We start from the raw sequence: 65,478 nt of genomic DNA, 5'->3' as shown, positions 1-65,478 counted from the left end.
ACTGAGATACGATGCTGCAGCTTAACATGAATACCCCACTCAGAAACAGGACAGTGTCTACGGAGCCGACCAGTCGTTGTTTCATTTCCTTCGTATAATCATTTAATGCTGAGCGCCATTCAGGATAACAACAATCTCTCTCTCTCTCTCTCTCTCTCTCTCTCTCTCTCTAAAGTATTACGCAGCAAGGTATCGAACCACTAATCTTTCCCTCAACAGCAAGACGATCTATACACTTTCCACAGAGAAGGACATCATCAAAAGTAGTGCGTACTGGCATGAAGACTAATCACCATACAACTACGTATCTTGGCATTCTGCTCTTGATACACAAGATCAGTAGAAAGTAGTGCCGGAACTCTGATGCCGAGCGCCAAGCAGGGGGTAACAACAAGTACCATTAGGGCTGGGGCGGGTAACTCGGGTACCCGAGTCGGGTGGGTACTGAGTAGGACCCGGGTGCCCACAGGACTACCCGGACCCGTGGTTAGTCACGTGTTATATTGTATAATGACAAAAATTATCTAGAACTCTATGGTTACACTACAAGTCACTAATGTTAGCATTTCTTTCTGACTATGCACCCATTCCATCTGATTTTTCATATGGTTGAATAAAGATATAACTTAAATCAACTTCAGTGTATGAATGACCAGATTGTGTATTACATGTATCTTAATACGTTTTGCCAGGGCTATGCTAAAAATGTTCCCATTCGGACATTTTGAGACATCTCCTGAGACCTACAGTAGTGAATATGTTATACTTTACGTCGCCACAAACATATTGTGTTTTCGCATATTCCTGTACTTACCTTATAGATATTTCCAACGTTCCCCACACATTCACAGCAGGGAAACAATCAGATAAAAAACATTTCATTGTGGATACGCTTCCTCTTGCAAATTACAGACTAAAATTTCCAAAAGAAAGTTCATTGTACCGCTTAAGTCGTTCAGACGTCAATAATAAGTGTCTAACTGCCATGTTGATCTCGGTTTTAAAAGAATTCTCACCAGTTTCTCGGATTTGACATGCGCCCGAAATTGTCGTCAAATACACGCCACTTCTGCTTCCATTCAATATGTCTAGAATTAACGCGCACAAGAAACTCGTGCAACGGAAGTGAGTTCTGATTGGTTCAACTCGTAACCAGAACATCACGTGGCACTGCTGGCGAACACCTGCGTGAAATATACAACCCTTCAAACTTGATTTGACATATGTTTGTGTAAATGGCCTAAAGCAAATCTTAAAAGACGGGTTATGTGCTTCCATCGGATCAGAAATACTGTACAATGCCTGCTTTTCGTTACTTTGGTATTAGGTGACCCTTTTTTCAAAATCCTGGGGCTTTGGACTGTGTTTCTATGAATATTATGGAGTTTAAATTACAGAAAATACATTTGATGATGCACTGCCATTTACATATACGACGTCCCTTAGGCGTCGCGGGTTCGAAGCACAGATCGACCTGATTGTATGTCAGCACAACACCCGTGATCGTGAGTTTCACAAAAGTCGTAAATGTCTGAGACCTGCATCACCTAGGACTTTCCGCCTCCAAGCTGACATGCCATGATATAGTGAGATACTGTTCCAAGCTGCGATACACCAAACTCACCCACTCACTAAAACACGTACCAGTCACCACGATTTACCAAAAAATTAAAATGCACACCAGCGAAGCACATACACATTCCTGAAAATGATGTGTTAATTTGCTTACTAAACTCAACCACCCCAAGACAATCTTCGAAGTGAAGCGCGGTCAGCGATTGACATTTTCAAATTTTGACACGATGATCTAGATATGCATAAACCTTTTTAAAAATATTCCTAATACCAGTGAACGAAATCATTGAACGAAATCGACATGTAAATAACAAAATACAATTAAACAAGCCTTACTACATGACATGCTCATTGGTGTGCTCTTCTTGTCATACTTACCCAGTGTACACAAGAAAATATCAATATCAATCCTCGAATAATAGGGGGCTGGGGTATTTTATCGAAGAAAGGTACTTTTTATCAGCTTCAGCTACAAAACCAGTCATCATGCCTCCATGTCAGAATGATGAGATCTTATTGGTCCACGTGATCTTGATAAAATACAAAGTATCCCGCCTTGGAGGGAAATAAATTTCTGAGTGGGAGAATATATCCCTTGTACCTCGCCAGGAACGAGACAGGCTGCACGTGTATTTCTGAGAAGCGGAATAAATTCCTTATATCCAGCTTCGAAGCCTAAAGCGGCACGCTTTCCCCGAGACATAGCAACAGTTAACTTCAGCTTAATCGAACAGCTGTTTTCTATCAATTTTGAATTTATTTGAATTCTTTTACAATGTCATATAAAAAGATGCCGGTTCGTGGTAAAAGCTGTTTAATACTAATTGTGAACATTTGCATGAGGTGCCTATTACAATTTGGGTAAGGAATATTAACAGCATCTGATAAGAAGTCCGAGTGTTTCTTATTTACTGTATAGAGTACACTGTAGTCCAAACAGAAGGGACTTGAAAGGATATTTGTTTGCTGTGTTCCAAACTTTAGTTCTATACATCACAATTATTATACTGCATGATTCATATTTGCGGCTTGATTCTGATGCTCTGCGTCACTAGTTTTTTGCATCTCCATTGCATGATACACTGGACCCATTTGCCACATTAGATTCATGTCGGGGCCATCCCAAGATCCATCTATTTCACTTGTCACCAGCTTCGCACAGAATGTCTTTCGCACATTAGTGTTTTAGTTTGTTTGTTATCCCAGCAATATGACGGCTGTATGCAATTAATCGAGTCTGGTCCAGACAATCCAGTGATTGACAACATGAACACGTAATTGGGATACGATGACGGGATATATGGACGATAAACCAACATGTGGACGGGTCTGTCAGATCTAATGTGAACGGATCTGCCAATTTGTGGACAGGTCAATCGAAAATTGTGATTTAAGGGGCAAGTCGGTGTTACAGTTTTAAAACAATCTCACGTGTTCTGTTCTGAAACATCAGTTACAGAATGGTACCTTACAACCACCACTGCTGTTCCCTCGTGTATAACACGATGAAGAGAGAGAGAGAGAGAGAGAGAGAGAGAGAGAGAGAGAGAGTCTGTTGGGTGCCTTCTTTCCACTGGCATCTAAAAACAGAACGCTCACCATGGATACACCACGTCCAGATGCCTTAGTGAACCTGCTGGGTGCCAGAATGCCAGATTCGCCCCGACTGATTCTGGGTGTGCCAGGGTCATAACTGTATGACTGCAGCACTTCAGAATTTCCTCCCACACGATGCTGACGAACTGTCAAAAACTATCACTCTCAAAAGCGGGTAAGATCCAATTCACTCACTCATAAAAGTGGATATAATTATACCTTATAAAATGCATAATCAAACTCTGTAACTGGTTTTGCATACTGTTTTCATGATTTGGCTATTCGCAGCCTCTGCCATCTTGTATTCGTCCACATTCATGGCCATTTTACAAGTAACATTACCTGCAAGTTAAAAACTCTCACACTTTTAAACGATTTGTGTTGTCACAGTGTTTGTAAATAGACTGTTACGTAGGAGTGTTTGTTTTTATGTAGATGAATTTGTTAATGATATGGAAGTGGCAAGGCTCTATGTTGAATAGGTCTTCAGCAACCCATGCTTGCCGTAAAAGGTGACTATGCTTGTCGAAAAAGGCGACTAACGGGATCGGGTGGTCAGGCTCGCTGACTTGGTTGATGCTAGTCATCGTACCCCCATTGCGTGGATCGATGCTCATGATATCAATCACTGGATTGTAGCTGGAATATTGCTGAGTGCCGCGTTAAACATCAAACCAACCAACCATTATTAGGAACACTATGTGTTCCTCATAATAAAGAAGTTGACATCCATATATTCTCTTCCTTATTTGAATCACTTCTAAATGCCTTTCAAAGACGTGTCATGCTTGATACACTTTGTACTGACATGAGACACCAACGCATTTAGAACAGAGGTACATAGAAACACCCAAAAGTTCAGCTTTCATAATATGATTTTATTACATTTCACTGGTACTTGTTCATGACAGGCGCGACACACGTCGGCTGGAGATTTTCTGTTGGCCATGGCTACTCGGTGATACACCTCCAGTGAGTGGAGAGCTACCTATCTTGTACCTGTGGACAAAAGGAAAAATAATCATAAGAAATCTCTAATAAAGCAAAGCCTATTGCACGATTGCATTAGCATGTGTTCATGAATTTAGTGTAACTGGAGGGATATTGCCTCTAGGAGTCGTGCTTTATATATCTTTAATTTATAGTTATTTAAAAGTGTCCCTTCAATGACGCGGTGATCTCTCTGAACAAAACTGTGGAAATATGACATAAATGGACCAGCGTCATTGTCATCAATTTAAGGAAGCCTTTGATGGATGGATATTCTATTCCGTATATGGATACTCCAATATGGATGCAGCTACTGACATGTTAATGACGCGGTGCATGAATGTGCATATCGCAATTGAAAGTACATTGTGATTTTGTATAGGATGTTTGGTGTTTTCGTTCGGAGGTTTTAATAAAGTTCCGCGACCTACTCAGGGGCGACTCAAATGGAATCGTGTGGAAATAAAACCCGAGTGACAAACCCACTTGGAAATAGCTGGGTAGACGTCAGCTGCCACGCTCTACCGTGCTCAGACGTCATGGACCGTTGCTCATGCAGTCAAACACTGGTTTCGCTGGTCCAAATTCGATTTTTTACAGGTTGCTTTGACACAGCTGGAATAGTGGTGATGAGCTTAACTCACTCACACACTTATGCATATTAAAATCGAGACTACAATATCGGTGGACATATCATTATCACCGCCCTGATATGGGTTGACTATTTTTAAAAGGATATCCAGGGCAATTAAGGACATAGGCCAATGTCTCCGGTATTTTATTGTTCAGTTATGCAAGGAGAAACTGGTGGATCCGAACTTTAAATTCGCCTTGGTTTAGACCCTTGTCTCTCATCACCATGCCCGTGCTTGTGGGTTTCACCGAAATGGTAAACATCTACGACCTGCGTCACTTTGGACTTTCCCGTCACAATAAGTGGACACGTCGGGATATAACTGAAATACTGATCAAAGAGGCGTTTAACCCAACTCACTCACTTGGTCTTGTAACATGAAAAGGAGACTCCGTATGGATGTTCTCTATGTCATTCTTGTCATTTCTGTGCGTGTTTAATCAAATCATATTCATCAGAATTTGAGTCATAAGACTTCAAACTGATCTCCGTTAGGGGAGTTGTGTAGAGGCTCCTGGGATTGGAAGCACAAATCTTAGCGCTACAACTGTTGTAAGTATTTGTAACTCCATGAAGAAGTATATAAGATTGATATGTGCAAGTGGATCTTTTTCTGTATCATATGTGTTAAGAGATGCAAAGACATGAGTTAGAATCCATGACTGTCTCTGTTGTGATGAGTCTACATGATGCATAGATGATAGTATAAACGCTACACATGCAATGTCTGCACATGTTGTTCAAGACGTCTGATTAGAAACTAAAGTGTTATGCTTTGTATAACACAAGAACAAAAGAAGCTAGAAAGCCAAGACGATATTTAATAGTTAAAGCTGATTAGTATCGATAGAAGTAAAAACTGAAGTTAAATATTGTCCGAAAAAGCCCAAAAGTACATGTGTTACTAAAAGAAACGCGCTTTCAAACGTAAAACAGAAACAGGGTACCATTTTAAAAAATCCTAAAGAAAATGTCCGAAAGGTCCGAAAAATATAAAAACGTCCGAAAGGTCCAAAAATGCAAAAAGTTGCCATACATTTTGTATTTATGATGACATGTATTTAAATATAATATGACACAACGTCCAAGAGATTGCAAGATGTCACTCTAAGCGTCCATCTTGACACGAAACACTCTCCTCAAGAATCCAGACACACGTGACAGGAAGACTCGAACTGGGGACTTGGTCGGGGTGTCGTCATCATCGAGGTTGATATCGACGAAGTGAGGGGCATCACGGAGGACGGGGGTAAAGAGGGGGTCAGGGAGAGAGGTGGGAGGGACGGGCAGCTCTGATAGAGGCTCAGGGATGGTCATGTATCTCCCAGTAGGACGCTGACAGGGAGGGAGAGAGAGAGAGAAGGAGATGTAGAGAGTGACAGAAGGTGGAAGTAGAGAAAGATGGGTAGCTTAAAGGAATGAATTGATTAAGCAATAGTCATGATGTTAGAAGAACGTGCTTAAGATCTAATGTTTTACTGCACATATGAGAGTCCGATTCAATAGTATATGTGTTACTATGGCTTTGTGTTAGCAACAGATTAAATGGTAAAGTCGATACACCCATGAAAAAAGACACACATTTACATTTTACAAAAACTTAGTAAATTACTGATTCACTAAGTCACCCACTTGGCGAGGAGGGGCCCAGATGTCAAAGTTCAAAGGGAACCTGATCACGAGGTCAAGAGCTGTCCGAAAAAAGGAATGAGAGTCTTAGATAATGGTACAGCAGACAGCATCAACTGGACCTAGGTGTATCAAAACTTCATCAACTAATGGCTTCATTAAACCGTAACTATTCATAACATTAGTCAACCATGACATTAACATGGGTAACAGGTAATCATTACTTTAGTGAAGCATTTCCATTATGGTGTCATTAACGGTATTCCCCTTTAATTGGATAATAATTCCGTTGTAGCAAACAAACATCTGCGAAGTGGCACTGTGAGTAGTAGCAGTGCTCTCCACTCCAAAGCTTGGTAAGTCATAATTGCCAATAGCATCACTTCTGGCCTTTGATTGTGTGATGTACATTACGTGTTTGGGCGGTTTCAATGCCAAAAGGCCCAAAACAAATCCTTTGTAATTTTCATCAACGTAATGGCTCGTTTCTGGCCAGTTCATGTGCATGGTGTCACTAAACGTTTGATACAACCGAATGTAATGGCGGATTAGTTAATGAAGGTTAATGACAGGTTATCAACAATGTGTCATTAAAGTTTTATACAACCCTGTCCGGGACAGTATATTCGTGTTGAAAAATGTTATAACTTATCATGTTGATCCATTGTCATGCGAGGAAGTTAATGTGGTACACTTTAAATCGGCGATGATCTCATGATTTCGCCATTTTTGGTTGAACTATAGAATCATTGTATTATTAAATAAACTGCTTTGAAGCAATTACAGTTGAAATGAGAATTATTTAAGATTTGTGATAACATACACACACACCAAACCAATGTGCTCTTTCCCCAATATTACACAACACAGACCATTGAGAGCAGTCGGGGTTCGATTTAGCTATGCACCAGTGCAACCTATTTTTGAAAAATGTAACCTTAAATGTTTCAAATTTGTGTCTTTCCCTTACCTGTCCTCAAAAAACATGCATCCCTCAACACAGTCAATACCTATAAGCCTTATTTACCATACGACATCCATTTCTGTTATGTGTAATGTGTCATCAGTGTGGGCACTTCAAGGTCATGTGCAACTTTTAACTTTGATGATGGGACCAGGGTGCAACCTGGTTTTGTCTGGTGCAACTAGGTTTTCATGTCAACATACGCCTGGTGCAAGTTACATCAAGTTCATTAAATCCAGCTAAATGTTGTCAGTTTTAGAGATTAATGCTCAGCAAACTAATTTGTTTTTCCTCTCTGTGAGTACAAATTTCAAGTGGTCATACTGTGTACATTATCAGATTAAGACTTGGTGAAGCATATTGATTCTTGAAGTAATTTTGTTCTTGCTATTCATTGATTATCCGCAAGGTCATTGTCATGGACTGTACGAAGCACTCCTAAAAGCATCATGACATCGACAACTGTTCATAATACATGTATGTATATGCAGGTGGCTGGTGTTGACTTCCGTACATGTTTGGTGGAAATATTCCTTGTCCATTATTTTATTATAGTAACAAACTCAGAGTAGAATTGATGTTCAATAATCACCAATTATGTATATAGTGCTTATTCTTAAAACAATTCACCATCAGCCTATAACTATGAGAAACAACACTTGGTATGGGTTAATTAATTTTGGTTCAGTATAATGGAGCCTAAATAATCATCATATGTGCATAAACTGCTTATTCTGAAAATAATTTACCGCTTACCTATGTCAATGTGGAACCCTAAGCTAAAACAGTTTGGTTTAGAAAATTTGAAGATGCGTTATTGCGGGATTTCAAAAGGGCCAAGACCTACTAAGTAACCTTTAGTATGTTCTCGAATCACGAACGAACCACTAAGAGTTTGAGGATAATCCGATTGACAAGCGGCACTGGTGGGCTGATGTAATCACGAACATTGTAGAGAACCAATCAGGGAATACAACATATAAATCAGAGGGCAATCAGGACCACTGGACATTCACATCAAAAAACATTATCAGCCTTTTAGACCTTGGCACGACTGGCAAGACAAAAATAAAAATAATAATGGCAAGATCAAGATTAATCTTATATAACGCCAGCAGCTGAATATTTTGTTGTTCTGTGTTGTTGATTAACAGACTGAAAGGTTGCAAGACCTTAATTAACGTAAACAAAATCGAAACAAATGACAAATGGTCACATCTGGTGACAGTAGTCGGCAGTATGTTCAAGAAGATTAAATATTACTAGATCTAGGCTAAGTAAATCATAAAAGAAACCGAAAAGACAAAATAACCAATGTAGAAATAAAGAAATACCTTGGGTGTAGGAGCTCATGGCGTTCAGATGCGAAGATTAGCGAAATGCGAGGCAAACAGTTGCAAACACAGTGGCAATATGACATCAATGATAGCGACAACAATATGGCGATATCAGTAGTGAAACTGTCGTCATAGCGACGTCATAATTCTCGCGTGACTGTCATAGCATCACGTGACGTTAACAGTGACTGGTTTTCTTCCTGCTCTGCGCATGTCAGGAAGAAAATGCGGGATCAAAAGTGTCGAACTCCGAACCTTGGTGAGATTGGTTTCATATCTTCAAACTCTGGTTTTGTTGCAATCAAAATGTCATATCAATCTACATCTTTAATCTTTGAATAAATTCGAGGTGAGGTGAAATGGGGTTTGTCCAAGATTATTGCACTTATATAGCGACGTGTGTGTGTGTTTGTGTGGCTGCTTGTACTAGTCCGGACTGATGCCGATTTATAGTGCTAGCTAGCTCACTGAGATACCATGTCGCAGTTTAACATGAATACCCCACTCAGACACAGTATACTGACTCTGAGCCGATCAGTCCTTGTTTTAGCCCCTTAATGCCGAGCGCGAGACAGGGTAACAACAAGTTCCATCTTTTAACATCTTTTGGTATGACGCGACTGGGGATCGAACCCCGGACCTTGAGCTCTCTGGACGGACGCTCTACCACTAGACCACGAATAAAATCGAATGGTTTTAGCTTAACTTATGGTGTAGTCCAAAGTGACCGCTACACTTGTGGCGTACGTGGTTCAAAATGAGTGATCCTGAGTAGCTTAGTGTATGGAATCTGCATTCAGACAAGATAAAAGTGACTACACATAGCATCAGAATCTAGCCGCAGAAAAAGGCATCAGTATATTTGAAACATTTTTGAAACACAGTAAAACAAATCGAAACGGTCACTTTAGACTACAGTCTAAGTTAAGCTAAGACCATTCAAATTTTTTCAAAGATTAAAGATGTAGATTGATATGACATTTTGATTGCAACAAAACCAGAGTTTGAAGATATGATACCAATCTCACCAAGGTTCGGTGTTCGACACTTTTGATCCTGCATTTTCTCCGCTAATGTTAATATATGTTTACCATATTTCCATGGAAACAATATTTCGCCTGATTTTAATCACACATTTCGAGATACGTTTTTGACAACTAAAGCACGTTACGTTTAATACAAACATACACACACAAAGTTCCTTACTTCGTGGGGACCCGGGGAAGAATGTGTTCCCAGCACCCCATTGCTGGTCGTAAAAGGCGACCGAATCCCCGTGTCCTGCGTCCCTGTGTCGGCGGACGGGGGTCTGGTGGTTGAGGACACTGGTCCAGGAATAGTGCTTCTTTGCCCAATACACCACTTCACAATACACCAAGAATATCAGTCGGCTCGTCATGCGTGTATGTACAAAATCTGACTTTTGATTTGAATTTTTACCTGTTAATTAGTTAATCTGCTTGAGTATACCATTCCAGTATCCTTGGTGCTGCCAGTTGGAGATCCACTGGCTTACAGCATTGTCTTTGTGATAATCCGCGGTGGGTGGAGAGCTGGGATGGTGAACTATTTACAACTTCGCAATACCACCCCCCCCCCCCCCCCCCACACACACACACACACACACACCCCACCCCCTCCCTAACCCCCACACACCATCCCCACCCCCCACCCCAAAAACAACCCAAAAACAAAGCAAACAAACAAACAACAACAACAAAAACGTGCCTTAGATGATTCTAACATGCTACTCATGGTACTTCAAAGAATTGTTCAAATAGTTGGTCTCGGTTTTTAGTACTTTCCGGCATCACATCTTCAAACTATGGTTTTGTTGAACTCAAATTGTCATGTTGATATACATCTTCACTGTTTAAATAAATGCAATGGTCATAATTTTCATTAACTTAATAAACTAAATACCACAAATTTGATTTATTCGTAAGCGTACACCTTTCAGAGAGAAACACAAACTCCTCTACATCACAGTCATCTTTCTGTGTTTGGAGCTTCCAAGCGTGCCGTCTGCAAATGAGTACTTCCGGTCTACAACCCGGAGAGAAAACAAATGAATAAATCCACGGATTTCATCAAGAATTTTGTCATGTTATGGTAACTGATTTGGGGTATTTTGTATTTATTACTCCCTATTCATGTGTAACCTCTGTTTTGTTGTACAAACGGTTTGCTGTTCTTGATAAACTAGTCGAAAAGCAGTGTTTTTTTAACTCGTGTTGAAAGATGGCCTTGATCCTAGATCTAGATGAAAATATTGAAAGCACGAGTCCATTCCCAGTGTATCATTGTCAAGAGCCTGCTTGGAATTTGAATTGCTTAGTCGTGTAGGAGTACTTACTCGTGATCAGTGCCTTTTTAAAAGGGAAGCTTAAAAGGATGAAACAAAGGATAATAAAAAAACTATTACACATGTGTCTACTCAACACTGCTCAAGGACATATAGATCTAAATATATATATTGTATATACGTCTTTGGTCCATGTTGGTCTACTGTAGGAAACACGTGTAAGAATTGATGTATTACACTAAATACACAGGACCCTGAATCGGGATAGTAATATGAAACACCGGACCCAAAAATATAAATAAATAAGGTACGTTGCACGCCACCTTGGCCGAAGTTGAAATTACCTATTTCAGGTCATTTTATTGAAATATTGGCTTAGTCATGGCTGTCAGTCACGGTTTAAATGACAAGGCTTTTAATCAACTATATATCATTGCTACATGAACAACTAACGGTAGTCGGACATGAATTTAGGGCAAGTTATCTTCCTCTTCAAGATAAAAAATAAGGACAAATAAGAACTGATTTCAATTAGAGATAACACTGTAGCTGATATTGATCAATGAGGGGATACTGTTACCTCTATTAAGTTGGGAGGCTGCCCTAGTATAAGTGTTATCCTTATGAGAATCAGTTAACATGGTTAGAACAATGATACATAATGGAGTTGAACCTGTGAACATTATCTCATGGCTATTGTATTGTCATTTATTCTGCATGGTGAAGTTGGATTTGTTTGTGATCATTGTAATACTATTATCTAATAAGAAATGTTTTGCCTTTGCACTGTGAAGTGTAACCATGGAAACCATGATGACAGAAGTTATTTTCTTTCCCTGCTGGTGCAGTTTGGATTGATTCATTCTATGAATGGTGGCACTTACTACAAAACTACTTTGTAAGATTACTATGTTATTTATCCATGAAGCCATTTTCAGGACATGGTTACATGAGCTTACAGGCCATTGCATTTCGACCATGTGACCACTGGCAGAGGCTGGATGATTAGCAACACAGGTGTAAAAGGATAAATCACAGTGGTCATGATGCTTTAAAAAACACCCCTATCTTTTGCAATGGAATCTTCAAACAGTCATAGTTCAACAGAATCAAAATACAATAATATTCCTACAGAAAGACTTCGGGGTAGGTGTACCCTTGTGATGTTGACAGTGGGGACATGGAGCAATTGCAGGAAAGACATTTTGAGATGACCATGCATTCATGTGTGGCAAATGGCTTGAACAATCAACTTCAACAAGCCAAGTTTAAAAGTCCTTATGCAGTTAAGCATCACTATGATCACACTAATATCTTTCTGAGCCTCCATGCGTTATGATCAAGTGCGACACAACACTCACCTGGGAATTGTGGTTTCACTTGAAGAGGACAAAAATCTCTTGAGTTCAATGTGACCCTTTTCAACATGTCAGTCTGACCGCTGCTGATAAAAAGGGCATTCTCCTTAAGTTTGATTTGGACCTCTGGTTCAAGAATTGAAGAAAGTCAAGTAACCATGGAATCAAGGACTTATTTTGAGATTGATGAGAAACCAAGATCAGAGATATGGAAAGCTAAAAACTGCAATGCCAACATAAATGAAAGGTTCAACATTGAAACTAGTCTGCTGCCCCTAGACTCATGAAAGATTTAAAAGACAAGTCCTTTTCCTCAACTATATGTCAATGTTACATGAAAACAACTACGGGTAGTCGGAAATGAATTTTCGACAAGTTGTCTTCCTCTTTGAGATGAAAAAAAAGGACAATCAAGAAACTGATTAGGATTAAAGTTTATAAAAATTCTTTTGACAAAAAACGCTATTGACAAAGAATGCCTAAGGTGACAAACTTCCACCATTGTGTTGTTTTATCGGTCATGAATAGTGTTTAGCAGACCAGTCACTTAGCTTAGATGCCTTGATGCTAAAGGAGGCTGAGAAGGTAACCTTCTGTACTTCTGCATATGAGACGGCACAAACAACACAAGCCATCCCAAAGGTTCATTAGAACAACTTGGAAAGAGATTCAGTCTTAAAAGAAGTAGTAGCAGCCACCGAAACATGAACATGCTTGTATGGTTAATGGGACTTCTTTTACAGCTTTACCACATTTGGTCAAGACCGTCTCTTTGTTTTTATTTCATCTCATGAGAATACTGGAACTGAAATAATCTCAACTTTAGCCATTGGAAATTGAACTTTGAAGTTGTAAGCTGTAAATACTGGTGTTTCTGCTTCTCCTGAGGAAGACATGTGAATATTACTGACTGCAGCGAGAAAAATTAATTACAAAATGTGCAGATAGAGATTGCAGATTGCAGCGCATTGCAGTATTTGAAGATTTGCCAGCAATGCTGTCCTCAATCAACTAAGCAAGTCCAGACGGACATCCAGGAATGTGAAGAGGGCTTCCCTGGTCAGCATCTGAGACGTCTCCTAAGACAACAGTGTGAGGCTTCAGAATCGGAAACAACACTTTTGACATTTCTTGGTTTGATAATCCTATGAACTCATGGAAAGTTCAAAACGATTGAGGAAACACCAGTCAGCTTTTTCTCTCTTGTTTGCATTTCATCAATGATGTGTTTTTGCACAATTATGAGAGTCAGCGTAAAGGGATTTTTTTGAGTCAGAAACTGCTCATCAGGGCCATCAAATGTAATATGAACAGTCCCAGCTGAAACACAACATATTTCCCATGTTACCTGGTAGTATGGTTTGATAGTGTCGGAACGGATTTTTGTTTCCCTTACTGCTGAAATACTGCTTTTATTTGAAACACTGATGGAATTCCTCAACAGAAGCGGAAAATCTTTCAGAAGAGAAGAAAACATTTAGGTGTTTGGAAAGGCTCTATTGGAATGATTATAAGGAGGATGGACTGCTGAGAGGAGTGTTTATTTGTGTACCCGGTCTGTATCATGCATAAACGAACAGAGAATTGATAAAAATACATAGCAGATGGATGATTTGGAAACGAAGGAATTGGGGAACTTGGCTTGGCGGAAACTGAGGACATTGGATGTTTAAAAAATATCCTGAACCCAGACTCCTCCAGCTTGGATTGATTCAGATCAAGACCCTGATGATGCTTGTCAGATCAGGCACCTTGTCTTCTTCAGAGTTCTCTGTGCCGTCTTGTATATTAACATGGTGCGCATGGTAACTGTGTGCAAAGTTGGAGCGAAGATGGAACTGAAGCCAGTGATAACAGTTGTATACTACCATGATAATAACATTAACAAAAACTGCCTGAAGATGAAGATTGAAGAAGAAAAGAAAGCAACATTTGTGATATTCCCATACTAGCATATATTATAGAAGTAAATATCATCATGTTCTGGAAAAACAACTTCCCATTGCCAACCTCAAGACTGACTGTACAACCTCATGACTCACTGCCTTCCTAAGGTGCAATCTCATTAGAATCATCTTAGTTCTTGCTAATGGGATGTCCTCAGATCTTTTGTTTAGCGGCCGTGAGAACTTAGATCTGATTATTATGAGATTGTCCTAAGGTGCAAATGTACAAATACCATTGTCATCTCTGTTGTTCTGATATATATCACTTAAAAAAGTTGAACACCCAATTCTTTCATATTACTGTACATCATGGTACATCATCATGACAGATCAGGTACAGTGATATGAAAGAATAATGCATTCTTTTACTTCTTTTGATTAGTATAGGTATCAAATGAATCCTCGACATTGTTCTAAAATGTTTTGAATGAGTACTATAGTCTACAAGCTGCATTGAAAGAGTGGTGGCTGTCTGACCTTGAATGAATAAATGTTTTCCACCTCATAAAAAGATTGTACATTTAATGACTTTCACAACCCATGTTTTGACCTTTGCTAAACGTGAACTACAGCCAAAAGCATTTTTCAATGTTCTTTTGAAATAGTATATTATTACAAAACATTTTTTGTTTGTTAAATGTGTGCATCTTATACTTATTTACCCAGTTTCTTAGCTCACTTTACATCATCAAAGTCAGCTGATGTGTTTCCCCCGAAAATGAAAACTAACGAACATAACAAGGTCATATTCTCATAACAATTTTATAGAAATCAAAATGGCCACTGCTGCTGCACATTTGAGTGAAGAATACAGTCTTCATGTTAACTTCTTTTGCTAAAACAGTGGCTATATAGCTTTCAATCATTTGGAGGAATCTATTAATAATCTTCTTTACAATCAAGTAAGGTTAGTTTAGTAGAAAATGAAAAATGGCAGCAAGGAACACAGTCTGACAATGGGTGTGGGGAATCTGTTGAATATCCAAGTTTGTATACTGTTGTTGAAGTGGCTCACTGTTAAGTCAAAGTTTTCCTACTGTAGGAGTTTCAGAAACAATAAATAGACGGCAAAAGTTAGTAGCCAGTTTCCATTTGTCATGTTCAACTGCTTTAACCTTGACTGAAGCATAAGACGGTATTGAGGTTACAACGTGTCTCCACACTATTGCTTGTTGTAAGGGGTGATGAGATTGAACTGGTTGTCAGACTCAGTCACTTGGTGGATTCTCCATCGGCAGATTTTATGTCAGATTCGGCATGAGAGGTCTTGTGTTCATGTATTCTGGTGGCTCTGGGGTGTAAAGTGTCTCCTATATCTTTCGCTGCACACATCCCCTGAGTTTGGGGCTTGGGATCAGCATCTTTCTGCTGGGTTTCCTGGGTGTTCCGAACGTATTTCTGTACTAGATGTTTGTGATAGACTTTGAAGGTGTGTCTAAGGTGCTGTCATGAGAACATGGATGTGTGTTAGGTATTCTAGTCATGTTACCATGGTTACCTGCATTGTGTTCCATCGTGTCTGATGTCATTGTTCTTCTGACACTACTTTACGGCTAGACTTTCTCTTGCCCTGCAGTTTTCATAGTGTGAAGACTGAACTAGGTAAGGTTCCTAGAACCATTTGGAAGCCATAGCATTGATATATTTATGAATTGAAGGCCACATCACTGAGCATGTGTAGTGCTGTAAGTATTGTCATGATTAAAGGTATATATAACATAGAAACAAAGAAATCATTGCTTTTAATCCCTTCTACTTGATGAAAAACACCAAATACGTGATACACACAGAAATACATGATACACGCAGAAATACATGATACATGATACACACAGAAATACATGATACACACAGAAATACATGATACACACAGAAATACATGATACACACAGAAATACATGATACATGATACACACAGAAATACATGATACACACAGAAATACATGATACATGATACACACAGAAATACATGATACACACAGAAATACGTGATACACACAGAAATACATGATGCACGCAGAAATACATGATGCACACAGAAATACATGATGCACGCAGAAATACATGATGCACACAGAAATACATGATACACACAGAAATACATGATGCACACAGAAATACATGATACACACAGAAATACATGACACAAATAGAAATACATGATGCACGCAGAAATACATGATACACATAGAAATACATGACACACAGAAATACATGACACACAGAGAAATACAATATGCACACAGAAATACATGATACACACAGAAATACATGATACACACAGAAATACATGACACAAATAGAAATACATGATACACGCAGAAATACATGATACACATAGAAATACATGACACACAGAAATACATGACACACAGAGAAATACAATATGCACACAGAAATACATGATACACACAGAAATACATGATACACACAGAAATACATGACACACATAGAAATACATGACACACAGAAATACATGACACACATAGAAATACATGACACACAGAAATACATGATACACATAGAAATACATGACACACAGAAATACATGATACACACAGAAATACATGATACACACAGAAATACATGATACACGCAGAAATACATGATACACACAGAAATACATGACACACATAGAAATACATGATACACACAGAAATACATGATACACACAGAAATACATGATACACATAGAAATACATGATACACACAGAAATACATGATACACATAGAAATACATGATACACACAGAAATACATGATACACATAGAAATACATGACACACAGAAATACATGATACACACAGAAATACATGATACACAGAAATACATGATACACGCAGAAATACATGATACACACAGAAATACATGATACACAGAAATACATGATACACGCAGAAATACATGATACACACAGAAATACATGATACACACAGAAATACATGATACACGCAGAAATACATGATACACGCAGAAATACATGATACACGCAGAAATACATGATACACACAGAAATACATGACACACATAGAAATACATGATACACACAGAAATACATGATACACACAGAAATACATGATACACACAGAAATACATGATACACGCAGAAATACATGATACACGCAGAAATACATGATACACACAGAAATACATGACACACATAGAAATACATGATACACACAGAAATACATGATACACACAGAAATACATGATACACACACAAATACGTGATACACACAGAAATACATGATGCACACAGAAATACATGATACACACAGAGAAAAACATGATACACACAGAGAAAAACATGATACACACAGAAAAACATGATACACGCAGACATACATGATACACGCAGAAATACATGATACACACTGAAATACATGATACACACAGAAATACATGACACACAGAAATACATGATACACACAGAAACACATGATACACACAGAAATACATGACAGAGAAATACATGATGCACACAGAAATACATGATACACAGAAATACATGATACACACAAATACATGATACACACAAATACATGATACACACAGAAATACATGATACACACAGACATACATGATACACACAGAAATACGTGATACACACAGAAATACGTGATACACACAGAAATACATGATACACACAGAAATACATGATACACACAGAAATACATGATGCACACAGAAATACATGATACACACAGAAATACATGATACACACAGAAATACATGATACACACAGAAATACATGATACACACAGACATACATGATACACATAGAAATACATGATACACACAGAAATACATGATACACACAGAAATACATGATACACACAGAAATACATGATACACACAGACATACATGATACACACAGAAATACGTGATACACACAGAAATACATGATACACACAGAAATACATGATACACACAGAAATACATGATACACACAGACATACATGATACACACAGAAATACGTGATACACACAGAAATACATGATGCACACAGAAATACATGATACACACAGAGAAAAACATGATACACACAGATTAAACATGATACACGCAGACATACATGATACACACAGAAATATACACACAGAAATACATGATACACACAGAAATACATGATACACACAGAAATACATGACACACAGAAATACATGATACACACAGAAATACATGACACAGAGAAATACATGATACACACAGAAATACATGATACACACAGACATACATGACAGAGAAATACATGATACACACAGAAATATGATACACACAGAAATACATGATACACACAGAAATACATGACACATAGAAATACATGATACACACAGAAATACATGACACACAGAAATACATGATACACACAGAAACACATGATACACACAGAAATACATGATACACACAGACATACATGACAGAAATACATGATACACGTAGAAATACATGATACACGTAGAAATACATGATACACACAGAAATACATGATACACACAGTCCTGCTTCAAGCAAAACACATCTATTGAGAGTAAATGTACAGAGATGAATAGGATACTTTGTTTAAACAAGAACCTCCCACGTCACATTTTTTAACAATTGGATGAAAATGTGATACCTTCTTGTGGCCTAAGTTTTTTTTTCCAGGTCTATCCTTCTCTGTTGTGGGTAATGTGTCTGAGAGTGGAAGGTTCATGGTTTGATACCCAATGTCATACCAAAGACAGTTAAAAGATGGTACTTGTTGTTACCTTGCCTCGTGCTCGACATTAACAGGATCAAGCAAGGTTGAGAGTAAATGTACATCGAGATGCTAAAATAGTTTGTCCAGAAGATACCTCACAATATTTAGAAATTGGAAGAAAATGTAATAGCGTCTTGTGGCCGTAGACGGTTGTTTTAGTTCTGTCCTCCTCTGTCGTGGGTAGAGCATCAGCACAGAGAAAGGAAGGTCGATACCCTGGCTGTGTCCTACCAAAGATGGAACTTGTAACCCTGATTATGATAAGGGGATGAGACAAGAAGTGGTTGGCTTGAAGTCTGTATATTGTGCAGGCCTAATTTTAACAATAATATGAAACATGCACCAGTGCAACCTATTATTGAAAAGTGCAACCTAATATCTATGTCTTAATGCACCAAGGGTATGTAAAAATAATTTCATGTCCGACTAATCCTTACTTTTTCCACACAACGATCTTTGAACACAGTCAATAGCTCTAAGCTTTATATATCATACTACATCACTAATCCCTTTGTTATGTGTAATTTGTCAAGCTTTCTTGGGCTTGACGTCATTGTGTTCACATGTTCTAACATGTTTTACAGCAATATGTCATTAATTTATGTGAAGTCATGACACTGTCATCAGAGATCTGAGATTTTATTTATTTAGTCTAGTTTATGCCTCGATCATATCTGTTTCAGCTTTGATAAGTTTAATGGACCAGGGCGCAACTGACACCTGGTGCAAGTTCAGTCAATTGACATAAATCGAACCCTGCTGAGTCTTGAGTGGGGTATCCTTTTTAAATTGTGGCATGCTATCTTAATGGGCTAGCGCTATAAAATCGGCATTAGGCTGGGCGAGTTCAAGCAGCCACACACTCACACATATATACATATCACTGTGAGTGAAATAATTTTGAACATGGTGTTGGAGACACCAAATGTTTATAGTTTACCAATACAGTAGATTTGGTACGACCTGCCTGTATTGTGGTAAATAAGATAGCTACGTGACAAATCTTAAAGAACAGTGAAGAACATTGTTCTATCATGGCATCATTTCAGGAGATTTCAAACATACACTCGTCGCTCGATAATGTTGTAAATTGGATGATGATATTTTTAGAGAGGGTAGAGAGCTGTTTCCCTTGGATGTAGCTGGAAGGCGCAGGCAAATACTTTGGCCAAAGGATTGCATCCAAACCTGGGCAAGCTATGGCAATCGGTTTTGGTAGAAACAGTTTTAGATAGTTGCCGTGAGAATTATGAGAATAATCAGGAAGTACCAAACTTAACCCCCCAGTTCATAAAATGGACTTGTCCGATATTGCTGCGATCGGATTGTATTCAGGGAGTCATCATTGTTATAATATGTCAAAATATTTTTACTTTCACAATCCCTTTGTCAAAGAATTGAGTGTTAAATAATCTCACCATTTCAGATATCTGAGAATATATGAGACTGCACCATCATGCAAGGCTATCAGCAAGGTCAAGGTCAGTGGCCAGGAGGTTATGACAGAGGAATGTCTATGATCAACCAAAGGGGAAGGGCAGATGAGAACCCCCCTGATGGACGGTTCAGCGAGATGGAAACTGATTCCCCCACAATGAGCATGGTAACCCATGCATTGAAGACCCTACGAGAAATGCATCGTTCTGAGAGTAGGAAACGGCCAGTGCAGCAGGGCTTGAGGGGAGATTTTAGTGGATTTCCTGATGCCAAGACTTCACGTTATGAGTCAGGGTAGGTGTTGTCAGTCAGTGTATTTTGTATGAGATATCTGATGGTTAAATACTTCATCCTCACTTATCCAGTGTATCATGTCTCCATTCTGTTAGATAAATACTCGGACCCTCTTGTTTTGTAATAGAGTTTTAATGCTGTCTCACTGTATCGTCAAGCCCTAACAAAACATACTGCCTGGTTTTAAAGGCATTATCTCCTTGATGTTTCTTGCAGAGGTCCACCAGACTCCACGGGTCAAGGTCAGGATAACAGCTGGAGGTGTACTAAGGTGAGTTCTTCACATTCGGGGGATGGTCGGGTGGCCTAGTGGTTAAAGCCTGGCCTTGGGATGTGAACCCCATACCTGATGTCCCCTGCCTTGATGGGAACCAACAATGTATTTTCAAGGGTCCTTACAGGAAATATGAGGGTAAAGTAATGACTTGGTGTAGTGTAGTGTTATAGTTGATAAGTACCGTATTCAACGTAATAAGAACCCCGCTCTAATAAGCGCCCTCGGCGATATTTTCCAATATATTGGCTAGTAAACAATCCCAATTATCACCCTTCCGACTGATCAATGTACAAAATTCGTGTACATTTATTCGTGAATAATACGTACTCGTGTGTTATATGCACCCTTATTTACGAGCAATTAAATTCTGGAAAAATATATCTGTCATGTATAATACGCACAGACTTTTCTTTTGTATTATTTCAGGCTGTCAGCAGAAACCATAAAATTTACGATCTTTCGACTCTTTCACCAAAATTATTATCTTATAAGAGATCCCTATTTCTAATTTTGAGAGTGCCTAGGGCGCTTATTATGTCGAATATGGTACTTTACTTACAGGACCCTTGTATTTCTTGTCAAGAATTTAGTGCAATGAATATTATTGTGCGTCCCTCAGGATTTCTGTGTCCTGTCTATACATTTGAGCACACTGGACATCCATTTCTGTGTTGTGTAAGATCCTGATATACCTCACTTGTCCAGATATTAGTATCGCACAAATGAGGTTTATTGATGTTGTTCATGTTCCGTTTATATGACGATTGGCGCGTTTAAGTTTTGGCTTGAAGTGTAAAACACCCAACAATGTTTTTTGTCTCATAGCTAACCAACAGAACTGATAACTATTAAATGAGACGACAGTGAAGGGATCAGGGACAGACAACTCCTGATTTGTAACGGTTAGGCATGGGTTCTGTGTTACAGGTTAGAAGTTCAGAAATTGCAATGTGTTGTGTCAGAATAAGTATACTAATATCATAAATATCCAAATTCATGTAATTTTATCTGATATCAACTTATAAGCAGCCCTCTAAGAGTATTTGTCTCTTTCTTTGTTTCAGTGTAACAGTAAGAACATTGAAGGAAGGAACTATTGCATCCATTGCTACTCATCTCGGGAAGTTGGTGAGTTGTTTGCTATTTAATACTGACTGGATCCGTGGGGATTCCGGGTTAAAATAGATCCCCGGCAACAAATGCTGGTCCAAATGAATCTGATGGTCAGTATTGGTGACATTGGGTTCATAGCGTATCCTCGTACCCCGATATCATGGATCGTTGCTCACAATATCAATCACTGGATTTTCTGGTTCTGAATCATTTGTTTACAGGCCTCAATCATGTTACAGACTGGACCCAAAGAGTACAAATTGATTACTTGAAAGAAGTTAAAGAATGATATGAAAGAATCAGGTGTTCTTTAACTTCTCTTGAGGAGTAATTAAGTGAATATTGAATCAGGGATTTAAAATACCCTTGGTAAAGTTAGAACTTTACACTCGCCCACTAGCCTGGGGCTAATACAAATTCCTGTGGGCAAGTACAAATTCCCCCATTGTTTTAACATTACTAGGGCTTTATACCCAGGCTAGTAAGAGACTTGCGCCAGGGCTTTGAAGGCAGTCTCGTCTCTGCCAAAGTTGGAGACACAAGACTTGGCCGTTGAAGAGGGAGGTGGAAAACCAAGGTTGGCGTAGTAGATCCCCCTTGAGTTCCACTCAGTGAGCACCAGGTAACTGAGTCGACGGGGGTCTGAAATTTCGAAGACGTGGAATGGAAAGTCAGCCTTCCTGTACTTAGGTGCCTTGGAGGAAGGAGTAAGTGAGCGATTGGTGAAGTCCTCGTCCTAAGCCGAAATCATATCCTTAACCATCGGATCAGGAGGGACAAACGTTGGATGAAACTAGCCAGGCAATCTGTTGAGTCGAAGGTGGGAGTCGACATCTGTGAGGGAGCTTTCATTAGTAGGAACAAAGGAAACCTCAGAAGAGTTGGAGCAATAATCTCTGTGGTGTTGGACTGGAGAGTGGCCCCGGGACCGATGTCTGGAACAGGATGACTTGCTCTGGATGAATGAGAGGTATAGATGTGGGATGAAAATGAATGGATCACTGAGTTAGCACCAAGATCCATAGGAGGTGCAGATTGAGGTGCCAAGGGCATCACCGAGGTCGAAGGTGTCGAGATCGTTGCAGAAGCTGAAGGCGCTGGAGGAGCTGCAACCCTTGGCATTGCTTGCTGAAACATCAACTGCATCAGTTGAAGCCAAGCAAGATTCATGAAAGGCGTCTGAAGCAGCTGGGAGGCGTAGGGAGGAAGAATGGAAGTCCGAATCCTGGAGGCCTCTGGACCACTGGCGCCGTGGATAGCTGGCAAGACGGAGGGCAATATGAGCTCAGCACCATCGGCGCCACACCAGGAATCCGCGTGAAAGAGGAGGCAGTGATAATAAACGAAGCTGATGTGGACGTCGGCACCTGTGTCGTATCAGCAAAGATAGAGTGGGCCTGTAACGAAGATACAAGTTTGGAGGTGGATGCCGGAGATGATCGTGGCTGGTGGGGGTGTAGTGGGCTTGGATGAGTCGGACATTTTCTTACTGAAACGACGTTTCTGGGCCTGTTGTGTTTGCTGTTTCTGTGATACCTGGAGGTATTTGGAGAAAGTTGAAGGGGAAAATTTCAGACAATCTTTACACTTAGTAGCCTTGGAGCAGGTGGTGGTGCAATTGAGACACAATAGATGAGGGTCCCACTCAGACTTACAGACGTGACACTTGATACTATGTGGCATGTATCTGTAATGATAGCAGAGTGTAATCAAAATGCGTCCCCGCCCACTTATGTATGCTATAATTGTTTATCCAAGCCATGTGGGTTTATGAAGAATAGGTTTATGCAAAGAAATCAATACACCCCAATTTGCCCTGTTATGAATGAACTGCAACTGTAGAGCCATGACATCAGTTATACCTATTCTAGAATCATTGACATCAGTGGTAATGTTTGATATTTCAATTTGGAAATAGGGTCACGGGTGGCCCAGTTGTTTGAGGCATCACAATTCACTGTGCAAAGTTGGTTGTGTTTGTGGATGAACAAAATTGGTAAACATCTGAGTCGTGCATCACTTCGAGCTTTCCTCCCACATTAAGCTGACACGCCATGATGCTGTTAAAAGCGGCATTAAACACAACTCACTCGGTCACCCAAATTGAAAATATGTTGTTCTGACATTTGCTTCAGACTTGAGGCCGAGCAGGTCTTATAAATCTCAGAATGAATACTCAACGGAAATGAATCCATGTCTAATGGGTATGAGTATATCGTCAGTATGGTAAATATGATAATATAGCGTATTATGCTCAAGAAAATATTGTTTACAAACAATATTCATTTGTGTTCCAGGAGACCAACCTCCTGAGGGTCGTGCAAAGGTAAGATTTTGAGAAATATTACCCATAATGATAGACTGACCATGTAGTGTAACTTTTCTCATATTTAGACATGTGCATTTTAGTGATTCTCAATGCTGATTGGTCAACTGAAGTCATGAAAACTTGAAACCTTGAATTACACATTATCTGCCGCTCAATCATTTTTTATTGTCACACTGAGCAGTAGTTCAGCTGTGTGATGGTGGCGGTTGAAAAATCAAGGCTGGACTACACAGTCGAGTGATCCCCGCCTGTGGAATACGATGGCAGGCTATCATCCAAGTTAGCCACCTAGTAGACAGGACCAGGTTGCACCCAGGTCCCCTATGTTTATCAAAGGTGAAACATGCATATAATCTTAGAGTACCCACAGTTAGATGAAGCGTGACAAATTACACATCACACAAGGATTATTGATAAATGGTAAGTAAAGCTTAGAGGTATTGAATGTGTTCAAAGATTGATGTTGTTTGATTTGTAAGAACTGGACACAAATTTGAAAGATTTTGACGTGTACTTGATGCATGTGGACACTGGTGCATGTGTTATATAGGTAAATTGAGCCCTGGCAGAGTTTGGGCACACCAAAAGCCTATTATTCTTACGAACCCTCTACCTCTATTACATCATTGCAAAATTCCTGTAATTTGGTTGCAATCACTTTATAATTAGATCTCATAGACAAAGTGATGCAGAAATAGAGCTGACAGACACATCATTCTAATAGCTCCAATATGGCCAATATGGCCAGGCAAAGCATGAATTCCCAAACTGTGACAACTGCTGATGGAAAACCCTCACCAACTACCACTGGTGGATCTTCTACGTCAGCTCAGGGCGGGTGGGCATTGTCCACAACCCTCTGGTACATTCTTGCAATGGTGTAATAAACATGATAGAGGTAGATGATTTGTAAGAATTATAAGTACAATAGCAACCAACCTAGAAACATTATCAGGGTGAACCATGATTCAAACCCACGATCACAGGAACAGTAGTCGTTATTTTAATAATTCTGAGAATACTACATCTATTACATCAGAAGTACTCCCACTCTACTCTCCATTCGAGAAAGAAGTGAGGATTTTCCTGCCTATGCTTGCTGAAGAGCTGTAGGCTGATGTGGTGACAGCTAATTGTGTGGAGCTGACAGCGATGATTTGTTTGTTTTTTGTTTAACGCCACACTCAGCATTGTTCCTGCTATATGACGCTGGTCTGTAAATAATTGAGTCTGGGCCAGACAATCCAGTGATTGATATCATGAGCATCGATCCACTCAATTGGGATCGATGACATGCATCCACCAAGTCAGCGAGCCTGACCACCCGATCCCTTAAGTTGCATCTTACGACAAGCATAGTTGCCTTTTACAACAAGCATGGGTTGCTGAAGATCCATTCTATCCCGGATCTTCAGTGATGATGACTTGAAAACTGAAGATTGAATTGTAGTGTGATTGCCGCCAAAATACAGGAATTCTGATTTTATAGATGTAGTATTCTTAAAATTATCAAGAATGATAACTGTTGTTCCTGTGATTGTGAGTTCGAAGCCCAGTTCAACCCAATTATGTTTCTAGGTTTGTCAGCACTATACCTGTGCTTGTAGGTTTCACCAAAGTGGTAAACACCTGAGACTTACACCACTTCAGAATTTCCTCCCACCTTAGCTGACATGCGTAACAAGAATACTGTTCTAAGCACCATGAAACCAAACTCACTCACTCTTTCCAATCCATCCATCTATCCCTCCATTCATCCCTCCTTCCATCCATCCATCCATCCATTCGTTCATTTGTTATAGGTGGATGAAGATAAGGCCAGGACGCTCTACGTGTTCGACCTCCAACCGACCACAACAACGACTGATCTGTTCAGGCACTTTTTCCAGTGGGGAGACATGATGAAGTTCCACGTATATAATGACCCTGATGGACAGTGAGTACAACTTATGATCAGGCCTTGCATGTAAGGTCACTTTGAAATCTGCGTTCAGTATGAGAATATCTGCTTTCAGTGTGTGAAATAATATTGCTGGCCAGGTGGGCAAGCTAACCTTAAAAGTTAGTCGCCATTTTCAAATTTCACTGAATTAATTGTGCCTAAATGCAATGGTATATTTTTCTGATGTTTTAGATGTTGTATTGTTTTACAGAAATGAGAGAACATATTTTTTGTTTTGAGAGGTTTGCATTTAAAAAATCACTGTTAAAATTTCAGTAGCCAGTCATGATAGGGACTTTTCAAAATCAGTAGCAAGACCAAAACTTGCTAGCCGCAGACCCTGCAGACTAGCAGACCGATGGTTTTTTTATTATTCTTATGACAAGTGCCAATTTCACAAACATATTGATTATGGTAATTAGAATCAAAATATCTATCGGGTGAATGATTCGTTTATGCATTCTAAATTTGTGCTGTATGTCCAGAGCTCTAGGTGTTGGCTAGCTTGTGTAACCTCAATCACAGGTTTACCCTGATTATCTGCCAAGCACACCAGCTCCATACCCAAATTTGTTGGTGGTTTAACCAAGGTGTTTTCGCATCTATGACCTCCACTACTTGGGCTTATCCTTAGACATTGGGTCGCACACCACTAAGGTACTTACTGGTACATCGTATCACTTCAGGCGAGCTAACAAGAGATAACAAATTTGATCAATTAAAATGTAACATTTTGCGATATAAACATCACCAGACGTGATGATTTTCGCATTCATGCTAAAATTTGTTTGAAATATTTTCCAATTTTCAATGTCCATAACTATGCCAATTCAAGGGATAGTTTAATAACATTGTTTCCGTCCTCTGATGTAAGCATTCTAAAATATTTAGCACATTACATTCAAGATACCATCAAACTCTGATCTTCACAATTGAATATATTTGCTGTTGCACCCATGTTAAAAATACCTTCATGTATTAATTATAGTAGTGGAACGATAGACAGATGCATTGTTGGATCGCGATTTTGTACTTCCCGATACAAGTATTGATCACAGTAGCACACTAAGTAAACAGGATCGATTCTTACCTTAAATGTATTCTTTAGTAAATGTTACACCAAACACTAATTACTAGTGAAAACAAGTAGTGAAATCTTAAATATTTTCATCCATTCTGTCATACTTGACACTGCCAACTGTAAATCATTAGTGTGCCAGGTGTTTCACCATCCTGTCCATAAAGAAATGGGCTTAGACACCACAGATAAGAGCACATGCAAGTATCGTGATACGTATCGGATCGTGAGCTAGGTATCGTGATACGTACAGATCGCACAGTTGGGATATCTTCCCAGCCCTAATTAATTGTACGTGAAATAAATGATTGATTATTGATTTAGCATTTCAATTTTAAATCCGTTCTGCATGTCATGGTTTTGTATGTAGAGATTAAGATTACCATGTGTATTTTGTCTTGTAAACTAGGCCGAAAATAGCAATCAGCAGTACAATGTGGCATTTCACCCTATTTTAAACTCTCGATATTGGGGCAGAAAGGTTTCACTGATTTTAGTGTTTACATGGGAACAAGGTCAAACACCTTTTTTAAATGGAACATAAATTTTTTCCACATTCCAGAGTATGATGATCAGCAGATCATTGACGTAAGTAGTGAGAAATAAACACCCAATATGGTATTTCAGTTCTACAGGTTCTGGCGTCGTGCAGTACATCCGCCAGGAGGACGCTCAGGCTGCTCTCGCTGCTGGTCCACACTTCATCCAGAAGAAACAGATTATTGTCTCGGTGAGCTCCAACATACTTGTTCATAAATACATGCTCCCCAGTACCCCATGCTTCTCTCCCTTAGGTTTAGTAGAATAGGTTCCCAGTTCCCCTTGCTTGTCTCCCATAGGTCCCCAGTACCCCATGCTTGTCTCCCTGGGAGTTTAGTAGAATAGGTCCCCAGTTCCCCTTGCTTGTCTCCCATAGGTCCCCAGTACCCCATGCTTGTCTCCCTGGGAGTTGAGAGATAGAATTGGTCCCCTGTACCCCATGCTTCTCTCCCACAGGTCCCCAGTACCCCATGCTTGTCTCCCTGGGGGTTGAGGGATAGAATTGGTCCCCAGTACCCCATGCTTGTCTCCCATAGGTCCCCAGTACCCCATGCTTGACTCCCTGGGGTTGTGGGGTAGAATGGGTCCCCAGTACCCCATGCTTGTCTCCCTGGGGGTTGAGGGATAGAATTGGTCCCCAGTACGCCATGCTTGTCTCCCTGGGGTTTGAGAGATAGAATTGGTCCCCAGTACACCATGCTTGTCTCCCATAGGTCCACAGTACACCTTGCTTGCATTCCTTGGGGTTGTGAGGCAGACTAGGTCCCCAGTTCTGCATGCTCGTCTCCCTGAGGGTTGTGGGGTAGAACAGGGCCCCACTATATGTCATGCTTGTTTCCTATCACATATGCACTGTGGAAGCACCATATTTGCTAACAATTGTGAATATAATCCAAGAAGTGGTAAAAAAAGAGTCCTCAAGATCATGATGATCATTTTGGGATATGAATGAAACAAGACATATATAGATCCTGTATATGAAAAACACAACTATTTGCATTGGATTCTGGGTTAGAATAGGTCCCGAGCAACTTCTTGCTGTTTGTAAGTGAAGTGACTTGACAGATCGAATGGTCAGACTTGGTGACTTGGGTGTTTGCGTTGAATGGACCATTCATTTTAACTTCAATCTGGCCCAGATTCGTTTATTTATTTTATTGGCCGGAATATGACTTAGACAATGTGTAATCAAGAGAATTCTGTTTTTGCTTGTTGCCAAAACTGAAATGTCTAATTGATAAAACTTATTTCTTTTCCAGGACAAAAAGAAGGCAGGTAAGTTGTCCACAGTTAGAAGGGTTGTGCACAGTTGGTTGTCTGTTCCTAAAGTACTCCATATGTTTCTATGGTTCGCGTTTCTTTGGGCGGTGAGTATATACTAACAGTAACAGTAAAATATACACACATTGATACCAGGTTGTGGGTACCCAGACTCTATCTAAGCTACCGAATCACTTGTCAACAAACAGCTCTCTCTGTTTCAGATACGAGGACAAATGAAAGGCAAAGGGAGGTATGTTTTTCAATGAAACAAAGATGATATTTATTCTATTTTATACATCAAGGACTAACCAGTAACTTCATTATTGAAAGTTACTTCCCTTAGTTAAGCAAGGATCTGCAGGTTGGGGGTTTGATTCCCAGATTGGCTTCATGTTTGCTTTGTCAGCACCATTTCCATAATCATGTTTCACCAAAGAGGTAATTTTCCTCCAACTGATCCTCATGTTAGATGTTGCAAACATGGGGACATTCTTCTGATACCAAGAGATGTCATTGGTTCATGAGCCGACGTACCGACATGCAAGTAATAGTATCTTGCTAACCACACCTCATGCACTTGCCTAAGGTTGAAAAACCTCACTTTTTTTCAATATCTGACATCTAGATGATTAGTATTGTTTGATGTTTCTAACATATTCAGATTTATTTTGCTTGTTACACATCTTCTGTTTGTTTGTTTCAGATGATGAAAGCTGCAGAAGGTAGGATTTCAATAAAACACTGATCCATAAGAGCAAAGACCCCATGTCTGAAAGTGGGGACTACGATTGGGCCTCATCACTTGTATAGATTGTACTGGACGTGAGGAGATTAAGTTCTCAGCACCTATGTCCTTAAGAAGGGACTACGATAGGGCCTCATCACTTGTATAGATTGTACTGGACGTGAGGAGATTAAGTTCTCAGCACCTATGTCCTTAAGAAGGGACTATGATAGGGCCTCATCACTTGTATAGATTGTACTGGACGTGAGGAGATTAAGTTCTCAGCACCTATGTCCTTAAGAAGGGACTATGATAGGGCCTCAACACTTGTATAGATTGTACTGGACGTGAGGAGATTAAGTTCTCAGCACCTATGTCCTTAAGAAGGGACTATGATAGGGCCTCAACACTTGTATAGATTGTACTGGATGTGAGGAGATTAAGTTCTCAGCACCTATGTCCTTCAGAGGGGACTACGACTGGGCCTCATCACTTGTATAGATTGTACTGGACGTGAGGAGATTAAGTTCTCAGCACCTATGTCCTTCAGAGGGGACTACGACTGGGCCTCATCACTTGTATAGATTGTACTGGACGTGAGGAGATTAAGTTCTCAGCACCTATGTCTTTAAGAGGGGACTATGATAGGGCCTCATCACTTGTATAGATTGTACTGGACGTGAGGAGATAAAGTTCACAGCACCTATGTCCTTAAGAGGGGACTATGATAGAGCCTCATCACTTGTATAGATTGTACTGGAAGTGAGGAGATTAAGTTCTCAGCACGTATGTCCTTCAGAGGGGACTACGATTGGGCCTCATCACTTCTATAGATTGTACTGGATGTGAGGAGATTAAGTTCTCAGCACCTATGTCCTTAAGAAGGGACTATGATAGGGCCTCATCACTTGTATAGACTGTACTGGACGTGAGGAGATTAAGTTCTCAGCACCTATGTCCTTAAGAGGGGACTATGATAGGGCCTCATCACTTGTATAGATTGTACTGGAAGTGAGGAGATTAAGTTCTCAGCACGTATGTCCTTCAGAGGGGACTACGATTGGGCCTCATCACTTCTATAGATTGTACTGGATGTGAGGAGATTAAGTTCTCAGCACCTATGTCCTTAAGAAGGGACTATGATAGGGCCTCATCACTTGTATAGACTGTACTGGACGTGAGGAGATTAAGTTCTCAGCACCTATGTCCTTAAGAGGGGACTATGATAGGGCCTCATCACTTGTATAGATTGTACTGGAAGTGAGGAGATTAAGTTCTCAGCACGTATGTCCTTCAGAGGGGACTACGATTGGGCCTCATCACTTCTATAGATTGTACTGGATGTGAGGAGATTAAGTTCTCAGCACCTATGTCCTTAAGAAGGGACTATGATAGGGCCTCATCACTTGTATAGACTGTACTGGACGTGAGGAGATTAAGTTCTCAGCACCTATGTCCTTAAGAGGGGACTATGATAGGGCCTCATCACTTGTATAGATTGTACTGGACGTGAGGAGATTAAGTACTCAGCACCTATGTCCTTAAGAAGGGACTATGATAGGGCCTCAACACTTGTATGGATTGTACTGGACGTGAGGAGATTAAGTTCTCAGCACCTATGTCCTTAAGAGGGGACTATGATAGGGCCTCAACACTTGTATAGATTGTACTGGACGTGAGGAGATTAAGTTCTCAGCACCTATGTCCTTAAGAAGGGACTATGATAGGGCCTCAACACTTGTATAGATTGTACTGGACGTGAGGAGATTAAGTTCTCAGCACCTATGTCCTTAAGAAGGGTCTATGATAGGGCCATAACACTTGTTTCATCTCAATGTAGACACAATATGGTCCTCGAGTTTCTCCAATTGAAGAAATATGAATGAGTCAGATGAAAACCTAGATTCGTTGTCAATGCTACTTATTTCTTTGTTTCAGATCCAAAAACAGCAGCTGCTCGAGCATCTCTGGAGGTTTGTATGTTCCCAGTTCTTCCTTTCAACATGCTCAAGCATATGTCTGTCTGGTGGTGCACCTGCTCAAACAGATATCTGTCTGGTGGTGCACCTGCTCAAACATCTTTCTGTCTGGTGGTGCATCTGCCCAAACAGATATCTGTCTGGTGGTGCACCTGCTCAAACATCTTTCTGTCTGGTGGTGCATCTGCTCAAACATATTTATCTGGTGGTGCATCTGCTCAAACACATATTTGTATCGTTATGCATCTGCTCAAACATATATCTGTCTGGTGGTGCATCTGCTCAAGCATATATCTGTCTGGTGGTGCACCTGCTCAAACAGATATCTGTCTGGTGGTGCACCTGCTCAAACATCTATCTGTCTAGTGGTGCACCTGCTCAAACATCTTTCTGTCAATGCACACATCACCTTGGTTTGATACTGGTATCTGTCTAGGGGATCGATGCTCATGATATCAATCAATGCAGACTCCATTATTTACAGACCATAGTCATATAGCTGGAATATAGCTGAGTGCTGCATAAAACAACAATCAATCAATCAAACAAACAAACAAACATTCAATACAGTCGTGCCTCGTTTATACGGACACTTGCGTCATTTCACAATTCGTCCGTATAAACGAATTTCCGTATAACTGAAACCAGCTTCTTACTGGAAGAGTTACTTCCCTTCAATTATGCAACCCATGACAGATGACAGAACAAACAGATACATCCACTCAATCTTTATTCATACACGTTTCAAAAAGTCTGTCATGGAAGTTTGAACTTTACCACATTTTGAGGTTTGAATTTTAAACAAACGTAACTCAGTGTCACTTGGTTAATTGACTTCTCACGAATCAAAGGATTACCACCAGTTGAAGGATAACCACCAGCGGAAGTGTATTGTCCGGATAAGTGAGACAATTTTGTGTGCATTTCAGTGTTTTGTGTATGAAAATGACCGTCCGGTTCCGGGAACTGAATTTCCGTATATACGGGTAAATTTATATAGTAATTATTTTGTTTTGAATGAAAATCGTCCGGGAACCGAGGTTTCCGGATATCTGAAGTCCGTATAAGCGGAGCACGACTGTATCTTCACGGCAAAATAGTTTAATTTTGTCGTTGAATGGAGATAACATTTAGTTTTTTGAAAATATCAGGGAAATATTTATGCTATAATTTTCTCTGTTGCAGTCCTCACAGAACAAGCTGTTTGTGTCCAACATACCAACTGACGTGACTTCCTCCGAACTGACAGAGCACTTCTCGATGTGGGGGAAAATCCACTCATGCAACATAGGAGGAAATGTTGGGCCGTAAGTTGATGCAGCATTTCACTGCCTCTGTGCTCTACTGGATAGAGCGGGAGGTTGGGGATTAAAATGTCGACTGGTTCATACCAAACGACATTAAAAGATGTTACCGTGGCTGACACTTGGCCTTTTGAGGATAAAACAAGAACAGTTTGGACTCAGTATACTGGGGTACAACATGTGCACTTGGACACATACACAAAAACACAAACACATCTCGCTATAAAAGTGCAATAATCTTGTAATTTGACAATTACCATATTCGACGTAATAAGCGCCCTGCTCTAATAAGTGCCCACCGCAATATTTGCTATTATATTGAACAATCCCAATTAGCACCCCTTCCGATTGATCAATGTACACAAGACTTATTTATTGGTGTAATACATGTGTTATATGTATCCTTAATTATGGAAATTAAATTCTGGAAAAATATAACTGTGGTATATAAACATTGATAAACATTTCAGGCTGTCAACATAAACCACGAAATTTGCAATCTTTCAACTCTGTTGTTTTTCACCAAAATAATATTCTAATAAGATCCCCCCCAATTCTAATTGTGAGAGCGCCCTGGGCGCTTATTATGTCGAATACAGTGAGCCAATGTCAGCTCACCTCAGCTGGATCGTCAGGGGGGTCGAGGTGGGCAGTTGTCTAAAGGTTGAGAAAATGGCTTGGAAAATATAATACAATATGATTTTTTTTCCTGTTCATTTTAAGAAATCAACAACTGGATGTAAATCTGACAATTGAGCAGCCCCGAATAAGGCTTGTCGAAGTCAGCATGTTTTTTTGTGTGTAGAGTCGCTTCCCGTTGAAATGTTAACTACACCAGGATTTGCTGACCATTGTGTCTAAAGATTCTCCCTCATATGATCCTTGGTTTGTCAGCAGCCTACCCAATCTTGAGGGTGTCACCAAAGTGAAACGAGATTTTCCGGCTTTTAATTTCCCCTTAATGAGTGCTATAAAGAAGATACCAATATCACATCTACCATGTTTTACACATGAAATTACAATTTCATCTACACAAATTTGTATGCTTGTAAAATTAACAATTCTGTCCAAAGCAAAACCCATCTCACTCTGTTCCAGAAACAACAACTATGGCTTTGTTCGCTACAACAATGAAGAAGATGCTCTGAATTGTCTGAATGAGCCCCACACACTGCAAGACAGGAGGCTGTTTGTACAGGTGTCAGACAAAAGCAAACATGTAAGTATACACATTCCTTTCTTATGGTTGTAGCTATGAGTTGAGGCATGAGGACTGGGTGTGAATCCTCTGCGTGCGTGCGGGCGGGTGGATGGGCGTGCGTGCCCTCGAGTGTGTCATCTGTCTTTCTTTTCTCCACCTAAACAAACATCATTAGCAAGGAATTTGGAACCCTTTTGGAAACCAATTTCTTTTCATTATCTAATGTTAGCAGGTACATGGTTCTACACTACAAGGTTCATAGAGGCATGGAAATGCCTTGAATTTGTTCAAATGACATGTTAAAATTCATGACAGACTTAATTTTTGTTCTTGTTAAAATAAATCTTGTTGGAAAATTTGCGATGTTCATACTGCCTTTTAGGTCTGACGACTAAGATAAAGTATGCTGTATTTTAGTATTACATATCTGTCTGAACCTTGTATTATTCATGAACTGCTTTTATGGCAAGTTGGTGATGTGATATGAGTATTTTTTGTTCAGATATATATATATAACTTGTTATTACACGTCTTCTGTTTTTTGTTTTCAGTTGAAAAAAGCTGAAAAAGGTAGGATTTAAACAAAACACTGATTTTCATTTCTCCACAATCCTGAGTAGATTTGTAAAATACCTTAGTTATCATTGATGTAGATTGTTTGTAAATGTTTCCTGTTTTTGTACTTCTGGCTAAAAACCCTGGTGGGATTCTGGCTATCTTGTCTTAAGAGCAAGCTAAGATTGGAGATTGGGTGGTACCAATGAGGAATCGTGTAACAATGTGCTCCGGTGTGAGACAACTCCTGTGTGCCTGGCTTACAGGCCGTCTTGATACAGAGTGCTCCTGTGTGCCTGGCTTGCAGGCCATGGTGATACAGAGAGCTCCTGTGTGCCTGGCTTGCAGGCCATGGTGATACAGAGAGCTCCTGTGTGCCTGGCTTGCAGGCCGAGGTGATACAGAGAGCTCCTGTGTGCCTGGGTTGCAGGCCATGGTGATACAGACAGCTCCTGTGTGCCTGGGTTGCAGGCCATGGTGATAGAGAGAGCTCCTGTGTGCCTGGCTTGCAGGCCATGGTGATACAGAGTGCTCTTGTGTGCCTAGCTTACAGGCCATGGGGATACAGAGAGCTCCTGTGTGCCTGGCTTGCAGGCCGTCTTGATACAGAGTGCTCCTGTGTGCCAGGCTTACAGGCCGTCATGATACAGAGAGCTCCTGTGTGCCTGGCTTACAGGCCGTCTTGATACAGAGTGCTCCTGTGTGCCTGCCTTACAGGCCATGGTGATAGAGACAGCTCCTGTGTGCCTGGCTTGCTGGCCATGGTGATACAGAGTGCTCCTGTGTGCCTGGTTTGCAGGCCATGGTGATACAGACAGCTCCTGTGTGCCTGGTTGCAGGCCATGGTGATACAGACAGCTCCTGTGTGCCTGGTTGCAGGCCATGGTGATACAGAGTGCTCCTGTGTGCCTGGTTTGCAGGCCATGGTGATACAGACAGCTCCTGTGTGCCTGGTTGCAGGCCATGGTGATACAGACAGCTCCTGTGTGCCTGGCTTACAGGCCGTCTTGGTACAGATTGGACATTGTTGCAGACATTGCTGACAGGATGGTGTTTTGTAATAGTAAATGATAATATATGTTTTAGATGCTGGGTTTTTGTTTTTCTACAGATCCAAGGGAAGTGTCAGCTGCAGCATCATGCCAGTCCAAGAACCTTCCATGGGTATGTTGGCTTGGTGGACAGTTCCTGTAGTGCTCGACCTCCACCTGACAGCAGTATACATATACCCTAAGAAACATATTGAGAGAGACCAGCGTTTATTCAGCTGGTGTTGAACAGTAACAACAATCACTCATTAGACTAGAGGCAGTTCAAGGGGACCCGTGAAGATCTGGGTAGAATGGGTCTTCAGCAACCCATGCTTGCTGTAAAAGGCGACTATGCTTGTCGTAAGAGGCGACTAATGGGATCGGAGGGTCAGGCTCGCTGACTTGGTTGATGCATGTCATCATATCCCAATTGATCGATGCTCATGATGTCAATCACTGGATTGTCTGGTCCAGACTCGATTATTTACAGACCGCCGTCATATAGCTGGCAATATAAGCCTAAATGTACAGTGGTCTGAGAACCGGAAGTGACATCAGAAGTACAACGTATAGGCAACAAAATTGATGCTATAGAAAGGGAAGTGAAATCTTAAAATGCCAAAATGAGAGGATCTAGAAAAGAATATCAGGCAATATACTTCCATTTATATATGCCTGGAATATATATATAGAGATCTGGGATACTGGGTCCCAGGTCCCACTGGTCCCTTGACTGAACCCAGGTTTATGATGTAATAGAGGTAAGGTATTCAAAGGAATGATCAAACAATAGTTATCATTGTGTTTAATTCCAATAATACTTCCTCTGTTACATCAGGAATTAGTAACTCCCACCTCCCCAATATATCTACATCTAGTTGATGAGGGTTATTGGATGAAACAAATGCCGTTTTCCTGTCAGGCGCATGCACAGTTGCATTGGTGCAGAGGGCAGGAATTGCCTCAAAACTATTAGATATGTTGGCAGTGAAGAGTACATCTGTTGAAAAATCTAAACATATGAAGCTAACCTTTCTCACACTATACATTTATATTTTGATCGTAAGTGGAGATGTGCTTCTAAAAAGACAATCAACCCAAACAGCTAGCATCAGTTGGAATATTGCTAAAAGCAACTTAAAACCATTCTCACTCACTCCAATGACATGAAATGCAGGGAGGATCATGCAAGTTTAAAATCCTTCCGTTGGTGTGTTGTCTCGGTGTACAATTTCTATAGTGTTGTGTTTTCATCAACTTCATGCAATTGTTTTACTTTCTGAAGTTCTGTCTGAGCATGTCAACATTTTCACAAAAGTTTTAGGGAGTGACGGGGATGTGTGAAAATGGAGAATTCACTTTTTTTTAGCTGACATCAAACATTAGTGTGGGCCATTACTTTTCATAAATGTGACTTTTTCTGTTGCAGAAAAACAAGAAATGTCAACTTTTTGTCACCAATGTGCCTGTCGGGACCACCCAAGAGGAGGTGTACGACCATTTCGTGAATTGGGGAGACCTGGATAAATACATCGTCAGACCAACTGCCACGTAAGTGCAGTCGTTAACTTCATTAATATGCAGCAAGGGTTACCATTACCCTATCACTGTGCAGAGTTGCATCCCTTGGGCATGCTAGAAACCCATAATTCTTATGAATCCTCTACCTCTATTACATTATTGCCAAATTCCTGTATTTTGGCAGCAGTCCGCTCATATTAAATCTTAACTCTTTTTCACTGTCAACTATGCACAACTAGTTGTCACCGCAATAGCACCAATCAGCTTACAGCTCTTCTGGTGGGAAAATCCTAAATTTTTTCCGGTGTGTGCTAGAGTGAACATCATCTTTTTCAGTTCTCCCTTTCTAGCACTTAGGTTGTGTAGTCACTCTAAAGCTAGCTAAGTTCATTTCATTAGTTGCTATTACATTATTATTCAACTAATCTCCGTCATCTCCCAAGTCACGTGGTCATTTATGATCACAGCGACCTGCATCCTTTCTGCTGGAAGTGTTGGGACATCCTTTCTGCTGAAGCTCTGTGCCTTCCTCTCAAAGATGGCTTGCAAGAATGATGGAGCAACTGAAGCGCCATCAAGCCGAACAGACTACAAAGAATCTTTCGACCAAGAGTCAGCATGGGGGGCAGACGGAAGAAAAGCCTGACCTGTCCACAAGTAAGGGTGGTATGGACATCAGATGGTGCATCTGATTGTCAGGAAACTGAGCATGTTAGCTGACAGTGCTTCATGCCAGGGGAGAATAATAGCAACAGAGTGGTCACTTCATCCAGAAGAATTCAACTGGATAATGTCAGTGTGGGACCACCACGTCTGGATCTCTTTACAACTTGGCTGATTAACCAAGTTTCAGTCTATGTCAGTCTTGTACCAGGCCCTATGGCTCTACAAGTGGAAGCCCTTTCATAAAATTGGACAGGCCTATTCACTAACACACTTCCTCCATGGTCGCTCCTATACATGGTGATCCAGAAGATAGAGCTAACAGACTTCATCATCACCCTAATAGCTCCAATATGGCCAAGCAGGACATGGTTTTCCGGACTATTGCCACTTCTTATGGAAGATCCTCTCCACCTACCTTTCCACCGAGATCTTCTACATCAACCCAGGTTGGACATTTTCCACAACTCTCTCTCTATCCTTCATCTGACCAACTGGAAGCTATCTCACTGGAAACTTGTCTGACTCTGTGCGTACAGCTGTGGCTAAGTCCTGGAGACCATCTTCCTTTACAACAACCGATGGAACAAGTTCGCCCAGTGGAGACAGTGACAGGTCTGGGAGATAGAACTGTAAATATTCCCATGGTAGCAGACTCTTTATTACATCTATGACAAGATACCAAGCTCAGCAATTGTACAATAGAGCGATACAGATTAGCTCTACACTGTGTTTTACATCTTGATCAATTACCTAGATATATTTTCCAATGGAAGATGTCCGATCTCCCAGGATTCCCTGAAATTAATCTATCAGCCGTACTATCAAACCTCCTAATAGAACCGTTTGAACCTCTCGCCAATACCACTTTAATCCAGAAAGCAAGAAAAGCTGCATTCTTACTTGCCATGGCCACAACAGCGTCTCGGCGTCTGGCGTCACAGCAGTCTCGGGACTTCATACACTAAACTATTCAACTCAGGGGGCGGTCGGGTAGCCTAGTGGTTAAAGCATTCGCTTGTCATGCCGAAGACCCGGGTTCGATTCCCAACATGGGTACAATGTGTGAAGCCCATTTCTGGTGTCCCCCGCCGTGATATTGCTGGAATATTGCTAAAAGCGGCGTAAAACCATACTCACTCACTCAATATTCAACTCAGTGTCGACTATCCAGCTGTCAGCGGGGCTCCCACAACACATTCACTAGCTTTTACTTGTGTGATGTTAAACCAGACCTAGATAGGATGTCCTGTCACACAGTTCAATCCATTATCAGTCAATAGTTGTCAGCCTACCTGACCTTTTGATCTTCTTAGCTACTAAGTGCAGGTTACGTCAAGGGCATAAGCTGAATTAAGCCATAGTCAGAGATCCATGAATTGAGATGCACCATTTGTCTCATGCAGGATTAGGGTGTCAAATTTGGAAATCATGTGCAGCATATCGTGATAAGAATAAGGACACTCTGTGGTAACACTTGACTGATTGTCAGTTTTGTCACATTGGAAACATCTCTTGTTAATGCACATACCTCTCTATATGTTTCTATATGTATGGAATACGATTTGGCCTCATCACTTGTATAGATTGTTCTTGACGTGAGGAAATTGTGGTTGGAATAGGTTCCCAGTACCCATGTCTATAAGTGGGGACCATGCAACCCCCTAAGACATCCATGTCCCTTATGACTGTTTCCTTATGCTGACTAATCTTTCTTTCCAGAAATAAGATGATAGCGTTTGTATCCTATGTGAACGAAGTGGATGCTCTGCAATGCTTGGATGCCATTCACTTTATCAAAGGCAACCGGTGGTATGTGCAATGGTCCAACGAGAGTAAAGTGGTAAGATTTTGTCTTCTCTACCATGTATACATCCCATTCAATGTATTCTGTTTGGATTTAGAAACGGAGTACCCCATGCTAGTCTCCCTGTCTCACCTGTCATCTCTAGCAAAATAGATAATTCTCTACCTCTATTACATCATTGCCATAAGTCCTGTATTTTAGCTGCAGTCACACAAGACTAATCTTCAGAATGTTCAACAGAAGTCCTCTTCACCGTCAACTATACACTAGAGAGGTTTTCCCATCTCAGCAAGCTGAAGAGCTGGATGCTGTTTGATGGTCCTATTATCTTGACAACCAGTTGTGTGTAGTTTACAGTGAGAGGACGTCTGTTGAAAGTTCTGAAAATTAGTTTTGTGTGATTGCAGCCAAAATAGAGGATTTATGGCAATGATGTAATAGAGGTAGTATTCTTAGAACTATTAACAATGATGTAATGGAGGTAGTATTCTCAGAATTATTAACAATGATGTAATAAAAGTAGTATTCTTAGAATTATTCAAAATAGTAATCATTAAGCTTGAAAGATAAGAAGGCAACCTTTGGATCCATTTATATGGCTTTTTGTCTCTTACAAAATAACTAGTCTGGAACATTTTCACCCCTTGAGTGTTATATCACTGGATGAATATGGTTTTGAAAACAAAATTGATATATGTGAAACCATGCAATTATTAAATTTACAATAAAAGTATGAAAACTTCAGGTCATGTAACATGATATTGTTTCTTTTTTTAGTTCTGCTAATAATTCTGTTTTATTGCAGATGCAGGAACCACCTAGAGGTAAGAGAAAGAGAGGTGTCCTTTTCAGATAGGGTTCTAAGGAAAAAACCCAAGACAACTCTCCATTGCCGGCACGCCTGTTGAAAACGATACATAACAGATGATGAATATGTGACACTTGTTTGTGAAGAATAACCACTATATTCTTTACAATGACTTTTCAGGGTCCCTTCTTTAGATGATCCATGTTGAGTTAATATCTATACATGCTCATATGTTTATGAAAGGTTGGATAAATGTACAAAAATTACAATATTATGACCGTCCTCACATGATCCTCACTAAATATTTGCTGGCAACAAAACAAAATTCTCCATACCAACATCACTCACTGGAACAAAAAGGAAACTGCAAGAAACTGTTGAAATACAAAGAAAGAAGCCAGCCTTACACAGAGACCAATGCCAACTAAAAATACAAAATATCATTTCTGTGTCATTTGAAAAAATATTAAGACACCCTTCTAATCATCATGATCATAGAGGTACACTAACATAAACCAATAAGAAGTTTAGTGCAAAATTATTTTTTTTTCATTGATCAAATTTATTGTAAATACTTTCCATCGTAATGGTGAAATTTCCACTGCTAAATATGTTTTGAATATTGTGGTGAAGAATGTAGTCAAGCATTGTGTGAGATACATGACCACAATCAGGGAAAGGCTTTTGTCTGTTTTTTTAGGCTACCCACCATGGCTAAAATGGTGAAAAACATTTCTTAGAACGTCAAGGTGCAGATCAATAATTAACTGTAAACATGATACATTGATAAATTAATAACCATCATCAGACCAAACTGGTGTGATGTTTGTAGTTTCCACTTTTGTTTACTTTTTGTAAGAGTTCACATCATGTATCACAATTGGCTATCTTTTTCAATTATCTTCCCTTCACTAACCCACTAGGTGCACTGACCCGGACGGTCCAATCTAAAGTATATGTAGCTGCAGCAGGATAGTGCATGCGATGTAAAGGAAGTAACTTGTCAACATTATATATGTTGCCAAAACAAGGAGATACAACTATCCTTTACATCTATTTATGTATCATACACATTTTGTGAGGTAGTCAGTATGATTTGTTGTTTGTTGGGACAAAAGTCTGCAATTTACTACTATTTTTAAGAGCATGAGTATCAGAATTAATTAAGAAATGATGGATCAATGAATTCACACCTGGGATGACTCAAAGCACTAAATATGAATGATGGGACACAGTTTACATTTTCTAATGCCCCCCTTTCACTGAGACCACAGATATCCCGAATCACCCCGAATCGGAAACTTTCGAAATTTGTGATGATTCAGCCAATAATGCAAACTTTTGTGGCTAATCAAGTTGAAAAATATAAAGTGTTCCAGGAATGGGTTAAGAAACATGTACGAATTACAAGATTCATGTACACATCATGCCCGAATTGTAAGAATCACCTACGACTTAGTTACGAATATGCCGAATGTTGTACTTTCTTAATTCTTAAATGATTTGTAGTTGACTCGGGACATTCATTTCTGTTTCGGTATTTTTTCGGGTTGAGGACAAGAAATGTTGGGAGCCATGAATCGCTAAGAATAGCCAGGAATGCAAAAGAATCGATTACAAGGCTGTTACGGAACATAAGAATTAATTACGAATAGATTACGACACAGCCACAAAATTGCAATACGTGGGTTGACCCGTCCACGAACTCCCGCGAACTGTACGAATGTTTGTAAATCAAATAAAATATATTTAAGAACTTCAAGACATGATTGAGATTTATCTACAAACATGAAAAATTGCCTATTCGGGGTGATTCAGGATATTCGTGGTCGTAGTAAAATGGGGGCATAAGAATCAATTTTACAAGAATTTCCCGTTATTGAGCCGGCTGCGCTAATGCCTAAGTATTGTTGTAATGTTGTTTTGACAGTTGGAATATACTGTTATATCGCTATATTACTGCCCTGATATTTTTTTAAATACTGCTGTAATATGGCCTTAATGTTACAGTGATTTTGCTTGGATGTTTTTATTAAATATTGCTATGATAGTGCCGTGGAATGTTGCTAAACTTTTGCTGTGATGTTGCAGTGATATCACCATAATATGTATGTGATATTGATGTGATTGCTGTGGTACATTGTTGTAATATATTGATATAATGTGGCTGTGATAAAGCTGTGATACTGCTACATTATTGCTGTATTGTTGCTATATAGTTGCTGTATTGTTGCTGTGATACTACAGTATTGTGCCTGTCCCACTTCTGTGACATTACCATGTTACTGACTATAACACAAAGATACATTCATGCTTCATGCTTTGTGAACAGCTTCCGACCCTCATAAATCTGATGTCACCCGGGATGCTCCTGCTAGACCTGCCAGATCTCCCCAAGATGCTCCTGCTATACCTGCAAGATCTCCCTGGGGTGCTCCTGCTGTACCTGCAAGATCTCCCCAGGATGCTCCTGCTAGACCTGCAAGATCTGCCCAGGATGCTCCTGCTAGACCTGCAAGATCTGCCCAGGATGCGCTTGCTAGACCTGCAAGATCTGCCCAGGATGCTCCTGCTAGACCTGCAAGATCTGCCCAGGATGCTCCTGCTAGACCTGCAAGATCTCCCCAGGATGCTCCTGCTAGACCTGCAAGATCTGCCCAGGATGCTCCTGCTAGACCTGCAAGATCTGCCAGACCCGCCAGTCCTGTGAGTCACTTAGTCATTGCTTTAACCAAGCTTGAAGTTCTAGGTAACTTTCAAAGGTCTGTCATGTATACAAGTCTTGTATATTCAATGACATTGTTACAATTAGACAAGGGGAAGTTCATATTTGATAACAATGTTACCAGTAGACAAGTGGGTGTTCATATTCAATAACATTGTTACTAGTAGACAATGGGGAGTTCATATTCATTAATATTCTTACCAGTAAACCAGAGGAAGTTAATATTTAATAACATGATTACAAGTAGACAAGAGGATGTTCATGTTCAGTAACATTGTTACCAATAGACAAGTGAAAGTTCATATTTAATAACATTACCTGTAGACAAGAGGATGTTCATATTCAATAACATTGTTAACTGTAGACAAGAGGATGTTCATTTTCAATAACATTGTTCACTGTAGACAAGGGGAAGTTCATGTTCAATAACACTGTTACCAGTAGACAAGGAGAAGTTCATGTTCAATAACATTGTTACCAGTAGACAAGAGGATGTTCATTTTCAATAACATTGTTCACTGTAGACAAGAGGATGTTCATATTCAATAACACTGTTACCAGGAGACAAGGGAAAGGTCATATTCAATAACACTGTTACCAGGAGACAAGGGAAAATTCATATTCAATAACACTGTTACCAGTAGACAAGAGGAAGTTCATATTCAATAACACTGTTACCAGGAGACAAGAGGAAGTTCATATTCAATAACACTGTTACCAGGAGACAAGAGGATGTTCATTTTCAATAACATTGTTTACTGTAGACAAGGGGAAGTTCATGTTCAATAACACTGTTACCAGGAGACAAGGGAAAGTTCATATTCAACAACATTGTTACTAGTAGCCAAGGGGGGGGGTTCATATTCATTAATATTGTTACCAGTAAACCAGAGGAAGTTCATGTTCAATAACACTGTTACTAGTAGACAAGAGGATGTTCATGTTCAGTAACATTGTTACCAGTAGACAAGGGAATGCTCATATTCAATATCATTGTTGTCAGTAGACAAGAGGATGCTCATATTCAGTAACATTGTTACCAGAAGGAAAGAGGAAGTTCATATTCAATAACATTGTTACCAGTAGACAAGAGGATGTTCATATTCAAAAACATTGTTACCAGAAGGCAAGAGGAAGTTTATACCAGCTAACATAGAGGCCATCATTAAGTGCTATCATAAGGGTTCTGGACATCACATTATACATCAAAATGAAATTCCCTAATAAAGTTCTACTAGTTAGTATTCATGTTCTAGTTGACTGAATACCTAGTTGTGTGCTTAGCTCGATGTTTACAAATTATAATAAATTATGGCTAGAAATCACTTGATGCTGAAGATGGCACTGATTAAATTCAGTTATTCGCACTTGATGACTTTGACAACCAAGTTGTGCAGAGTTATGTCCCATGGCAACCAGAATCTGATTTTCAACCCAGATGTCCAAAGCTGTGTCCCATGGCGACCAGGATCTGATTGTCAACCCAGTTGTCCAGAGCTGTGTCCCATGGCGACCAGGATCTGATTGTGGACTTCACATCCCAGATTCATCCAAGTGATGATCCTTGTTCTACTGTTACCGTGCTCACGTGGGTTTCACATCTGGTAAAGTGGGAAACATCTCTGCTTCACCCTTGTTCAGTCACACTTAGATATTGATGACATACTGTGATAATCTCCATCAGTTCGGCTCCCTCACACTTTCATATTTAGGTTCCCCCAATCGCTGACCCCCCAACTCAGAGGCTGAGTATATCAGGGTTGACAACAAGGACCTCCAATGACCAGCTGCTGTGCTACTTCTCCCGATGGGGCGGTATTGAGGACTACGAGCTAGAGAAGGATACAACAGGGAGGTGAGCAGTTGTGTCCCTTAGTCCTGCCAGGATCTGCTGGCCTCGGATTTTAGATTTGTCCTGTGCCCACTTGCACAAAGTGATCTTAGCGCTAATATATTTTAACATAGGCTTAAAATAGTCGTAGCACTAAGATCACTATGTGCAAATGGGCCCTGATTGTGATTTTTGGTCTGTCACCACCATACCAATGCTTGTAGGTCTACAATCTGTTCTAAGGAACCAACTATTTGATTTTCTGATGCAGGTAAGGCCTGGGATTTTGTATGGAGATTGTATATGTTTTCTGTTGCAGTTGCAAATGCAGACATATTTTTTAGATAAAATTATGAGCTTTAATTTCTTCTTTTTTCTTCTTTTTAACCTAATCCTGCATTGTTGCATTTTCTGGGAAAACATGATGAAACATCATCCCCTGAGAGAAAATCTGTTCCTGAAGAGAAATGAAACTGCTAACAGGAACACAACCTCCCCTCTTCGAACCAGCCAGGATACATGTCGTTCTTCTAATTTTCGCCAGACCTGTTCATTGTCTATGAACATTATCCTTTGACTTGTGTGGATATCAAACTTTTTGTTTTCTTTCAGAACAGATTGGTTTGTTTATTTACTTGTGTATTCTTACATGCATATATTTGTTTCTTTTCACATGTCTGTGTTGTCTCGTACACTTTGAGTTTGTAGCACGTTTTATTTTCCCACCATTTTTGGATTTGCTTCCTTCTAAATACTGTGAGGTTTTTGCTTGTTTTGTTTTCCTTTGGTTTACACGCATTTTTAGTACCTCTTAGGTGTTTTCACGTATTACACACTCTATTTGTTCTGTGTTTGTGTACGTGTTAGTTTTACGCTGTTTGGCCTTGGATATTTCAGCCCTGTTTCAGTTGTCTTTCTTCTATGTTAATTTTTTTTTATGTTATTCTGACTTATTTTGTGCATGTTTTGATAGCCATGTTTGCAGATCACATACTGTGCTGTTGAGGGTGCATGAATCTAAGTCTGCTCAGAACCCACATGAGTGTTGTAAACTGCTGTGTTTGCTGTTATCAAGGTGTGATGTCTGTCGACCCTTGAGTATCTCTACCTTTGTCGATTTACTATGAGTGTGTCAGAAGAGACAGTTGTCCCAGTCTACCCATCTTCCCAAGGCAAGAGAGTTAACTGACTTTAAAAGTCCAGTTTCCACCCTTGCTGAACTAGGCTGGAATTCCTGGGCTCGATAGTAGCGCCACCACTGGCTATTACGAGTTATGTCCTTTCTATGCCTCTCCTATTGACCAATCAGATTCAACCTCTCGTATCACTTGCATTTGCTTCAAACAAAACGGTGGCACCCAGTCAAGACGATCTGATTCCACAAGGATGGAAACTGGACTTTTATAGTCAGTTAACTCACTCGGGAAGATGCGGTCTACCCGACACTAGTAGGTGGGAGACTCAACACTTGTGGCAGAATTGATGCCTTTGCAGAGATGAGTTTGTCGCAAATATTATCCGAGCCGGTTCTTGATCCATTGGTGCTAGGGCATGAGAGGGGCTGATTTTGATCAGCCAGAAGTTGGTTTCACATCTTCTACAGCTAGCCGAGTGCCAACGTCAAGGGCTATCAGACTGGCAGAAATTACTACTCCATCCGCACAGTCTACAGCCACGCCCAAGGCCAAGTGTGTTCTCCCTGGTTCTCAAAGGTGGTTACTCAGGCACGTTGTATCTCGACCGGAAGTTTATAAGTGGAAGTCATTTGAGATTTACTGTTAGCAGCGGAAGGAGGAACCTATGACGGCTTCCATAGTTTATTGCCAAGTACTTGATCTACCCTCATTGTGCATGTCATCTGAAGGGTGTCACCATTTCTGCTTATCGAGCAACCATTAATTCTGTTTTGGTGTTTCTGAGATATCAGAAAGTCTCCAAGACCGTGGAACTATAGGTCATGTTCAGCACCTTCCTACTGGACGACCAGAAACTGATATTTCGTCCTCCAGTCTGGGATCTGAACATTGTACAACAACACTTGTGTCACCAGCTGCATGAACCACTTGACAAGGCGTTGCTGGAGAGCCTTACCAGGAAAAGTCTTTTAGGGGTTTGCTGGGACTTCATCGCCTAAAAACAGCTACCAGGACAACCAGATCGGCATTTTACTGTACCACCAATGGCCTCGATTGTGGGATGGGAAGATGAAGTTAACTCACAGAAGATATCTGTTTCTTCCCTTAAAGCTGCACAGAAAGGCCGAGGTCTTAAGGATTACCATCCCATTGTGGCTTCGATCTACTATCCTTGTAGCTTATGATGCAGCAGGGTTACAACATGGCCAGGCCAGGCCAGGCCAGCAAACCTAACAAAATATGTGCGATTAGCCATTATCTACATGATGTAGCTGTTGGAAGCCATTGAGAGCGTCATTAGGTTTGGGCCACTGGTGGTTGCCGATCGCTAACTGAAAATGATGCTGAGGTGTGTGCTGGCTGGTTTCGTGAGGAATGCAGGGGGGAGGGGGGGGGGGGGTTGGATGGTGGGTGTCAGGTAGCCTAGTGGTTAAAGCATTTGCTCATCATGGAATATTGCTTAAAGCGGTGTAAAACCTCACACATTCACTCACTCGAGGGATGATATTTCCAGTCATGTTTTCGCAAGAAATAGAAGGGAATGCAATATGTAATGCAGGATAAGTATAAAATGTATAAGATATTAATAAATGAATTTTTCATCGCAAGCAATATTTATTTTATCAAACGTTAGAAGCATAATTTTTTTTCAAGCATTTTCTGTGACAACTTTTTGGGGGGGGATAAAAATATCAAATGGTCAGTCCCTGAAACACATCTCAATCAGACAAAATTGAATGCAGTTGTCTGGAATGGAGAAATTGTCATTCAGTTTAAGGAAAAATACAACTGTTCTGCCTAGTGTTTAGACATTCCTCATGGCCCTGTTTATCTGTGCAGAGTTGTGTCCCTTAGGCACACCAGAAACCTATCATTATGGGTTTGAATCCCGGTTCACCCCGATTATGTTTCTAGGTTTGTCAGCATCATACCCGTGCTCGTGGGTTTCACCGAAGTGGTAAACGTCTGAGACCTGCATCACTTTGGGCTTTCCTCCCACTTTAAGCTGACACGCTTAAAGTATATAACTGGAATACTGTTAAAAGCTGTGTTAAACCCAATTCACTCACTGACTCACTCTCCCTGTTGCTGTTGCCATGACACCATGCCAAGATATTACAACCTGTGAAGATCCAGGTTAATCTTGGTCTTCAGTAACCCATGCTTGTTGTAAAAGATGATTAACTTGATCACGTGGTCAGGCTTGCTTACTTTGTTGATGCATGGCATCTTATCCCAATTGCGCAGATTGATGCTCATGAATCACTGGATTGTCTTGCGCAGACTTACTAACAAGCTGCCGTCATTTAGCTGGAATAGTGCTCAATGCGACATTAAACAACACAAACAAACAAGCCAAGATATTTCCATGGGGATTCCAAGTTAGAAATGAGCACCAGCAACTGGATCTTGAAATATAAGGTGACTTGATGGGTCAGATCTTCGGACTCAGTGACCTTATTGATTGTTTGTCATCCAAAGGAATAGATCATTGCTCATAATATTGATCACTAGTTTATGGTGTCCAAAGCTTAAAAATTAATGCACTCTTTTGTTTTCAGACCAACCGGTTGTGCATTTGTGGTATTTGGAAGACAATGTGATGCAGAAACAGCAGTATCAGCCAAGCCACATATCATTGATATGAAGGAGATCAAAGTCACCTACACCATGCCTCCTAAGGTAAGCCTCCTATGAGGTATGTGATATAGTGAACATAGTCACCTACACCAAGCCTCCTATGGTAAGCCTCCTATGAGGTATGTGATATGGTGAACATAGTCACCTACACCAAGCCTCCTAAGGTAAGCCTCCTATGAGGTATGTGATATGGTGAACATAGTCACCTACACCAAGCCTCCTAAGGTAAGCCTCCCATGTGAAATGTGATATGGTGAACACAGCCACCGACACCAAGCCGCCTAAGGTAAGCCTCCAATGAGGTATGTGATATGGTGAACATAGTCACCTACACCAAGCCTCCTAAGGTAAGCCTCCTATGAGGTATGTGATATGGTGAACATAGTCACCTACACCAAGCCTCCTAAGGTAAGTCTCCTATGAGTTATGTGATATGGTGAACATAGTCACCAACACCAAGCCTCCTAAGGTAAGCCTCCTATGAGGTATCTGATATGGTGAACATAGTCACCTACACCAAGCCTCTTAAGGTAAGCCTCCTATGAGTTATGTGATATGGTGAACATAGTCACCAACACCAAGCCTCCTAAGGTAAGCCTCCTATGAGTTATGTGATATGGTGAACATAGTCACCAACACCAAGCCTCCTAAGGTAAGCCTCCAATACATTATGTGATATGGTGAACATAGTTACCTACACCAAGCCTCCTAAGGTAAGCCTCCTATGAGGTATGTGATGCGATGACCACAGTCGCCTACACCTAACCTTCTATGTATGTATGTAGGGCACCTTCTTCCAAACAAAAAAGTTGCCAATAGTGATCCTCTTTGCGAGGGAATTTGATAATGTGAGAGTGTGATCACCCAGGAAGGAAAGTGGCATTATTTTGTAACCAGAAGACAGAAGATGTGAGCAGCATTTAGGATAAGACATCACACTAGAGCCTAAACAGAAGAAGGAAAATCTAGGAGAGAGGACATAAGAAGACTCAATTCCAAAAGAAACGCAACCCCAAAGTATCGAGGTTGGCACCTACTGATGCATCGTGTGCACTGACACTTGTGTTGCCTTGGATTGGCAGAAACCAGAAGCTGCATCATGAAGAGATGTGTCACTTGGGGGCGACTTGACAGAAACCAGAAACAGCATTATGAAGAGGTGTGTCACCATGGTACACTTGGCAGAACTGAAAGCATCATCATGGAAAGATGATACTATTTAACAGAAATCATGAAGAGATGAAGAGATGAAGTATCTTCATGAAATGATGTGTCACCTTGGTACGACTGGACAGAACCTAGAAGCTCTATCATGAATAGATGTTACCTTGGTACGACTGGACAGAAACTGGAAGCTGCATCATGAATAGATGTTACCTTGGTACTACTTGACAGAAACTAGAAGCTGCATCACTGAGAGACATGTTACCTTGGTACTACCTGACATAAACCAGAAGCTGCATCATGGAGAGATGTGTTAACTTGGTACTACCTGACAGAAACTAGAAGCTGCATCATGAAGAGATGTGTAACCTTGGTACCACTTGACAGAAAGTAGAAGCTGCATCATGGAGAGATGTGTAACCTTGGTACCACTTGACAGAAAGTAGAAGCTGCATCATGGAGAGATGTGTTACCTTGGTACTACCTGACAGAAACTAGAAGCTGCATCATGGAGAGATGTATTACCTTGGTACTACTTGATAGAAACTAGAAGCTGCATCGTGAAGAGATGTGTTTCCTTGGTTCTACTTGACAGGAACTGGAAGCTGCATCATCTGAGAGATGTGTATATTGGTACTACTTGACAGAAACTAGAAGCTGCATCATGAAGAGATGTGTTTACTTGGTTCTACTTGACAGGAACTGGAAGCTGCATCATCTGAGAGATGTGTATATTGGTACTACTTGACAGGAGCTAGAAGCTGCATCATGGAGAGATGTGTTACCTTGGTACTACTTGAAAGAAACCAGAAGCTGCATCATGGAGAGATGTGTTACCTTGGTACTACTTGACAGAAACTAGAAGCTGCATCATGGAGAGATGTGTTGTCTTGGTACTACTTGAAAGAAACTAGAAGCTGCATCATGGAGAGATGTGTTACCTTGGTACTACTTGAAAGAAACTAGAAGCTGCATTATGGAGAGATGTGTTACCTTGGTACTACTTGACAGAAACTAGAAGCTGCATCATGGAGAGATGTGTTGTCTTGGTACTACTTGAAAGAAACTAGAAGCTGCATTATGAATAGATGTGTTACCTTGGTACTACTTGACAGGAACTGGAAGCTGCATCATCTGAGAGATGTGTTACCTTGGTACTACTTGACAGAAACTAGAAGCTGCATCATGGAGAGATGTGTTACCTTGGTACTACTTGACAGAAACTATACTCACATGCAAAAGAAACACAAGTCAAGTATGAAGTATACATGTTATTTATTTTCAACATTAAAGACAAGAAATACTAATAGGGGAAGATTGACAATATGACTGAAGACAGTTTAATGGATTAAAAGGCAGATGACATAATTGTTTTTTTCAAACGTTAAGGGCTTACACAGTTTTGGGTCAATACCCAAAATGTCAGTCAATACCTGGTGTGACCACCATTAGCATTGATCACTGCCAAACATCTCCTGTACATTGAGTGGATCAGACGATTTGTGAAGGCCCTAGGTATCCTCCTGCACACATCCAGAGCAGCTGCGGGTAGTTCATCGGCAGTTGAAGGGACCGGGCGCACATTGTGCAGACGCCTTTGAACCTCATCCCACAAGTGTTCGATGGGGTTCAGATCAGGGCTGAGGGCTGGCCACGGTAGAACACGGATGTTGTGTTGTTGCAGAAAGGCCATGGTAGCTCTGGCAACATGGGGATGAGCGTTGTCCTGCTGGAAAATGTGTTGTTGATGTTGTGCTAAAAATGGAACAACGTGGGGTCTGATCACTTGGTCGATATACCGCTGAGCAGTGACACCGTGTCCCCGACCTTGACCAACATTCAGAAAGCACATGGGTCCAAGTCTCACATTAAGTCCAATCCCTGCCCATATCATGACGCTAGGTCCACCCCATGGATCCCTTTCCACAACATTTCTGTCAGCGAAACGATCACCTCGCCGCCGCCAAATTCTGACTCTTACGTCTGCATGGGGGACACAAAAGCGACTTTCATCAGAGAAGACGCCAATTGTGATGACCCTGTGCCCACTGAAGTCGTGCTTGTCGATGCCGTGGTTGGAGAACAGGACGATGTGCTGGTCGACGAGATCTGAGGTTGTTGGAATGGAGACGTCGTATCACAGTGTCCCGGTTATGTGTTCCGATTATGTGTTCCTATGGTCTGTCGAGCACTTTCACTTGCAGATAGGAACGGATGTCGCTGGTGTTGACGGGTAATCTGCCGATCTTGTCGAGGTGTGGTGACCCTAGGTCGACCACTCAGAGGAAGGTCATCTGTGGTCTGTGTAGCATTGTATCGATGCAGGAGACGGTAAATTGTGGTTATGTTAATGTGCAATGACGGGCAACTTCTTGGACAGACTCTCCAGCTTCCAAACGTCCAATAGCCTGGTTTCTCTGAATTTAAGTTAGGCGTGGCATTGTTGACCAAGGAGTGGTAGGTCCGAGAATCGGCCACAGTTTTAAACCCACTATAGTTGGTGACAATTCGTGCATTTTCGATTTCACGAGAAATGGGTGCATGATACCCACATATTCATTGAAATTATCATTTTGGCGATTTGTTTCTTATGTTGTGTTTTTACTCGGGGCTTCCAAAATGCATCCAAAAATATTGATCAGGCTTCACTGCATGCTAAAACTCGTATCAATTTATGGTTCCGTGTTTGTTACCTATTTGCTTAATACCACTTGTGTTTCTTTTGCATTTGAATATAGAAGCTGCATCATGGCGAGATGTGTTACTATTAGTGTTGGTATTTTAGAGTGTTGATTGTCTTTATTTCAGGAAAATAAATACTTTTGTTTCGTACATTTCATGGTGTGTGTTGAATCTATTATGTCTCCAAAACATTGTTCTTGATTGATTATGTTTTCTTTTGAGGGCAGAATGTGGTCTTATTGATGATCTGTGTTATATGCAGCTATATATCATTTCGATAGAAACATATTCAGCCTGCAAATTTATGATGTATTTCTTGACAGAAGTCAAAATGACAGTTTCATTAGGATACACTTGCGCCAGTTTGAATTGCATCTACATAATTGTTGCTACTTTTTATTTTGACAGGTTCCATTAACTTTTTAAGAACTGAAGTATATGTCGGCTAACTCAAGCTTTATACACTTAAATTTTGTTCCTTCAGAGACAGCCATCTGAAACCTTTCCATCTAGGAGGGAACAAAGACACTCTCAAACTGTTCAACGACGAAGATTGCCTGAAACTGTCAAATCACAAAGATTGCATGAAGTTCGCCATCAACAAGATGCTGTGGAGCCACAAAGGTTGCCTGAAACTGTCAAATCACAAAGGTTGCATGAGGTGACCAATCAACAAGATGCGATGGAGCCACAAAGGTTGCCTGAAGATGCCAAATCACAAAGGTTGCCTGACAATGTCCTGTCACGAAGGTTGCCAGAAACCTTCCAGTCAAGAAGGGTACCTGAAGATATACGGCAACAAAGGTTACCAGAATGGAACCGGCCAAGGATGTTGCCTGAAGATGTCCAGGCAAGAAGGCAGTCCAGCCCAGAACCTTTTGTTCAAGGTTTGACACCAGCAGACAGTGTCTCATATATTCCATTGGGAACTGAATATGACTGCAATGTTTCTGGATGTTTCTATAGAGGAACATCATTGCAGTTCGAGCGTCACTGGACAGAGCGACATGAGGCAAAGGTTCTCTATCTCATCTGTTCATTTTGTAGTATGGGATGTGTGGACACAGATGATCTTTGTGAACACCTGGATTTCTTTCACGGGGTCGAGGACAAGATAGAAATGTCACAATTTCTACAAAACACTAAACGAGAAGAGAGAGATAACATTCACTATGTCATGCCAGGCAATGTGACAAAGGAAAGCTGTATGAGGGTTGCAGAGCCTTCTCAACATGAACCAACCAGATTAAAAGCACCACCCCAACAAGAGAAAGATGCTAAAGATGTCCACAAGTGCACAGAATGCACATTTACTGGCACTATGGATGAGTCCCTTAACCACTGGAACAAAAACCATGCTTCTGAGCTAGTTTGTTTGAGGTGTCCAATATGCCCTAAAACTTTCACAAAGAAAGCATCTCTTGAGTTTCATATCAAACATGTGCATCGGAACAATAAGATGTATATGGAAAAAGAACCAGAAGATCTTGAGGCTGACTTGGATGAGTCTCAGAATTTTAATCTCAGAAGTAGTCAGCATAAATTTCAAAGACAAGAAGTACCCAGATCCCAGACACACATACAAACAATTTCAGGAATGGGTTCGAGAAGGACTTATGCTGGAAACAGGTCTACAAAGACAAAGCCCACAGTTTCATCCAGTCCACCATTGCAGTCTGGCCAGAATGTGCCAAGGCCCAACTTGGTACCCAGATTGCCAACCCAGCAGCCTGTTCCCAGACTTAATCCACCACCTCTGGCAACCCATGTGCCACTTACTCCACAACAGCATATTCAGTCTCAACCAACAATTGTCAGTGCTCCGCCATTGTCATACAGACACCCAGTTCATCCTCCAACAAGTATAACCACCCAACAAGCAGTGCCTTTACGTGGGCTAGTAACACCCTTCTATCGCTTCACAGCATCTGTTCCAAACCCTGTGCCACCTCCTCTTAGACCTTCAGTCCCTTTTGTCTCTACACCTCAGCCTGCTGTTGCAAGTCAGTTGTATTCACCAGCATATCCCCAGCCTTCTGTTACTGTGATTCCAAATACCTTTACGCAACCAGTGTCAGCTGTTTCAAGGCCTGTTGTGAGTGCTCAACCACACATAGTTCCTCCTGTAAGCTATTCTCAAGCTTCATTTCAACCCCAAGTAAGTGCACAATCACATCATGCTTCACAGCAAGCTCCAATAATGGCTCCACCACAGCCCCAAGTTGGTGCTACAGTAACTCCTTCAGCAGGTGCTCCACCACAACTCCCACTGACTAGGCAAGTAATCAGTCAGCCTCTGCAACATGCAAATGCACCTCAACCTGTTCATCCACCAATGTCTAAGCCAGGGGTACTAATGAAACAACCACCGGTTGCTTCCAAGTCAGTGAATATGCCAAGTGCAGATTCTAGTACCAGTGCTCTACTGAATCCTCTGGATTTAATTGATTTTTACAAGGGCAACACAAAAACTAAGGAAAAGGCAAGAGAAGACGTACTGGAAAAGTCCTCAAAACAGAAGAAATCAAAAAGTGAACCAAAGAAGGTAACTGACACAAAAGCAAGTGATGAATTGAAAAAATCAGTCCAGCCTGAATCTGTTCTTGCTCTGAGACCAGATTGGACAAAGACATTGAAAGTTACACGCCCTGAAACATCACCTCTTGACAAAACTAATTCTGTGAAACTGAATAGCTTCAGACTCCCAAGTAGAGTGATTCCGAGGTTCAAAAGAACAAACCCAGAGAGTATCCGAAAGTTCTTACTTTGGAGTCATATAATGATGGAAAGATTAGAGGATGCTAATATTAAAGTAAGAAAAAGGCTTGAAGCAGATGTGGGTGATGATAATGATGATGAAGAAGAGCCTGAGGAAATGTTGGAGTCTTCAGATGAAGAAACAAGTGGTGGAAATACGGAGGTTAAAGAAACACTAAGTCAAGCACATGAAGATATGAAAGCAAGAGCACAAACTATTGGTCAGAAAGTGTTTGAAGACTATATAAATCAGAAAGAAGAGGGGAAGACTACAAATACAAACAAACAAACAAAAACTGCAAAGAATCAAGGACAATCTAAAAAAGGGAAGGGTAAACAAGGGTTCGTTGATAAAAAGGTGTTAGGTCAGTTGCTTAGGAAGTCCATCGGCATGGTGAAATATCAGTTTAGGAGAGCTAATGTAGATGCTGAGTTAGTTAGCAAAGGTATGTCCTGGGCTAGAAATGAGATTGTGAAAATGCTTGAACAAGATGAGAAGATGATACTGACTGAAGTTGATGAAGAAAGTGAAGCGGCAGATAACCATGGTCAGGCAGGTAAAGGCCTTCAGCAGAGGTCAGATAACCGTGGTCAGTCAAGGGAAAACCTTCAGCAAAGAACAGATAACCGTGGTCAGGCAGGTGAAGGCCTTCAGCAGAGGACAGATAACTGTGGTCGGTCAAGGGAAGAACTTCATCAAAGAACAGATAACCATGGTCGGTCAAGGATAGACCTTCAGCAAAGAACAGATAACCGTGGTCAGGCAGGTGAAGGCCTTCAGCAGAGGATAGATAACCGTGGTCGGTCAAGGGAAGACCTTCAGCAAAGAACTGATAACCGTGGTCATTCAAGGGAAGATCTTCAGCAAAGGACAGATAACTATGGTCGGTCAAGGGAAGATCTTCAGCAAAGGACAGATAACCGTGGTCGGTCAAGGGAAGACCCCTGGCAATTGACAGATTACCGTGGTCGGTCAAGGGAAGACCTCCGGCAAAAGACAGGTAACCGTGGTCAGACAAGGGAAGACCTTCATCAAAGAACAGATAACCGTGGTCGGTCAAGGGAAGACCTCCGTCAAAGGATAGTTAACCGTGTTGAGTCAAGGGGAGAACTTCAGCAAAGGACAGATAACCATGGTCGGTCAAGGGAAGACCTGTGGCAAAGCACAGATAACTGTGGTCAGGAAGGTGAAGACCTTCAGCGAAGGACAGATAAACGTGAACGGTCAAGGGAAGAATTTCAGCAAAGGACAGATAACCATGGTCGGTCAAGAGATAAATATCAGCAAAGGACAGAAAACCGTGGCCGGGCATGTAAAGAATATGGGAATGAAGATGAAGAATATGCTCTGGCCTATGTGGATGAAGATGGAGTTCGTGTGACGGATGATGGTTTTGTGATGGGAGAAGAGAGAATGGATGAAGAAACTGATGACGTGTATCATGGAATGGACCAAGGGTCAAGGAGGAATAGGATTAGGGAAGAGTCAGTAAGCCATGGTCAAAGAGTCTATGGGGGAGGAGGAACAAGAAGTGGTCACAGAAATCTTGATGAAAGAGACTTGCAGATTCATGACCAAGGTCAAGATGAATACTTTGAGGATGATAGATTTTCTGAGGAAGAGTATTTGGAATATAGAGAGGATGACAGAATTAGTTCGAGTAGTGGGAGGAACAGCAGTCACAGCATGAGGAGGAATGAGGATAGAAGGTCTCAAAGATTTGAGGAGCAAATGCCAAGAGACTCTTTCTTGGATGAAAGAAGACATTTTAGCCCTCTCCATAGCAGGTTTAGTGAGGGATGCGAAGATGGGTATGAGGTGGATAGGTATCAAGTTTCTGATGAGCTCATTGATGAAGGTCATGGACATTTTGTTGAAGATGAACGTTTTGTTGAAGTGGATGAACGATTTGTTGAAGAGGATGAACATTTTGTTGAAGACATAGATGAAGGATATGTACATAGTGAGAGAGTTGTTGAGGTGGTCAATTATGAGGTGTATGATGATGAACATGAAGAGGATTTTGATACAGTCAGGACAAAGAGTGCTCAACAGGACAGCACTGGGAGGGAGAGAAGATTGGGCAGAGGTAGAGGATTTTCAAAACAGAGTGATGGCTTCAAGACAAAAAACTCATTGTTTAGAGGTGAAAGAGGAGGAAAAGGATTTTCAAATCAACGTGACAGCTTCAAGACGGATAACTCATTGACTAGAGGTGGTCGAGGTCAAGGATCCATAGCATATGGCAAAAGTTCAAATACAGATGAAGCATTGAGATGGAGTGAGGTAGAAAGAAAGAGAGGTCAGGAAATTTCTAAATGTACTGAACATTTCAGAGAAGATTATGTAATGAAAAAGGATAGAAAGGACGTAGTCAATGTTGGTACCACAAAATCTCAAAAGATGCGTAGTAAGTGGATTGATGATGAAGATGATCATGAGCACTTAGCAAAGGATAAAGGTACTCATATCAAAGATAAGAATGGAAAGTTTCAGAATAGACACTTCATGAGAGGTAAAACTCAGGGAGACAAAGCTAACAGCTCCAAGACAAAGGGTCAGAGCTTGAAGAATAAGGAAGTCACCTCGGAGCAGGTCAGCAGAGGTAACAACCTGGAAAGCAAAGGTAGTGATAACACTGAGGGAAACGAGGGGAAGCAATTGGAACAGCAAGATGATGATATCAGCGAGGGTAATCTCAGTGGAGATGGTAGCATCTGTGACATGGATGACTTTGACATGGATGACTTTGTTATCATGGATGCAGTGTGAATTTGAAACTAATTGCTAATTATCATAAAGATACATGCCTTTAGCCATAGCCCAGCAGAACAAGCTGAAATGAGCGAGGGTGATCTCAGTGGAGATGGAAACATCGGTGAATATGTTACTGATAATGAGAATATTTTGTAACAGGCAATACTATACAAGTTTGCAGAACCAAAGTCTAAAAGGCACAAAGTTGTCTGTATGTTCATCTGCTATTACTGAAGATGTCTGTATGGCAAGAAGCTACCCCAGGATTTATGGACATTCAGGAACTAGAATCCTATCTAAGAGATGATAAGGAACGGGAGAGCCATTATGACTACAGAGATGACTTGTTGGTGCAGTCCATGTATTCCATCCTTTTATTTCTCTCCATTTGCTTGCTTCCCTTGGGGATGGTGGGTACCCAATAATTCCTTCCAATACCACACCTCTATTACGTCATAGCCATAAATTCCCATTTTGACTGTCATGACACTATATAATCTTATTCACAGCCAAACTATATTCTGATTAGTTCGGAGGTAAACCCTATCCTTAAGCTTAAAGCGTGGAGGTGGGAAAATGCCCAGTTTCATGTATGTGCTGAAGTAGACCAATGTCTGGTGAATTCCTGCCGGAATATGTTGCTGAAATCCATTCTCACTGTTGATTTGTCTGAAGTTGTCAAATGTTATGTTTACTCAGAAATCCATATTGTTGTAGCAGTGATTGATGTAATAGTGGACGGATGAGGCAAATAACTTTAGAAAGATGCATTTGTGATTATACATGATCATTTTAGTGATTATATCATTATAAGATGTGTGTTATTTCAAGTTATCACATACAATTTTGTTATGCTCCAAGTGGACCCTGCATCTCTTTATACCCTGTTGCACGGTAACCTAAAGCGCTGTGGAGTTGCATCAGCTTTGTCTTTGGTTTAAGTCTGAGAACTTCCTCGATTATGATCCTCGGCCATTCAGCACTATACCTGTTGGCTTCTATGAGCTGACAACCCGTGTCCCTTTTGGCGTGCCACCCACTTGAAGTTGACAAGCATGATATGACTGAAATACTGTTCAAGCAGTATTAAGTCTAATGCACTCACTCCCTTTTGTTTTATTTTGGTCTCCCATTGAAGGTTTTGTGACTCTCAATCAAATGGACTGCCTTGTTAAAAGTGAATTTATCTCCTTTGCACAATCCCAAATTTCTTACCTCCAAGAACTAGAAAGGAGCTTTTGTATTGCTAAGGAATATTTGAGTGATTTTGACCATTCTGTTGTTTGTACACACTGCTTTTATATATGTATTGTGAAAAGTGTGATCCTTGTATAAATACATGAAATAGACGAAATAGCTGATTTTGGTTTTCGGTGTTGTCATGTTTCTTCATATGTTTTTAATGTTTAAAAGATTGTTGCCTTCAGTGTTTTTATTATTCCATCTTCATTGTTGAGAGCTGAAAACAGAAATACTCCTAATGCAATAGTCTGCTGTTTTCGCCCTTCATTGTTGTAAGTGTGTATCTGTATTGAGCATTGACCAAACAATTCACAGCATACCAAAATGACACAACCAGATTAAAGATGTCATCATCATCATCATCATTATCATCATTATCATCATGAACCAGTCTATTCATTCTTCTATTTCTTTGCTAATTGTACACCATTTCCAAAATAATGCTTGTGATTAGTTCACTTAAAGTGTCTCTTTGTTGATTTTCAACATTTTAACCCGAAGGTGTATGGTCATGAAACATGATCAATTTATTGTCCTTTAAACAAGTATAAAGGTTCACTTACGTTAGTATGACCGACGTCTTTGATAGTGTTATTCCAAAATTAACATTTATATATTTGCGTTAGTCCTATTTGGGCAGGTCTGTTGGTAAACAAAGTAAATATAAATACAACGTCGGTTTTCAACTATTCTATACATTGTGACTGCCTCCTTGGTGTAGTGGATAGAGCGGAAGGTCAGTGTTTCAACCATGTCTCAACAAAAGACGTCAAACAATGGTACTTTGTTTTACACCACCTGGCGCTCTGCACAACAGAATAAAACAAGGATTGGTCGGCTCGGAGTCAGTGTACTGTGTCTGAGTGGGTATCCATTGTTAACTGTGGCATGCTGTAGATTTGGTGCTCACACAGACACGCAAACACACATACACACACTCACGCATGCACACACATCTGTTTATAAGTGCAATAATCTTGAATGCGACATGAAAACCTCTCACCTTCTGCATTGTGGTACACACTTATTATGATGTTATTGTTCATGTAACTAATTATTATTTCCTTATTGCAACAATTGATTCTAAACATTTTAATTTTGAACTCTTGCATATCTCACACTGTCAGTTATTCATATAGATATGCAACAACCTTTAAAGGATTAAGAGTTTGGGATTTGCTCTATATGTCTGTAGTGATTGACACACACACACACACACACACACACACACATACACACACACACAAATACAAATGACACTAAGTGCAAAATATTGAATGTGACGTGAAACCCAATTTTACCATCTGCATCATGGTGAACGCTCAAGGTGAGGTTATTGTTCAAGTAATCTAATAAAACTGTCAGTTACTCATATAGACATGCAACAACCTTAAAAGGAGAAGGGTTTGGGATTTGCTCTATGTGACATTCGTGATTCTATTTCAGTATATGTCCTCTAATTTGCTGTATATCCTGAATGAGATGAGGATTATGTGTATATATCATGGGAGTCGGAAGAAAAACAGTGTTCATGTTCATGTGATGTGTTCAATATTCTTTTTCATGTTAACTGATAGATATGATATGAAATCACTTTCAATTAACTTGACAAAAGAGAGAGACATCTATACATGACTTCTATGACTTCATTGTAAACATGATCAGTAGATTCTTGATCAATAAGATGTATTCTTCTGTACAGTAATAAAATATATCAATGACAAATTGATATTGAATTTGTTGTCATTTTCAATTATAACCAAACCAGCGTGTCTCAACAAGTTGAGTTGATATGCATGAGATAATAGTTTAGATGACTTTACCTCAAGAATACTGTAGGAACTTTATTGCCTTATGTTGGCTTGGCTAATTATGTGTATTTCACACAAAAGGCAGCAGTAAGGTGAAGAGGTTTGAACACACTTGCCTCACCTGGGATGTGCAGGGACGTTATTTCAGGTCACAGTCCACAATATTCCAGCTATTAAGTGATGGGAAATAATCGATTCTGGAACAGGCACAGATAATAATAGTGTGCCAGAAGCTGGAAAGTCCAAAGTGAGGCTAGTTGGAAATATTTACACCTGGGATGAAAGCCATGAGAATGATGCTGACAAACCAATAATAACTTATACAATTCTGGGATTCAAACTCAAGATCCTCGGATTCTGGCAGGAATAGGGGACACAGCTTTGCACAGTGTTTCTGTGTTTGACTTGGTGGACATGCATTCGACCAGCCACTATTCTGCCCCCCACAGGTTTTGTTGTTGGAATTCATTCATGTAAGAAATACCAGTGCTAGAATTGGAATGGCAAACCCACTACGGTGTAAATATGAATGAAACGCAAAACGCATTCCCACTATTAAGATATACAAGCACTGCAACAGATATGTAGGCTGCAAACAGATACAGATATAGGTGCTACAAACAGATATTTTCACTGCAAACATATATTTGTTGAAACAAATTTATGCGCTGCCAACAGATACAGGCACTGCAAAGGGATATAGGCGCTGCTAACAAGATGTATGCGTTGCGAACAGATATATAGGTGCTACAAACAGATAAACGGCTGCAAACATGCCTTTTTAACTTTTCGCGAATCAGCCTGTAAATAACCATGTTTAGACCCTGTAAATCACTGACTGAAAATATGAACAACCATCCACGACAACAGGAAACGGTGACACGAAATCCGCCACTTCGCAGAGCCTTTGCCTTGTTTGTTGTGTCCCCCCCCCCCCCCCCCCCCTTCCCCCCCCTCCCCTTCCCGAACAGCACACTATTCCAGTTGTATGTACGCAATTGAGATACGATGAGATTTATCAGCCAAGTCACCGAGCCTGTGCACCCGATCCGTTAGTTGGCTCATACTAGAAGACCAACCTGTAGGTCCCGTGACCAAATGATGGAAACAAAGGTTTGAAAGAGTTTTTGAGTTCCCTGATGTATACTGAACAATTTTGACTTGGGCTGCCCGGTTGAAAATCCCGGGCATTTTGGGGAACGGTCAACAAAGGTCTAACAGGGGTCAAAATTGTGTCGATATGCACATCAAATTACTCGTCCAATCATAAGGAACCTAGAAATATATAGTTTGTTATACTTCCGACCTTAAATGGGGGACCTATGGCCAAAAACGTTGAAAGGTCAACGCACTTTTGGCAGTCGGTGAAATTCACTAACACAGTTAGTCAACATTGTCCGATAGTCATGATTTTAGTGTCTAATAATATGTTTTCTTACATGACAAATTCAACCAAGCAACTTTTAAAACATATTATTAGACACTAAAATCATGACTATCGGACAATGTTGACTGTGTTTGTGAATTTCACCGACCCTGTGATTATGCTAAGGGCATCGACGAATCACGCATTTTTAGTGATATCTGTTGTGTAATTGCTTATAAGATATATTTTTTATACAATTAATATGATAAATGCAATCGAATCCATCTTCGTGCGTCCTTGGGGGTGTTGTTTTCATATTCCTTCTCGAGTACAGATATCTTGAGGGTCTGGATACGCGCGTTCCACTAGCTGTATCTATACTCCCAAACAGAAGTAGGGGATCATGAAATATATGTTATGATATGTAGTCAGAACAAAGATCAGCTTTGAAAAATGACAGCCAGAGATCAACGCTTTCGGAACCAAAACCTAAAGCTCTAACACGTCCAAAACATTGCACATTGACCATGCAATTCCTCTGTATACGTGGATAAGAAATCACTCTTGATATTGGCACTTCAGTGAAAGGTCGCCAAATCGCTCTGAGACATTAGAATTGTTGATTTTCATTATCCACAGTACCACGTAACCTCTCTACTGTTGCTTTAATGCAGCGTGTGTGGTCAGATCGGGAATGATGAACGCCTAAGGGCTATTGGCATGCTTCAAACTTGAAGAAATCAACAAGAGGTATCAAATCGCTGTTCACTTGCGCAAGGCCACCGGAGTTCAAGTTATTGATGAGACAATTAGAAATCGTCTGCATGAGGTAATCTCATGATCGGCGACCAGGTCTTGTACAATCGTCAGAAAATCAACACACCAGACGCCAATGGTGTCAAGAGCGTAGAAACTGCGGGAATAGCCGATGGTCTGGTATAATTGTTTCAGATGAGTACTACCGAGACAACATGCTTGCCACAATACTTGTGCCGTTTTTGCGCCATGCTGGACTACGTTTTGTCTTTAAAGCTATAGTTGCTGGTGCCCATCGTGAACATATCGTAACTGACCACCTCCAGAAGTAGGACGCCTGGTATATGATCGGGCCACCTGCTACATTAGCCGAACAGGTCAACACCCTTCAAGTGGAGTGGACAAAAAAAAGAAAAGAAGAGTAATATACACAAAAAGCAAATTTAGACCCCATTCACAACAACTGTAAATATCGTGATGAATATCCTCAAGAATAGCGATTCGTAGAAAAATGGGACAGTATACAATGGCATCTGTGACACAACATCGCAGCACGACATACACGTGCAGCATGCCTACCATGCATTTATCTGTACACCTCAATTGTGGGTAATTCACGTCACTGTCTTGCATTGCTGAAGCACTATCTGTGAATATGGCACGAAGAAGGTTATCAGAGGCGCAAATATGGTATATTATTGGCATAGCCTAGAGTGACGTCAACTAGAGTATCACTATACATTAATCAGAGGACTGGTAACCCGGGCAATCCAATACTGTTCAGGATTTCCAATGGCCAGAAAGATCTCGCATGACGCCCTCCTTCGGCTTTACATTGTCAACCATTTGCAACATATCCTGTTCTGGAGCGCCAATGGGTACCCAATGGACGGTTGTCATTCAAATCAGTGAGGAATCGACCGATATCGGTGGGAAAGAAGTCCAGAAGGGTAATCAAGTGTCCTTTCTTTGCTGATCATCATCGGAGAATTCGTTTAGGATGGTGTTTGGCCCTGAGAGCTTGGAATCTGAAGATTTAGCGCTGGGTCCATTGGTGAGATGAGAGCAGGTTCCTGATACATATCACGGATGGCCGATGGAGGGTTTGGTGGCTTTTTGAAAACCAAATGTAGTATGTTGTAGGCAGCATCTGAGAGAGGAGTTTGATATTTTGGATCCCTCCCCTTTTAAAACTTCCGAATTTACTATACCTTGCCTGGTAGATTGCACCCGGCAGCGATGGAGAAGGGTATCTTATTTCAGTTTTGGCGTCAAGACCACGTGACATTCCTTACTTCCGCCTTGGCCAGTGCCACGCTCGCCATTTTGGGACAACAATGAGATGATTAAAAGTCCGGGTTAGCAATATATTGCCTTTGTAACGTTAATAATGCTACATTTTGTAGTATTGTGCAAATAAACATAGACCATGGATCCTTTGTCTTTGATCGGGCATTAACTAATTCGGCAGTTAAACCCCGTTTCCGGAACACAACTTGAAAACTGTGACAGACTTTTCAATGAAATCTTGTACATGTATTCACCAAGGGTTGAAGTGGTGCGTTTATGGTATTTAGGAATTTTTCAAAATTTGATTTTTTCCATTGAAAAACTATAGATTTAGCTGAAACGGAGTGAGGTGTCAGAACATTCTACAGTATAACC

General features: G+C 40.6%; 1 protein-coding gene across 1 annotated transcript; it reads left to right on the top strand.

Annotated features, from left to right (window-relative positions):
* The first annotated feature begins 10,787 nt into the window (after positions 1 to 10,787).
* On the top strand, positions 10,788 to 61,589 carry LOC139446064 (uncharacterized). Its single transcript, XM_071227336.1, has 22 exons — positions 10,788 to 10,837; positions 20,506 to 20,810; positions 21,027 to 21,081; positions 22,152 to 22,215; positions 24,498 to 24,526; positions 26,332 to 26,465; positions 28,177 to 28,279; positions 29,349 to 29,364; positions 29,574 to 29,602; positions 30,056 to 30,074; positions 32,015 to 32,049; positions 33,241 to 33,362; positions 34,458 to 34,578; positions 35,112 to 35,130; positions 36,227 to 36,279; positions 37,576 to 37,697; positions 40,053 to 40,173; positions 40,943 to 40,961; positions 43,278 to 43,651; positions 45,383 to 45,525; positions 49,199 to 49,319; positions 53,608 to 61,589. The coding sequence occupies exons 2-22, from the start codon at positions 20,536 to 20,538 to the stop codon at positions 58,651 to 58,653; spliced, it is 7,020 nt and encodes a 2,339-aa protein (XP_071083437.1). The 5' UTR covers positions 10,788 to 10,837; positions 20,506 to 20,535; the 3' UTR covers positions 58,654 to 61,589.
* Positions 61,590 to 65,478: the final 3,889 nt, after the last annotated feature.

The sequence above is a fragment of the Haliotis cracherodii genome, unplaced genomic scaffold (genome assembly GCF_022045235.1).
Source record: "Haliotis cracherodii isolate W230 unplaced genomic scaffold, xgHalCrac1.p SCAF_6, whole genome shotgun sequence".
In the NCBI taxonomy this organism is placed as follows: domain Eukaryota; kingdom Metazoa; phylum Mollusca; class Gastropoda; order Lepetellida; family Haliotidae; genus Haliotis; species Haliotis cracherodii.
The sequence above is the reverse complement of the archived record's forward strand: the minus strand, read 5'-3'. Positions and strand labels throughout refer to the sequence as shown.

What these genes read in the sequence shown, in the direction of transcription:
- LOC139446064 (XM_071227336.1), top strand. Translation starts at nt 20,536, where the DNA reads ATGCAAGGCTATCAGCAAGGTCAAGGTCAGTGGCCAGGAGGTTATGAC. An exon ending in CTGCTCGAGCATCTCTGGAG is followed by an intron (nt 32,050 to 33,240) that starts GTTTGTATGTTC and finishes TCTCTGTTGCAG; the next exon opens with TCCTCACAGAACAAGCTGTT. An exon ending in GAGAAGGATACAACAGGGAG is followed by an intron (nt 45,526 to 49,198) that starts GTGAGCAGTTGT and finishes TTTTGTTTTCAG; the next exon opens with ACCAACCGGTTGTGCATTTG.